At 43.1% G+C, this 72,089-nt stretch overlaps 2 protein-coding genes across 2 annotated transcripts; both read left to right on the forward strand.

The window, feature by feature from the left end:
* The first annotated feature begins 37,401 nt into the window (after positions 1–37,401).
* On the forward strand, positions 37,402–38,562 carry LOC135057173 (paraneoplastic antigen Ma1 homolog). Its single transcript, XM_063963071.1, has one exon. It carries the CDS (start codon positions 37,402–37,404, stop codon positions 38,560–38,562), a length of 1,161 nt encoding a protein of 386 aa, XP_063819141.1.
* A 6,783-nt stretch (positions 38,563–45,345) lies between these two features.
* Positions 45,346–46,506, forward strand: LOC135057174 (paraneoplastic antigen Ma1 homolog). The gene has a single exon (XM_063963072.1). The coding sequence runs from the start codon at positions 45,346–45,348 to the stop codon at positions 46,504–46,506; it is 1,161 nt and encodes a 386-aa protein (XP_063819142.1).
* The last annotated feature ends 25,583 nt before the right edge of the window (positions 46,507–72,089 follow it).

Below are 72,089 nucleotides of genomic sequence, written 5' to 3' on the forward strand. Positions count from 1 at the left end.
CGAAATTGTTTTATTGTATGCAACAAATTCCAATAGCTTTATCTGTTTCAGATATTAAGAAATTGGATGCAATATTTTCCAAATTTATCTGGCAGGGTAAACGCCCACGAATTTCCAAGGCGAAAATGATTGTACATAGACGGAAAGGAGGATTGGGATATCCTGATTTGCCAGCTTATTCACTTTCCATCTTTTTCAGATACAGGTTGAGTATCCCATATCCATATATTCCGAAATACGGAATATTCCGAAATACGGACTTTTTTGTGTGAGAGTGAGATAGTGAAATCTTTATTTTTTTATGTCTCAATGTACACAAACTTTGTTTAATACACAAAGTTATTAAAAATATTGTATTAAATGACCTTCAGGCTGTGTGTATAAGGTGTATATGAAACATAAATGAATTGTGTGAATGTAGACACACTTTGTTTAATGTACAAAGTTATAAAAAATATTGGCTAAAATGACCTTCAAGCTGTGTGTATAAGGTGTATATGTAACATAAATGCATTCTGTGCTTAGATTTAGGACCCATCACCATGATATCTCACTATGGTATGCAATTATTCCAAAATACGGAAAAATCCCATATCCAAAGTACCCCTGGTCCCAAGCATTTTGGATAAGGGAGACTCAACCTGTATATCAATGCCTGGATTTTAAACAAATCTGAATATGTAGATTTTGATTTAGAATCAGCTATATTTTTCCCATATGCCCCAGGCGCTCTATTACAATCCAAATTGTCATTAATTCCTCAATGGATTAAGACTCATGTTCTTTTTGAAGATACCTATAAAGCATGGCTAGCCATCAATAATAAATTTAAAACTAACCCTTACGTGACCCAATTTATATCATTGTGGGGAAACCCCTCATTTCCTCCAACTTTGACTAATTCAAGAATTACAATGTGGAAGAGGAAAGGGCTAGATTTGTCATACAAAGTTTTTGACCCAGGAGGCACGATTTCGACATTTTCTGATATCTGTCTCACTTATTCTATTCCACAAAATCCTATGTTCATGTATTTCCAAACACGTCATTTTTTGACTTATATTAAAGCATCAAAACCTTTCATACCCAAGATGGGTGTTCATGTATCGCAAGTAAAATCTGTTGATATGTTGTTCACTTTTCTTTTGACTAAAAATTACAAAATTAAATATTTATACCAATTAATAATGGGTGATACTGACCACGTGCAATGGGATAATTTGCTGCAGAAGTGGAAAGCGGATATTCCCTCCCTGTCTGATATTTCAGAATTGACAGAATTATCGAGTATTTCTTTGAAAGTTCTCTCTTCTGCATATTTGCAAGAGGTATATGTACGGATACTACATAGAGCATATATTACTCCACATCAAAGGAGGCATATGGTAAAGGAAGAACAAGGTACTTGTATTAAATGTGGAACTACAATTGCAAATTTTATTCATTGTACATGGGATTGCTATAAGTTGAGAAATTTTTGGTGTAAGATAATATGTTTTCTAAATTCATTGTTTGTCTTGCAGCTGAGACCGGACCCGAAGGCCTGTCTATGACTTAGCTTCTCCACCTGGTATCTGGGACATAATAAAAAACATATTTTACCTCTTCTTATTACTATTCTTACTATATGTAAGAAATGTATATTACTTCATTGGACTAAAAAATCAGCCCCTACAGTCTTAGAGGTTAAACGTAAATTGACAAATATTTTGTATTATGAAAAGAAATATGCCTGTTTAAGTGTGGATGTGAATATACAAACATTTTATTCCAAATGGGCTCATTTTATAAACACTTTGGATTCGGAAATTCAATCACATATTTATAGAATCTTTGGTGATTTCCCTCTTTAAGACTGGTGTAGCTTTAACATAGGAACCAATTTCCTTTTTGAAGGTCTAATGGGATAAAAGCACAATTACATATTGGTTTTTATTTTTATTTTTATTTATTCGTTCTTAGTATTCGGAAAAAAATTTGAATCGTGGAGTATTGTTTATTATCTATTCTCTTTTTCTTTTCTCTTTCTATCTTCTTCTATTTCTCTCTTATTTCTCTTACTCTACACCCTTTCCACCCCTCCCTCCCAAGTATTTTAATTTGTGTTTGGAGTCTATACTTAGTCAATAAGTTATGATTACTTTAAGGCTATGTTTCGAAATTTTTAGATAGTGATTAAGGATGAGGAAAATGCCATTATTTGTTGTTATGGATGTATAATCTCAATATAATGATAATTCCTTTTAATATTGGCATGCATTTAACGTTTGCATTGTAACGAGATCATTCTTATGACTTTGTATTACATCTTCCCTTTTTGGAAAAGATGCTTTTACTAATTTTCGTCTGTTTTAAACTCTTATGTTTTGTATGATGAAAAATCTCAATAAAAATTTCTTTAAAAAAAGGATCTGTCTACATGATACTGGTGGAGCTTCAAAATAGGGGGCCTAGAAATATTGAATTTCTTGTCCACCGGTCTCCCACCCCGTAATCCGAGTACCTCATCTATTGCTAAAGGGTATGGTACTAATCCTGACTTGCTCTGACCTTGAGGTACCTGTGAGCACACCCAGCATTCTGTCTAGTTTAAGACCTTACCCACTAGTGAGTGGTAATCACTTAACGGATGACGGTCCATGTCGATATTAAGGTTGGACTGATATCTCTGGATATTCTCACAATTCCTACAAATACAATATTCATCAGACAATAACCCCTCACAGTGCCTCCGAGCTCCCTGACTACCAGAGCGCTTACTGATGCCAGCCTTTACCAAAGTGGTGTGCTGATCCTGAGATCCTACAAATTCATACTTGCCATCAGAACACATTCCAGACAGATCCCTGCTCGACCTCTCTGGGACCCTCACCAAAACAAACTGTCCTTATCAAAACCAGAATTACTAACAGAACCCGAAACGCAGTCTCTTGTGATCGATCCATTTCGTTAGGGGAAAGGAGGAAAATAAGAAGGAGAAAAGAAAGGAAAAATGCAGGGGGAGGTGAAAAAAGAAAGTGGTACGACAACCGTTCTAGCTCTTGTTACTCTCTGTGCTCAGATGCCCTTCAACAGTCCTGCCTCTCAACTTTCCCGGAACAGACACTCCAGTGATACGAGATTCTCTACACTCTGATCTTTGTCACGAGTTCTCTCCGGGTCAGCGACCATTTGCAGTGGGACGAGTGGATCCAATTCTCTCTTTCGGCGACCTTCAATGCAGTTGTGCTGGTTAACAAGACTTGATACGGTCCTTCCCACCTGTCTATGAGGCAACCTGAGTGTAAGAAATTTCGAACCATCACATAATCCCCAGGTTCAATGTCATGACAATTACTGTTCGGTAGGTCAGGAATCACCAGCTTTAAATTTCTTTGTTGATTTCTCAGCTGCTGGCTCATCCCAACCAAATATTTCACAGTCACTTCATTATTAAATTTCAAATCATCCTGGGGGTCTATCATTACATGAGGTTGTCGACCAAAAATAATTTTAAAGGGTGATAGGTTAAGGGGAGACCTGGGAGTGGTTCTGATGCTGTACAACACTAGTGGCAAAGCTTCTGGCCACGACAATCCAGTTTCAACCATTAATTTGCTCAGCTTGTTCTTAATAGTGCTATTCACTCTCTCCACCTTTGCACTCGCCTGGGGACGGTACGGAGTATGCAGCTTGCTATTAATTCCCATCAGCTTGCACATGACCTGAAAGATGGGTACTCCTATCACTTTCAATTATTATAGGGATACCATATCTACACACAAATTCCTGCACAATTTTCTTTGCAGTGAACGTAGCAGTATTTGTGGCAGCAGGGAACGCTTCTACCCAGTTAGAAAATACGTCAATACGAACTCACACATATTTTAAATTCCTACAGGGTGGTAACGGTATGAAATCGACTTGTATTACCTGAAAAGGTCCATCTGTCAGAGGGATATGGGATGGCTCTGTTGGTATTGACTTTCCAATATTCTTCCTCAAGCAAGCAAAACATGTCATTGCTCTCTTACCTGCATGAGAAGAGAATCATGGCGCACACCAGTAGGCTCTCACCAGCTTACACATACCCTCTTTACCCAGATGAGTCAGACCGTGTGCTGCCTCAACTAAGCTTGGAAGACATGCTCTGGGGGCCACTGGCTTACCTTGTCCACCTGTCCACAGTCCTGAGGATTCCTGGCCATATCCCTTTGACCTCCAAGGCCCCGAAATCATGCACCACTCCAAAGGCATACCTAGAATCTGTGTATATATTAGCTGACTTACCCTTGACCAATTCACACACTCTGGTTAGGGCGACCAACTCAGCAACTTGTGCTGAGTGCGGTGGGCCCAGGGGTTCAGCTTCTATGATACCTCTGTCATCTACAATTGCATATCCAGTACACAGGTCCCCCGAGTCCATTTGTCTGTGCCAACTACCGTCAGTGTAGAAGATAAAGTCTACCCCTTCCAGTGGGCTGTCACTGATGTCAGGTCTCGCGGTGAAAGTCTGATTCAGGTATTCCATACAATCATGCGTTTCAGTGTCAGTGCCTGCTCTAAATCCTCCTTCACCATCATTCTCATCCGCCACCCTTTGTGCCTGTCCAGGCACACTTGGCAAGTAAGTTGCAGGATTTAGTGAGATGCATCTCTTAATGGTGAGGTTTACAGGGGCCATCAGTGATAATTCCCACTTTGTAAACTGAGCAGATGAGACATGTCTGGTTTGGGTGGAGTTCAGTAAGGCTGATACTGCATGAATGTATGGATGGTCAGGTTGTGTCCTAACACTATGTCCTCGCTTTTACTTACTAGCAAAGCTATCGCTGCAATGCTTCGCAAGCATGTGGGGAGAGACCGCGCTACAGTGTCCAACTGTGCACTGTAGTAAGCTACCGGCCTGCTGGCATCACCAGCACTTTCTGTACCGTATAATTCAAAGGGCTTCCCATAATCTGGCATACCTAATGCAGGTGCCTGTGATAGGCACTGTTTGAGTCTCTCAAAGACCAGCTCAGACTCATCTGTGTGCGAGACCCGTTCTGGTTTGTTTGAAGAGACCATTTCTTGCAAAGGTAAAGCCAGTATATAGAACCCTGGAATCCAGTTTCGGCAGTACCCACACATACCACGGAAAGTGCGGATCTGTTGCTGCGTTTGTGGCAAAGTCATGTTGCGAATCACCTGTATTCTATCAGCGGTGAGGTGTCTAAGTAATTTAGTGAAGCAATGTCCCAAATATTTTACCCTGGTCTGGCACAACTGCAACTTATCCTTTGAAACCTTGTGTCCCATTTGGGAAAGATGAAACAGAAGCTGTTTTGTGTCTTTCAAGGACGATTCAAGTGAGTCAGAACACAACAATAAGTTATCAACATACTGTATTAGCACTGATCCACTCTCAAGTTGAAAGGATTGTAAACAGTCATGCAAAGCCTGGGAGAAAATACTCGGGCTGTCAATGAAACCTTGGGGAAGATGAGTCCAGGTGTACTGTACTCCCCTGTATGTAAAAGCAAAAAGATATTGGCTGTCAGGGTTCAGAGGGACAGAAAAGAAGGCAGAACAAATGTCGATAACAGTGAAGAATTTTGCAGTAGAGGGAATTTGCATGAGTATGACAGCTGGATTGGGCACTACAGGGAATTGGCTCTCAACTATCTTGTTTATTCCCCTTAGATCCTGCACTAGCCTGTAACCCCTCCCCCCACTCTTTTTCACAGGGAAGACGGGACTATTGTCAGTGCTGGATGTCCTGACTAGGATGCCCTGTTGTAGGAACCGCTCTATGACAGGGTACACTCCTAATTCTACCTCTGGCTTCAGAGGATACTGAGGGATTTTTGGAGCTATCCTACCATCTTTTACTTGCACTGCTACTGGAGCTACATTAGCCATCAATCCAGGGTCTTGTCCATCTTTGGTCCAAAGGGAACCCGGTATTTGTGAGATAATTTCCTCTACCGTTGATGGACACTTGTCTATAACAATAGAATGTGACATTAGCCTTTGAGGGGTGTCTAGTATATCTTGTACTTCTTGAGCGTGGTTCCCAGGTATATCCAAGAAGACACCCTCTGGAGTACAGTATATGACACACCGCATTTTACACAATAAATCTCTCCCGAGTAGATTGGTCGGAGCCGATGCAGCCAACAGGAAAAAATGTTTGGTTTGCAAGGGCCCTATCGTAATCTCTGCAGGTCTACTAAAAGGGTATTGTTGCACATTTCCTGTTACTCCCATTGCCGAAATTGTTTTACCCGTGGTTTTTATACCTACTGTCGAATTTAACACTGACCTGGCCGCCCCTGTATCTACAAGAAAAAGTAATGGTACACCAGCTACATCAACCATGAGCACAGGTTCACTACCAAGGCTAGCAATTAACTTCACTGGCTGCAGACTACAGGTGTGGCCCAACCCCTATTGTGTGGTGAGACCCTCCCGCAGCACATTGGCAGCTACAATATGTGAGGGGGGTAGCTGTGCATTTTCGGAGGCCTGCCAGTCTCTCCTTGGTGGGTACCTCCTTATTTCCCCTGCATGTGGCTCATAACCTCTCCTATATCGTCCCTGATCCCAATTATGTGAATTGTAGTGAGGTCCATATTCTGGTCTAGGGGGTCGGTTTACGTTATGTGTACCTTTATTCCTACAATCCTGGGCAAAATGTCCTTCCTTTTTACAAGCGTAGCATACTCTAGGTCTTTTCCAATCAACAGGGGTCTGGGTTTTCGGCTGATGGGGTTTTGCCGTAAGGGCCTGTATACATACCGTCATCAGCTTTTCCCCCTGTGACTCCCTGTGCTTACTGATGTTCCTATCATGCTTGACAGCGGACTCTCTCAATGCAGCCACCGAGATACCTCTCCGGTTTCACCTTCCTTTTGTCTTATGGAACAGATTTTATTCCATTTGACAACAGTAGGGAAATATACTCCTAATTGCAGATTGATTTGCAGTACATTCTCCTGATTGTATTCATCAGTGAGAGGTACTTCTGTGTCTAACTTACAATCGGTTATGAATATCGCGGGGTCAATATTTCAGGGTAAACATACCCATAGCACTGTTCTCCAATCTTTGTTCGTGGGTTCGTTGGCGTTACCTAACTCTTTAATGAACCTCTGGCATGCGACTAGATCTTTTCTGGGATCGGAAAATTCTGACATAATTGACCTTAACTCTGCCCGGGACCAAGGACAATGCATGGCAATGTTCCTGATGGGAGTGACTTCCTCAGCGTCAGTCTTCCCATTGGGGACTGCAATCACCCTGATAGGATTTAACTCAATTACATCATTCTGGTTTGATTCTACAATGTGAGGTGCTATTGTCTCTGCATAATGTATGGTATCGTACTTACCTGTGGACACGACCTAACTTATCCCTCCGCTAGGGGGCCTGACTTCTGCTCTTGCTGGTTGGGCCATGCACACCTGAGTGTCTTGTATGGTGGCTGCTAGAGAGAGTGCTGATATCGTGCTGGGCTCATCTTCCTGCTCGCAGTCCTGGGGAAAATTTAAAATGGGATACAACTGGCAAGGGTTAGCATTAGTACATTTAATTACTCTCCTATCCTGTACCAATGTACCATTGTCTGTAGCCACTTTCTCCCCCACAATATATGGTGGTGGTGGTGCGGTCGCCATTGATTTCCCACTAGGTTTGGAACCTGCTGCGCGAGCTAATTCCCTTTGCATATCCCCCTCCTGTTGCCATAAATTTAAACAATCTGTATGTTTAATCCTTTGTTTCTTGGATTTTATCAGACATATCCTTAACCTTAAGTTCTGTAATACCTCTGGTTCAAAGCTGCCTACCCTAGGGAATGGTACCCTATCATTGTTAGTCATACATACCCACTCATTGCATAAAACTTCTGTGTGTGAACCATATTTTTCACACATGATAAACCTTGCTGAGCCTTTTGGCCACAATTCTGCATGAACCCTGTCTAAACGTCTCTTACTTGAGCAACTGGCTCCCATATTTGTGGGTCTTTTCCAATAACTTTAAAAAATTCCCACAAACACAAAAATACTCAATATAAGTAGACGGTGGAAGTATCCCTGAGCGCCTTCCACTCGCTCTCGCCCACGCTGGCCAGTACAACGATACACTGTTGGTAGCGGATCGCAATGTACCCAATTTAGGGCTCCTATCAGACCTTACAACACCGTAATGTCTTTCGGTGGAAGTTCTGTTTGGAATATTTTCCTGAGAGAGGCAGCAAAAAACTCCTTTTCGGTATATTTCAACTGGAATTGTTTGTAGGGTGAAAAACAGAGAAATTAGATAACTATCCTTCACCCTTTCCAATGAAACCCACCAGGGAGATTTCCCGACGTTATCAAAGAAAAACCCCTTTGTCTATACAATCACGTCTGCGTATGCTCTTCCACAGCGCATATGACACAATGGTATCACGTTGTGCTGTGCAGAACAAACGGACATGCGATGCAATAGCACAGCCTATAGATACTAGTTATCTATATGTCCTACAATTGCTGTAGACCACTTTAGCCTAGACCACTCCAGACCACTTTAGCCAACTTAAGTTGTATGGGATCACTTCAGACCACTTCAGTTCGCAGGGTAGCGAACCCTACACCACCAGGCCTCTACTAACCCAGTGTTACCACTTCAGACCACTCAAATACATTTGTTTTTCTGTACAGAAAATTTGGATTCATTCAAGTTGGTAGCTTTACCCCCAGAGGCAATTAAAAAAATTATTTATACTAAATTATGTTTTTATACTAAAATTATTTTTTTTAGAAACCGGGTAGTTTTGTGCTATTGTAGCGTGGCTACTGTCCCACCTTTAAACTAAACGAACTATTGTGTAATTTGTACTTGGCGACCATACTCTTACGTAATTTGCGTAAACACGCAATCGTGCGTGTTTCTTACGCCGCATGTGCAGTTCCGTACTGTGTCCGAGACACGTGTACAAAACCGTACGTCCGCAATAGCACAAATCATACAATTCTATAAATGTAAGCAATTAAACTATTATTGCCCACTAAACACAATCCACACTTGTTCCGTTTTAACCCTCTTACTACTGGGCCAGAACTGCGTTTTGTGATTTTACTCTTACTTCCTTAAATACTTATTTTATTTTTAACTATATAGCAACAAATATCTCTGGTTTCACACAAGTCTAAAAGAATCTAGCAATCTGAATGTTATGGCAACAATGTGAGAGAGTATGCAAACTATGGGTGACGTGTACGCTTTTGGCGCCCCAAAAAATTCACAGATTTTAAATAGCTTTTTTTCCTGTTTACCTTACGAGTTCTATCAGCATCTCTACAAACCATACAGAGCAGACGCCATCTAATCAGCAATCAAGTAGGGTTTTCAGTGCATCCATCGACCAGGAAAAGGATATTTAGGATACTTACTGTCCACCCTTTTGCTGATAGATTAAGTCAGCTGTGACCTGTTAGGTAGTAAGTATGTGGAAAACCGGAGGAGACCCCAATTGATAATGCTGATTTATCTTCAGGAATGAAAGCTGTAGCTTAAACACACCCTAAATACACTTTACCATGGAGCCACTGCGGCCACTATACTTAATACACACTCTACGTACTTTGTACGCTATTAGCATACAAAGTCCCGTACTGTGTACGGACTTTGCGTACAAACGCCGTGCTGACGGTACAAAGTACTCACAGCGCGTACACACCCAGAGATACACTGTAAACCCTTACTAGCAATGCAATGATAATACACTTTAAACCTTAGCAGGGCAATGAAGACACGACAGCAGATTGTAATTAAACCGCTGGGTTCCGACACCACAGCGTATTATTGCTGAACGGGGGGTTACAATATAAACAATACAATATAACAGAGTAAATGGCTACATTCAATGTTACATACGTGAGTGGATTCACCACGCTACCCAGTCTGGTCCTCCATCATCTGATAGATAACATTGTGAGTCTTGTGTCTGACCAGGCCTGCTGCAGGCTCTCTTTATACATTTCATCCAAAACTTAACACAATGGATACTGCAATCTCTTTGTCCATTGGACACAGGGATGGTCATTTACAGTACAGGAGAGGTCATAGGTCGGATTGAATAGGTGGGCGATGTCTGTTCCAACTGCTCTTGTGGGTGGTCTCCTCTGGATTCCTGCCGCATACATAATGTACAGTAAATACAGTTTATATCTATATTCTGCTCCTGCACATAACTATCCGCAGAAACATGCGATCTTTGTCAAACCAACACCGGAATGTTACCCTTAAAATACCCTTCAGCTGGATACCAAACACCACCTTGTAACCTTGTTCTGTCCCCTCCTATCCTGTAAAGGTGAATCCCTTTGTTCTGTTGCCATTTAAACCGCTGTTACTTTCTGATGTGGTGCAGGGAGACTATGTGTACATTGTGCACTATTTGGATTAAATATGTAATGTGGTTTGATAGCTCTCCATGCGTTCACAAACTCTACCGTAAATACCCATACCACGCGCTAATGCGCAGGACCACGGGAGCGACCATACGCAAATTGCGGATATGTGCACGCACGGCAGAACAAGTACACGCGCGGAGGCCATCTGTGTGTAGTTTGTACGTGATGTGTGTACTGCAATATTTTTTGACTTTGACACAAAGGACCTGTAATAAATGAGGAGGAGGAAACTAGGTCCCATAAATCAAAAAGTGGCAATAATTAGGCTTACCATACTGTCCCTTTAAACTAGAACACTCATGAATTACACAGGTTCTGTAGCTGATTAAAACCAGGTGAAATGCCAGCTTGTAGTCAGGGGCCGATTGGGATCGAAAACCAGCCCGGGAAATTTATGGAAGCAGCCCTAATTGGGGTGGGTTGTCTGTTTGAGGGGGTGGAGTCTGTCAAGTGGAAGGGATTACTGCTCTGAAGGCCTGAACAAATGCAGGGACGGAAAGTGCGCGACAAAGGCACGGCGCAAAAATTTAGGGGCGTGGCTTCCTGTGAAGGGGCGTGGCCACATAATAGTGCCAATACACATTACACCACAAAGTGGTGCAGCTTATACAAATTGCACCAGATAGAACCTCCTATACACATTGCACCAGGTATACACTTTGCACCAGGCAGAGCACATTATACACATTGCACCAGGTAAAGCACATTATACACTTTCTGCCAGGCAGAGCACATTATGCACATTGCACCAGGTAAAGTACATTATACACATTGCACCAGGCAAAGCATGTTATACACATTGCACCAGGTAAAGCACGTTATACACATTGCAACAGGTAGAGCATGTTATACACATTGCACCAGGTAAAGTACATTATACACATTACACCAGATAGAACCTCCTATACCCACTGCGCCAGGTATACACTTTGCGCCAGGCAGAGCACATTATACACAGTGCACCAGGTAAAGCACATTATACACTTTCCGCCAGGCTGAGCACATTATGCACATTGCACCAGGTAAAGAACATTATACATACTGCACCAGGTAGAGCACGTTATACACATTGCACCAGGTAAAACACATTATACATATAGCACCAGGTAGAGCATGTTATACACATTGCACCAGGTAAAGCACATTATACACATTGCACCAGGTAGAGCACGCTATACACATTGCACCAGGTAAAGCACATTACACATACTGCACCAGGCAGAGCACGTTATACATATTGCACCAGCTAGAGCACGTTATACACTTTGCGCAAGGCAGAGCACATTATACACATTGCACCAGGTAAAGCACATTTTACATACTGCACCAGGTAGATCATGTTATACACATTGCACCAGGTAAAGCACAGTATACACATTGCACCAGGTAAAGCACATTATACATATTGCACCAGGTAGAGCACGTTATACACATTGCACCAGGTAAAGCACATTATACATACTGCACCAGGCAGAGCACATTATACACATTGCACCAGGTAAAGCACATTATACATACTGCACCAGGTAGAGCACGTTATACATATTGCACCAGCTAGAGCACGTTATACACTTTGCGCCAGGCAGAGCACATTATACACATTGCACCAGGTAAAGCACATTATACATATTGCACCAGGTAGAGCACGTTATACATATTGCACCAGGCAGAACACATTATACATATTGCACCAGGTAAAGCACATTATACACATTGCACCAGGTAGAACACGTTATACACATTGCACCAGGCAGAACACATTATACATATTGCACCAGGTAAAGCACATTATACACATTGCACCAGGTAGAAAACGTTATACACATTGCGCCAGGCAGAGCACATTATACACATTGCACCAGGTAAAGCACATTTTACATACTGCACCAGGTAGAGCATGTTATACACATTGCACCAGGTAAAGCACAGTATACACATTGCACCAGATAAAGCACATTATACATATTGCACCAGGTAGAGCACGTTATACACATTGCACCAGGTAAAGCACATTATACATACTGCACCAGGCAGAGCACATTATACACATTGCACCAGGTAAAGCACATTATACATACTGCACCAGGTAGAGCACGTTATACATATTGCACCAGCTAGAGCACGTTATACACTTTGCGCCAGGCAGAGCACATTATACACATTGCACAAGGTAAAGCACATTACACATATTGCACCAGGTAGAGCACGTTATACACATTGCACCAGGTAAAGCACATTATACATACTGCACCAGGCAGAGCACATTATACACATTGCACCAGGTAAAGCACATTACACATACTGCACCAGGTAGAGCACGTTATACATATTGCACCAGCTAGAGCACGTTATACACTTTGCGCCAGGCAGAGCACATTATACACATTGCACCAGGTAAAGCACATTATACATATTGCACCAGGTAGAGCACGTTATACACATTGCACCGGGCAGAACACATTATACATATTGCACCAGGTAAAGCACATTATACACATTGCACCAGGTAGAACACGTTATACACATTGCACCAGGCAGAACACATTATACATATTGCACCAGGTAAAGCACATTATACACATTGCACCAGGTAGAACACGTTATACACAGTGCACCAGGCAGAGCACGTTATACACATTGCACCGGGCAGAACACATTATACATATTGCACCAGGTAAAGCACATTATACACATTGCACCAGGTAGAACACGTTATACACATTGCACCAGGCAGAACACATTATACATATTGCACCAGGTAAAGCACATTATACACATTGCACCAGGTAGAACACGTTATACACATTGCACCAGGCAGAGCACGCTATACACATTGCACCAGGCAGAGCACGCTATACACATTGCACCAGGCAGAGTTGTTTTTCTCAAATACCACCATTAGTGATAGCATCATAGCGTTTTACAGGTATATCGATGATTTACTTATTATATGGGGTGGCACGGAGGATGAATTTACATCTCTCATGGTAGCTCATAATTTAAGTGACAGTCCAGTGAAGTTCCAAAGAAAGAATATCACCAAGTTGTTTTCAGGCGCTGATGCAATTCATATGGGGTACTTCTACATGACCTGTTTATCATCAAATTTTGACCCTCCAACAAAAAAATTTGAAATACAAATAGTGTAATATTGATAACCTGAAACCAAAATTTTCATATGTGTGTAGGTAGAATCCGTACAATAAGGTATTGTCTAATAATAGACAATATGCGCATTGAATGGGAAAGGATGTAATCCTTATTGTTGTTCCAAATTTTCATCCATATATCACTCCATTTACAGGAATCTCATAAAAAGTATAAAAGCAAACATAGTATAATATTGCTTTAATTAAAAATTAAAAAAGGCCAGATTGAATGGCTGTACTCTCACCATAAGACAGAGCAAACAGATAGAATTAACAACCAGGCATATGCCTTGAAAAAGATACTGAGAAGTAATGGTCGTTTGGAGTCTGGAACGGATCCATAGGAGGAATTGCGAGGTGCTGGGGACGCCTGGTTGTTAATTCTATCTGCCTTGTTTGCTCTGTCTTATGGTGAGAGTACAGCCATTCAATCTGGCCTTTTTAATTTTTAATTAAAGCAATATTATACTATGTTTGCTTTTATCCTTTTTATGAGATTCCTGTAAATGGAGTGATATATGGATGAAAATTTGGAACAACAATAAGGATTACATCCTCTCCACTTCAATGCGCATATTGGCCCTCATTCCGAGTTGTTCGCTCGGTATTTTTGATCGCATCGCAATGAAAATCCGCTTAGTACGCATGCGCAATAATCGCACTGCGACTGCGCCAAGTTATTTTGCAAAGAAGATAGTATTTTTACTCACGGCTTTTTCTTCGCTCCGGCGATCGTAGTGTGATTGACAGGAAATGGGTGTTACTGGGCGGAAACACAGCGTTTTATGGGCGTGTGGTTGAAAACGCTACCGTTTCCGGAAAAAACGCAGGAGTGGCCGGAGAAACGGGGGAGTGTCTGGGCGAACGCTGGGTGTCTTTATGACGTCAAACCAGGAACGACAAGCACTGAACTGATCGCAGATGCCGAGTAAGTGTGGAGCTACTCTGAAACTGCTAAGAAGTTTGTAATCGCAATATTGCGAATACATCGGTTGCAATTTTAAGATGCTAAGATACACTCCCAGTAGGCGGCGGCTTAGCGTGTGCAACTCTGCTAAATTCGCCTTGCGACTGATCAACTCGGAATGAGGGCCATTGTCTATTATTAGACAATACCTTATTGTACGGATTCTACCTACACACATATGAAAATTTTGGTTTCATGTTATCAGTATTACACTATTTGTATTTCATATTTTTTTGTTGGAGGGTCAAAATTTAATGATAAACAGGTCATCTAGAAGTACCCCATATGAATTGCATCAGCGCCTGAAGACAACTTGGTGATATTCTCTTCTTTGTAATTTGTTTCTGGGTGTGTGGTGACACCTTTTTTCACTGAACAGTCATTAGGCAGCTATTAGTGCGCTATACGTCTTCACGCTTATTTGTCAATTAGTCCAGCCTATACGCTTAATGCAAATAGTGTGAACTTTCTGTATGTTGCTTTGACTAAACAGGAAGGGAGATTATGTCCTGTATAAACACTAAACCGACGGACAGGAACAATTTGTTATTAGCCACCAGTGCCCATCCAGAACCTCTCAAAAATGCCCTTCCATACTCTCAGTTTTTAAGGGCATTACGCATCTCTACTGATAGGGAGATGGGTGAAAAACAATTAGATTCTATGGGGGGTAATTCCAAGTTGATCGCAGCAGGATTTTTGATAGCAATTGGGCAAAACCATGTGCACTGCAGGGGAGGCAGATATAACATGTGCAGAGAGAGTTAGATTTGGGTGGGTTATATTGTTTCTGTGCAGGGTAAATACTGGCTGCTTTATTTTTACACTGCAAATTAGATTGCAGATTGAACACACCCCATCCAAATCGAAATCTCTCTGCACATGTTATATCTGCCTCCTCTGCAGTGCACATGGTTTTGCCCAATTGCTAACAAAAATCCTGCTGCGATCAACTTGGAATTACCCCCTATGTTTTTAAAATTCCAACAGAGAGGGTATAGAGTGGAAGATTTGGTAAAGGCAAAAGCTAGGGCTATGGCTGTTTCATCTGATGATTTGTTGGTGTCAAAGAAAAAAGATAATTGTTCCAACCGCCATATGTGGAGTAGTAGTCGATACACACATATGAGTCCATTTATTAACAAGAGAGCGAAAGCGCTGTGGCCGTTGATACAGATAGATAAGGATCTCCCAGCACTTCAACATAAATCATTAATGACCTGTTATAGGCAAGGGAAGAAATTTAGAGATTACCTTGTACGAAACGATATATCAGGTATTGGTAAACTTGTAAGTGGCAGTTTCTTGGGGAAACCGAAGAACGGCTGCTTCAAGTGTCCAAATTGTACCACATGTGGGTTCTTACAGATGGGACCCAGTTTTCATCATCTGTTTACGGGTCAGAAATTTGACATTCAACATCGGTTAACCTGTACGAGTCGTTTTGTTGTCTATGCCATCACTTGCCCTTGTGCAAAGATGTACATAGGCAAAACAGAGGTTATTTTTCGTGAACGTATGGCACAACATCATGCTACCATACGGGCAGCCTTGGACTCTGGGACGTGTGTCCAGCCGGTTGCACGCCATTTTGCGGTGGCGAAACATAATCTCTCCACCTTGAGATATCGTATTATCGATCATGTGCCACCTTTGAATAGGGGTGGTGACAAATCTGTTAAATTATTACAGCAAGAGTGTGAGTGGATCATGCGTCTGGACACTTTAGTTCCCAGAGGGTTAAATGAGACTCTGGGTTTACATGCATTTAATTGAGTTAGAGCTACCATAGTGTACTTGATGGCTATATAAGTTAGTATAATTGGTACACCAAATTGGTCACCATGAAGATTGTATCTTTATAGTTTTGCAGTATATCATGTAATGCAGGTTGGTATTTCATCCTGTATGGTGCCATTCTAATATGTGGTATATTTTTGATGTATCCTATTTTGAGTTTAGTGTTACATTGAATCAATGCCACGTTACATATGCTGATTGTTTTTAATTGTGTATGTATTTTTTATACGTGTTTGCTTATATTATTTCAGAGCACATACGTGGTGATTGGTCAGTTACTATGGCAACCATCCTGCAATCCGAGCCGGTCTGTATGGTGACCAGGAAACGGAAGTGGGCGGGGCTTGCTGGCGTAGTGAGGGGAGCACTTAAATTCTGGTATGTGTATGTTATTTTGTTAATGGCTTGATAAAAGCGCTACACGGCGCTGAAACGTTGCCTTACAACAGCCGACTTGTGTCTTTATTCATGAAGTAAAAGCCCTGGAGTGCCGCCAGTGGAGGAATATATATATATATATATACATATATTATATATACGTATATATATATATATATATGTATACCTATACATGTATATATATATATATATATATATATATATATACACAGGTTGAGTATCCCTTATCCAAATATTCCGAAATACGGAATATTCCGAAATACGGACTTTTTTGAGTGAGAGTGAGATAGTGAAACCTTTGTTTTTTGATGCCTCAATGTACACAAACTTTGTTTAATGCACAAAGTTATTAAACATATTGTATTAAATGACCTTCAGGCTGTGTGTATAAGGTGTATATGAAACATAAATGAATTGTGTGAATGTAGACACACTTTGTTTAATGCACAAAGTTATAAAAAATATTGGCTAAAATTACCTTCAGGCTGTGTGTATAAGGTGTATATGTAACATAAATGCATTCTGTGCTTAGATTTAGGTCCCATCACCATGATATCTCATTATGGTATGCAATTATTCCAAAATACGGAAAAATCCCATATCCAAAATACTTCTGGTCCCAAGCATTTTGGATAAGGGATACTCAACCTGTATATATATATATACAGGTTGAGTATCCCTTATCCAAAATTCAAAATCACACCTGTATATATATATATATATATATGTAACCCCGATTTAGGGTTTAAACAACACTTATACTGAGGTAGTTATAATATGGTGACTAAAATGGAGTATAAGCATATATATTATTCATATAAAAGTTAATGGATGTTGTAATACTGTATGCATGTTTTGAGGTAAATAATACAGTTCACATATATGTAATTGTATGTACATTGATGTAAATGTAGTGGTGAATACAATGAAGGCTTATTTTATGGTTTCACAGTGTATCTAAAGGGTTAATGTCCTTGTGCTCCTAACTGTCAATCACCTAGTGGGGTGATTGCCAGTGGGCGGGGCATCACCTCAGAGTGGGTCATGTGACTACTAGAGAGGGGTGGAGAGGTGCTGTGAGTGTAGCTGAGGGAGGGACTGCATATCCCTTGGTGAGAGGACATAGTTTTTTGCTGCTCCGGCCGTCGCCCGCATTAGAGCTGAGCGGTATACATTGCGGCGGCCGGAGGGGGCTTAGTGTGTGTAGCCAGAACAGGGCTTCCTTACTGTAAAGGTGGTGACAGCAGCATTGAGACTCAGAACTGTTCATAGAACCCAAGATCAGCGCTAGTCAACTCACCCAGCAGTATTGGAAGGGCACATCTATGACAGGGAGACAGAGAGGCTTCCTTCCTACCTATTACCGGCACAGACTCTGAGAGCCACAACAAAGAAGCCAGGACCAGCAGCAGAGGCTCCATTCTGTGTGGCTGTAAGTGTAAGGGAGGAGTCGGGGGAGCATCCTGCAGCAGCATCACTAGATGGTAGAAGAGTGAGTGCATAATCCAGCCATTTATATTACCCCTACACTAAGCACAGCAAGCCATAGGTGACTATTGTACATAGTCAATTTCATATTGGGACTAAGGACTCCAGGGCTAGGCCGCAATAATGGCTATTAAGCAGGAGGATAGTAATGGGTCACAGTAGTCAGAGTGACCTATAATTACAGTTCCATGTATGGCTTAATCATAGTGCTAAGGAGAAGGTAGAAAGCACTGGGTATATATATGTAGCAGGAGGAGTGGAGTGAAACTTGAACTGTTTAACGCTTCATAAATAGTTTTAAAACTCCCCCATATATCAGCATCACATCAGTCAAAGGAGAGCCAGAGACATTGTTCCGCAGCGCTAAATAGAAAGTAACACCCTAAAGCTGCCACCTAATGTGTGTATTTATGCCCCTGAATTAGCAGAATTAGAGTCAAGGACAGTAAAGGTAGCCATACTACAGTGACATTGGATGAATGTTAAAGCCTCTTAGCCACAAAGGATTAGAATATCATCCCGATTCAAGGACTAGCTTGTGGCACTTTAATACAACTGTGTTATATGTATATTCGTGAACCCGTAAGAAGGACTGACACGTAAGAGACTATTAGTTTTAAAGTTAAAGGATTTGAGCTCGCTGTGACTATGATAAGAGAAACCATCTCTTGCAGATATATTTAATATAGACTCATCCTAAGAGACAACAATAATTTGAGGCATACAGGAATCGAAAAGCTATATATGCTCTGAACTATAGAAAGCATCAGCTACTTCAAATGGACACAAGGACGCAGCATAACAAAGGTTTATCATACCAGCTTCTTAGGAGTTTAGTTTAATACTGGACAACTACAGTAACATTTTTACTGAGGAAAGGATACAGATTCCTTGGTAATCAACTGTTGATGTTACTATCTATGAGCTAAATAGATACTTTCTGTTATCTGCCAAGGAGGAACTATAAGTAACCTTATAGGAGAAAGTAATCGCTACCATAAGTAGACTGAGCCAAACATCTTTCTCTTTAACTGAAGGGAGAACTGATAGTTGATACTAAAACATAGTGTCAGACATTCTGTATTAACTGCTGTTATTTTTAGGAAGTTTATGGGCCCTTATAGTGCACTATCATATTAAGAGTACCCGGGTCACTCTAACACCTAAGGGTGTGTTGAAAAGAAAAAGGATTTGTTGTATTGCATGCAGGTACTGTGTATAGGCCTAATTGACAGGGGTTTAGCATGGATTAATGACTTAAAGGGGAATGTGTAATTGATGAAATGTTAATGTATACTTAATCCATTTGGTACTGGTCATTAAAGTGTTATACTTGCCATGTGTGTCTGGTCCGTCTGGAAGTTGATCTGAAGATCCTGGAAGAAAGAGACAGGTATATTAGATAATATATCTATGATATAAGGGAATCATCCCCTAAGGATAGAGATCAGGCTTACTCAAGCAAGCCTTAACGGTAGTTAAATACTACACATAGCTTGAGTGGAGGCACAGCTATTAGGTAACCATCCCTTAATAGAATACATAGACAGCTCTCGTTCAAGGTATTGAGGGTAGGGTTACATTTGGAGGCACCGCGTGAGATAGAAGTTACACTCAGGCCCTGTTACACCACAGGTGTCAGCTGCCATTAATTATTATTGATAAAGTCCTCACATCCCTAAAAATAAAATACAAATATGGGAAAGAAGCAAAGGAACAGGGAGAAGGTTGGACATAAAGCCATTGCTGTATCAGTTGGGAGAGTTGAAGCCAATAGAGAATGTAAAAGTATGGACAAACAAGAGTACCATAAGGGACCAGGCTTAAAGGAAGAGGTGACATGCAAGTTTGTGGGAACTTTTGTAAATAACCTAGGTGTGAAAAATGAAAAAATATTAGATGTCCCTGTAGAGTTGGAGAAGAGAAAGAAAAGATCAAAGGACAAGAAAGTCAGACTTGATCTCCACCTAAAGGATAGTGAGGGAGGTGTTAGTGACAACCTTGCTCATACTTTGGTCGCTAACATGGATTATGGAATGAAAGGAGATAAGAATGTTCTACCACTGAAAGAGAGAGTTCCAGGGGAAGTGAAGATAGATGTAGGTATACAGAGATTAGAAACTGTGCTAAAGCAAATAGCTGAGGATTATAAGAAACATGGACAATTAGTATTAGCTCTTCCAAAAGATCAACAGAAGGACCTGCTTTCCCTGTTTCCAACTTCCATTGAGGAACCAACAAGAAGAGATAGCCCAGTGGATCTACAGACCCCGATAGAGGTGATAAGACATATAGCACTGGACAGGTCTAAACATATTTATCAGTTGTTGGAGGTTCTAGATGAAACCCGATGGAAGCTAAAAGAAGAACAGATGTTTAACACCAAAATTGATGAGAGGAACAAAGAGCTTGAAAGAGAACTTTGGTTTATACAGAGAGAGATGGAAACTATGGCATCTGATGAAAGACAAACCAGAGTGGATCAGGAGCAACAAAAGTTGATAATGTACCAGCAGCAGGAAGACAATATTCATTCTCTGGAATCAAAAATAACTGAGTTGTCTGAATTATTGGAAGTGGGTAAAGAAACTGAAAAGGAGGATCATATCTGTCTGAATGAAATGAAAGAAAGACTGTCTCAGCTAGAATCTGAGAATAAAATACTCAAGGATGCCAACTTCCTAAACAACTGTCCTGAAGACCGTATCCATGAATTTTCTATGCGACCGGATACTAAGGACATAGCATTACAGACTGAGGTAGTGGATGGTATATTGCTGAGACAATCTTCTATGAATAAAGTTGATAGTAAAGGGACACAGTATATGTCTCTTAAAATGACTGGCACAGTAATATGGTTCCATGTGAAGAAAGGCTATGGCTTCATTAAAAGGCATGACACCGGAGAAGACATATTTGTACATTGGACATCCATAACGAAGAATAACCCCCTAAAACTGTTGTACAGTGTAGGAGATGGAGAGAAAGTAGAATTTGAAGTGTTGGAAGGGGAAAAGGGTGTACATGCAGCAAATGTGACTGGCATTGGTGGAGTACCAGTGAAAGGGAGTCGATTTGCTCCAAACCGACGAGGATCATACAGTTATTGTTATCAACCACGAGAAAAAGCGGTTGATGAAGGAAGTGCATATTCAGAACAAAGGCAAGGGAGAGATCCAGCTCCATGTCATCCTTCTACAACCTTACATTACCGACCTCTCTCGAGATTCAATGGTAGAGTAAATCAGTCCCAGGATCAAGAAACGGAAAATTCAGATGCTAAAGACTTGATAACTTTAGAAGCTTCGTCAGAGAAAGAAACTAGTCTCAGTGACAATCGTAGTGAGGTACATGATAACTTTACCCTAGCACAATATCTTAAATCTTCCATCCGAAGTCCAGTACTAAAAGAAGACAATAAATCAGGTGTAGAAGAGCTAGGGAAACCAGCACGATCAGAGAACACTATCCCTGGGAGGCATGAAGGCTATGTAGTTCCATCCCTCCCTATTTGGCCAACAGTTAAAATGGTTGAGATGAGGTGGCTTGCTAATGGATGTGAATGAATATATACTATTTTAGCATAGTGAGTAAGGTAGATGGTGCATTGGCACCTAAAGATGTTAAACAGTGACAATGCACCAGGGGGAGAAATGTAACCCCGATTTAGGGTTTAAACAACACTTATACTGAGGTAGTTATAATATGGTGACTAAAATGGAGTATAAGCATATATATTATTCATATAAAAGTTAATGGATGTTGTAATACTGTATGCATGTTTTGAGGTAAATAATACAGTTCACATATATGTAATTGTATGTACATTGATGTAAATGTAGTGGTGAATACAATGAAGGCTTATTTTATGGTTTCACAGTGTATCTAAAGGGTTAATGTCCTTGTGCTCCTAACTGTCAATCACCTAGTGGGGTGATTGCCAGTGGGCGGGGCATCACCTCAGAGTGGGTCATGTGACTACTAGAGAGGGGTGGAGAGGTGCTGTGAGTGTAGCTGAGGGAGGGACTGCATATCCCTTGGTGAGAGGACATAGTTTTTTGCTGCTCCGGCCGTCGCCCGCATTAGAGCTGAGCGGTATACATTGCGGCGGCCGGAGGGGGCTTAGTGTGTGTAGCCAGAACAGGGCTTCCTTACTGTAAAGGTGGTGACAGCAGCATTGAGACTCAGAACTGTTCATAGAACCCAAGATCAGCGCTAGTCAACTCACCCAGCAGTATTGGAAGGGCACATCTATGACAGGGAGACAGAGAGGCTTCCTTCCTACCTATTACCGGCACAGACTCTGAGAGCCACAACAAAGAAGCCAGGACCAGCAGCAGAGGCTCCATTCTGTGTGGCTGTAAGTGTAAGGGAGGAGTCGGGGGAGCATCCTGCAGCAGCATCACTAGATGGTAGAAGAGTGAGTGCATAATCCAGCCATTTATATTACCCCTACACTAAGCACAGCAAGCCATAGGTGACTATTGTACATAGTCAATTTCATATTGGGACTAAGGACTCCAGGGCTAGGCCGCAATAATGGCTATTAAGCAGGAGGATAGTAATGGGTCACAGTAGTCAGAGTGACCTATAATTACAGTTCCATGTATGGCTTAATCATAGTGCTAAGGAGAAGGTAGAAAGCACTGGGTATATATATGTAGCAGGAGGAGTGGAGTGAAACTTGAACTGTTTAACGCTTCATAAATAGTTTTAAAACTCCCCCATATATCAGCATCACATCAGTCAAAGGAGAGCCAGAGACATTGTTCCGCAGCGCTAAATAGAAAGTAACACCCTAAAGCTGCCACCTAATGTGTGTATTTATGCCCCTGAATTAGCAGAATTAGAGTCAAGGACAGTAAAGGTAGCCATACTACAGTGACATTGGATGAATGTTAAAGCCTCTTAGCCACAAAGGATTAGAATATCATCCCGATTCAAGGACTAGCTTGTGGCACTTTAATACAACTGTGTTATATGTATATTCGTGAACCCGTAAGAAGGACTGACACGTAAGAGACTATTAGTTTTAAAGTTAAAGGATTTGAGCTCGCTGTGACTATGATAAGAGAAACCATCTCTTGCAGATATATTTAATATAGACTCATCCTAAGAGACAACAATAATTTGAGGCATACAGGAATCGAAAAGCTATATATGCTCTGAACTATAGAAAGCATCAGCTACTTCAAATGGACACAAGGACGCAGCATAACAAAGGTTTATCATACCAGCTTCTTAGGAGTTTAGTTTAATACTGGACAACTACAGTAACATTTTTACTGAGGAAAGGATACAGATTCCTTGGTAATCAACTGTTGATGTTACTATCTATGAGCTAAATAGATACTTTCTGTTATCTGCCAAGGAGGAACTATAAGTAACCTTATAGGAGAAAGTAATCGCTACCATAAGTAGACTGAGCCAAACATCTTTCTCTTTAACTGAAGGGAGAACTGATAGTTGATACTAAAACATAGTGTCAGACATTCTGTATTAACTGCTGTTATTTTTAGGAAGTTTATGGGCCCTTATAGTGCACTATCATATTAAGAGTACCCGGGTCACTCTAACACCTAAGGGTGTGTTGAAAAGAAAAAGGATTTGTTGTATTGCATGCAGGTACTGTGTATAGGCCTAATTGACAGGGGTTTAGCATGGATTAATGACTTAAAGGGGAATGTGTAATTGATGAAATGTTAATGTATACTTAATCCATTTGGTACTGGTCATTAAAGTGTTATACTTGCCATGTGTGTCTGGTCCGTCTGGAAGTTGATCTGAAGATCCTGGAAGAAAGAGACAGGTATATTAGATAATATATCTATGATATAAGGGAATCATCCCCTAAGGATAGAGATCAGGCTTACTCAAGCAAGCCTTAACGGTAGTTAAATACTACACATAGCTTGAGTGGAGGCACAGCTATTAGGTAACCATCCCTTAATAGAATACATAGACAGCTCTCGTTCAAGGTATTGAGGGTAGGGTTACATATATATATATATATATATATATATATATATACACACATACACACACACACACACACACACACACACACACACACACACACATACTGTATATGGGATGTAGCATGCCACTATATAATTATTTGAGTACCACACCAGTACTTACTGACTGACTGTCACACAACTGGTGTGACACAGTCAGAATTGCTGGTTGCCCACTTGCCGCCATTTCAGCGTTTTTCCAAGCAGCAGCTGCAAGCCCTGTTTGTGCACGTCTGCAGACTGCAGCCACCAACCAGTCTGTAATGTGGGGAGGGGAGGCGGGCCGTGAACGGGTAGGGTAGGGCAGCACAGTGCAGTAGCAGCAGCGCAAGACGTGTGACGAACGGACGTCACATTACCAGGGAGGAGGCGGGGCTTCTGCGCATGCGCAGAAGTTCAGACGGCAGCCATTTTCAAAGTGCTTCACTGAGCTCCTACGCATGCGCAGAAGCCGTGAGCACTAACGCGATCGTGACTGGCGGTGGATGGCGGCGGCCTGCATGGGGCTGGCAGGCAGCCCAAGAAGGGACGCCGGACCAGCCTAACGGATTCCAATCCAGTCTCCCGGCATACCAATCCGCCGCTGCTTGTAGTCAGCCAGACACAGAACCTGTGTCATACACAGATATTCCGGTTTAAAGGGATAGTATGGGAAGCCTACAATAATAGAACGGGAAGATTTGCACCCCTTGGAATTGGCAGACACCCACCCATCTATCCATGGGTATTTTCAATTAGAGAAAATGCTCTGTTCCTGGACTTTCCTGGTAATGTATAATTGCCATCACCTGTGGTGAGCTAGTTAATTGATAAGAAAGGTGTTTCACCACAGGTGATGGCAATTATACATTACCAGGAAAGTCCAGGAACAGAGCATTTTCTCCCTCATGGAGAGGGTCAGGTAGGCAAGTATGACCTAGGTCCTTCCAAACATTCTCTATAATCTGTAGGCACTCCCGATACATACCAAATTTGCTGAGATACAGTAGTGGGCTGCGTCAGGATGCTAGAAAATATTTGTTCAAGCTTACTTTATTTACCATAAGTAAAACTCACAGGGGCAGCTCAAAGATACTTAGCTGTATGGCTATATTGCCGGCCAAAAGTACAGATGTGTCCTCATAATTTGTTGCTGCAGTCGCACCAAACAGATCTGCACACCAGATCCTGTGAGTCTCTGCTAGCGGCAGGCATCTTTTTTTGTGTCTTTTTACCCCAAAATGCTTCTTAAGGGCCCTACACATTGATCGATCCGCCGCCGGGCTGCTCGAGTGCGGAAACGGCCGAAGGACGTCCCGGCGGCGGTGGGGGGGGGGGGGGGGGGGGGTCGGGGTGCAGTGATGGGGGGGAGTGAACTTTCTTCACTCCTCCCGCCACTCGGCAACATAGAAGTGCAGGCAAATATGGACGACATTGTCCATATTGGCCTGCATGCACAGCCGACAGGGCACCAGCGTTCATATCTTTGACATATGAGTATATGAGCCTGCCCACCTGCTTCACGGTGACCTCATCGGACAGGTCCCTAACACTATAGGGGTTCACCTCTGGGACGCAGAGCACCCCCAGACCACCCCAGCTAAACCACCCCAGGGCATCACACAGAAAAAGGATAGGAGTGAAAGATCAGTGTTAAGCAAATGAAAGAGGCTGGTGAATATAAAAGAAAAGAGGAGGACATCAGTAAATTATCAGAATGTGAAGAGCAGTGTTATAAGTGTAAGAGATATGTGAAAAAAGCGACATAAATATAAAAAAACACAATGTGATATAAGTGTTAAAAGTAAATGTAAGGTGGTGATGCCCCAAGGTGGCCCAGCCAGAGCAATACAGGGAGCCCCACGCCCCAAAAGCTCACCCCCAAACTGACTTTGTATATAATTAAAAGGATCATACCTGTGTCTTTTGTGCAGTCAGAATGTGCTGGTTCCCTGTTTAAAATCATGAGAGGCAGTGGGTGGGGTGCTAATCCAGAAATGAGGGCTGTCCCAATCCCTCAAGTGTGTATACACACACATAATATAGACTATATGGAAACGGGGCCTGGACTGCACACCCTGGCTTATTATAATGGGATGTGCTACCTTGCTGGGACTAAGTACAGTAGTACTACAACATAGGAACAAAGGGTGCAGGTGCACCATACACCATTAAAATTATTATAACCGTAATATAATATTTGAGGTTCTTGGCATATATTGGCCAGTATATGAGCCTGCCCACCTGCTTCACGGTGACCTCATCGGACAGGTCTCTAACACTATAGGGGTTCACCTCAGGGACGCAGAGCACCCCCAGACCACCCCAGCTAAACCACCCCAGGGCATCACACAGAAAAAGGATAGGAGTGAAAGATCAGTGTTAAGCAAATGAAAGAGGCTGCTGAATATAAAAGAAAAGAGGAGGACAGCAGTAAAGTATCAGAATGTGAAGAGCAGTGTTATAAGTGTAAGAGATATGTGAAAAAAGCGACATAAATATAAAACAGACACAATGTGATATAAGTGTTAAAAGTAAATGTAAGGTGGTGATGCCCCAAGGTGGCCCAGCCAGAGCAATACAGGGAGCCCCACGCCCCAAAAGCTCACCCCCAAACTGACTTTGTATATAATTAAAAGGATCATACCTGTGTCTTTTGTGCAGTCAGAATGTGCTGGTTCCCTTTTTAAAATCATGAGAGGCAGTGGGTGGGGTGCTAATCCAGAAATGAGGGCTGTCCCAATCCCTCAGGTGTGTATACACACACATAATATAGACTATATGGAAACGGGGCCTGGACTGCACACCCTGGCTTATTATAATGGGATGTGCTACCTTGCTGGGACTAAGTACTGTAGTACTACAACATAGGAACAAAGGGTGCAGGTGCACCATACACCATTAAAATTATTATAACCGTAATATAATATTTGAGGTTCTTGGCATATATTGGCCAGTATATGAGCCTGCCCACCTGCTTCACGGTGACCTCATCGGACAGGTCCCTAACACTATAGGGGTTCACCTCCGGGACGCAGAGCACCCCCAGACCACCCCAGCTAAACCACCCCAGGGCATCACACAGAAAAAGGATAGGAGTGAAAGATCAGTGTTAAGCAAATGAAAGAGGCTGGTGAATATAAAAGAAAAGAGGAGGACAGCAGTAAAGTATCAGAATGTGAAGAGCAGTGTTATAAGTGTAAGAGATATGTGAAAAAAGCGACATAAATATAAAACAAACACAATGTGATATAAGTGTTAAAAGTAAATGTAAGGTGGTGATGCCCCAAGGTGGCCCAGCCAGAGCAATACAGGGAGCCCCACGCCCCAAAAGCTCACCCCCAAACTGACTTTGTATATAATTAAAAGGATCATACCGGTGTCTTTTGTGCAGTCAGAATGTGCTGGTTCCCTGTTTAAAATCATGAGAGGCAGTGGGTGGGGTGCTAATCCAGAAATGAGGGCTGTCCCAATCCCTCAGGTGTGTATACACACACATAATATAGACTATATGGAAACGGGGCCTGGACTGCACACCCTGGCTTATTATAATGGGATGTGCTACCTTGCTGGGACTAAGTACTGTAGTACTACAACATAGGAACAAAGGGTGCAGGTGCACCATACACCATTAAAATTATTATAACCGTAATATAATATTTGAGGTTCTTGGCATATATTGGCCAGTATATGAGCCTGCCCACCTGCTTCACGGTGACCTCATCAGACAGGTCCCTAACACTATAGGGGTTCACCTCCGGGACGCAGAGCACCCCCAGACCACCCCAGCTAAACCACCCCAGGGCATCACACAGAAAAAGGATAGGAGTGAAAGATCAGTGTTAAGCAAATGAAAGAGGCTGGTGAATATAAAAGAAAAGAGGAGGACAGCAGTAAAGTATCAGAATGTGAAGAGCAGTGTTATAAGTGTAAGAGATATGTGAAAAAAGCGACATAAATATAAAACAAACACAATGTGATATAAGTGTTAAAAGTAAATGTAAGGTGGTGATGCCCCAAGGTGGCCCAGCCAGAGCAATACAGGGAGCCCCACGCCCCAAAAGCTCACCCCCACGGACAACAGGTAATCTCCCCGGGTGCCTGACTTAAACAAACCACCTCACCATCAGAATCCTCCTTGTCAATTTCCTCCCCAGCGCCAGCAACACCCATATCCTCATCCTGGTGTACTTCAACACTGACATCTTCAATTTGACTATCAGGAACTGGACTGCGGGTGCTCCTTCCAGCACTTGCAGGGGGCGTGCAAATGGTGGAAGGTGCAAGCTCTTCCCCTCCAGTGTTGGGAAGGTCAGGCATCGCAACCGACACAATTGGACTCTCCTTGGGGATTTGTGATTTCGAAGAACGTACAGTTCTTTGCTGTGCTTTTGCCAGCTTAAGTCTTTTCTTTTTTCTAGCGAGAGGATGAGTGCTTCCATCCTCATGTGAAGCTGAACCACTAGCCATGAACATAGGCCAGGGCCTCAGCCGTTCCTTGCCACTCCGTGTCGTAAATGGCATATTGGCAAGTTTACGCTTCTCCTCAGACGCTTTTAATTTTGATTTTTGGGTCATTTTACTGAACTTTTGTGTTTTGGATTTTACATGCTCTGTACTATGACATTGGGCATCGGCTTTGGCAGACGACGTTGATGGCATTTCATCGTCTCGGCCATGACTAGTGGCAGCAGCTTCAGCACGAGGTGGAAGTGGATCCGCTTCATACAATTTATATTTCCTTAGGTTGAATACCCCCTTCTCTGGTGTTTTTTTGCTGATGATTTCTTCTGTTTTTTCTTTAGGTTTATTCTTGATTCCTCCTCGCTTCCCCCGCTTATTGAAACAGAACTTCTTTTTCTTCTTCTGTGTTTGTTTTTTCCGTCTGATTCTGTGATGATTTTTGGGATGGTCCCCGTACTTCTTATGGAGTGGTTTTTTTGTGCCAGTTCTAAAAAAGCGTCCAACTACTGTTCTGTTTCATCATATTCTTCTTCCATATGGGTTTTTTCTCTGGTTTCTTGTTGTGCATTTTCTAAATTCTTTTGTTAAGTCTTTCCTTTAGGGTTCTTGCTGATATGTCCATTATCTCCTGTTGGTCTTCTCTTCCTTGGTTAAAGCTTCTTGTAAGGGTTGTTGCTGACGGATAGGAGGTTTTAATATTCCTATGATTTGTTTGTGTAGTGTATTTTTCATTCCTATTCTCGTTACGGTGGTTCATTTCTGGTCCTCGATTCCTCTGATGGTTTTTTTCCTCATATCTTCCTTGTTGTGGGTATCTTGGTATATATGAATAATTTTGATGTCTTCTGTCCACTCTTTCTGTTTCATAGTCAATGTATCTATGTCTTTGACCATCTCTTTCATATTTGTGTTCCTCGTTTTTCTTGGTGTAATAATTTTTGTTGATATTCCAATTGTAATGATCCCCTTTATAATCTTCATGGTCTCTGGCCAATTTCTTCCTTTTCTGGTCTATGACCTCTTCCTCCACCTTTTTTAGTTTGTTTCTTGTAAGGTTTTCCAATTTTTTGTAATCTGTCAGATCTTCTAGGGAGGTGAACTTTGTTCTAATTTCTGCGATTTAATTTTCTATCGTTTTGATTGTTGATTCTCTGTCCTCAATAATTAGCTGCATCAATTTATAGGAACAGAGATCTAATGCATCATACCACTTAGTTTCAAAGTCCTTATTACAGGAGTTGAAGGATGGTTTTTTGTTGATCCTCAGACCTCTGGGGATCATTTTTCTCTCTATGTACTTAGTCAAAGTGGTGCTTTCCCACCATAACTTCATTTCTTTGATTTCTAATTTTTCTAATTTATTGTACAGATCGCAGAAGCTGTCTTCTAATCTTATAGTTTCTCTCCTAACTGGCATATTTATATTTCCATATGGAGAGGGAATAAGATCTTCTAGTAATTTTAAACGCTCCTGTCTGTTGTATGCCATATTAATGGTCAAGCTGCGGTCCCCAATGTGGATATATGATGTATTGTAGATTGGGGATGGGGACTGCGCTAGAAGACCTCTTCGTTTTTTTAAGCAGCAGCTGTGGGGAGTTTAGGGGTTTTCCACTCCCCCTATATATATGTTCTACAAAAAACAAGGGGTCCCCCGCGCTCGCTATAAACAAAGATTAGGCATATGTATTTTTGTAAATGGGTTTATTGTTGGTATCACACTATAAACTTTCTGGTTTATATATAATTCCACTATAATTAATATAAGATATGTGGTAAAGGAAAAAAGTTTCGTCAGGATGACCGATCCCTTCATCTCTCTGGATTTTATTGTGGGTTTGCCCTCAGTTGTAAGTCCAGCAGCGGTGTCACTTCCGCCCTCAGTACGGACGGTTTTGCCCTTACTTGTGTGTCCGGCAGCGGTGTCACTTCCGCCCTCAATAGACATTATGTAACTAGCTTATTGAGCCCAGAACAAGCACAAGCCATGACTGTCAACTGTCCGACTGTGCCATTATTCTACACCGTCCCAAAAGTGCATAAGTCATTGACTAATCCCCCCGGACGTCCGATTGTATCGGCCAGAAATTCCCTATACCACCCAGTGGCGATCTTTCTGGACGCATATTTAAATCCGTGCATTCAAGCGGTTCCATCATACTTGAAGGATACCACCACCTTGTTAATTCATCTACAACAAATGGTGTTACCAGCTGATCAATTGACGTTATGTAGTGCAGATGTCACCAGCCTCTACACCTGCATCCCACATGATGCGGGTGTGGAGGCTGTACGGCATCTCATTACTGACAACCCATTATATACAGGTCCAGCAATAGATGTCTTTTTGCAGTTATTAACTTTAGTATTGACCCGTAATTATTTTACATTTAATGGGCGTATGTATTTACAACTAGCCGGTTGTGCGATGGGGTCCCCAGTGGCCCCATCGTATGCAAATGCATATATGTATTCTGTGGAGATTGTCCTGTTTGGTTCTATTGAACAATCATCTATGTATTTCTACAAGAGGTACATAGATGATTTACTGATTTTTTGGAGGGGTAGTGCTGAATCTTTATCGGCATTACTAGATAAACATAATGCCACTGATGTGGCTGTTAAACTTACGTACCAGATGTCTGAGACTCAGATTCATTTCTTAGATGTGGCTATCCAGTTAGTATCAGGGCAAATACAAACTAATCTATATGTCAAACCTACTGACAGGAATTCGGCACTACATCACGCCAGTTTTCATCCATATTCTACACGCAAGGGTTTGCCATATTCACAAATGCTGAGGGCCAGACGCATCATTTCTGATCCACAGCAATTAGATGAGGCATTAGAACAGATGGTGGATAAATTTCAAATAAGAGGGTATCCACGAGAGGAACTCTTGGCCAATAAATTCAAAGTCATGCGACTTACTAGGGAGTCTTTATTGACTTCTGCATCAGCACCCTTGACCGCCACAACACATGAGGCCCCTAAAATCCCGTGGGTCAATAGATACACCACAGCTACCACCACTGTAGTCAGTCAGGCCAAGAGATTGTGGCCATTGGTTAATACTGACCAAACATTACCAGCCATATACGGTACCCGATTACTTCCCAGTTACACCAAGGGACAAAGCATTTCAGACAAAGTGGTTAAATTGGATGTATTTCCATTAACTAAACAAATATCATCCCATTTTTTGCGCCCTAAAGTGGGTTGCTTTCGCTGTCTGGGGTGCTCGACTTGTAACACACTAATGACAGGTTCAACATTCAGTCACCCTACCACAGGGAAACAATATAAGATTCACCACAGAGTCACTTGCACCACAACGCATGTAATTTACATGCTGAAATGTCCCTGTGGGCTTGCCTATGTAGGCAAGACACAGAGACAGTTCAGAGAAAGGATGGCACTGCACCGCAGTGCCATAAAACAAGCGTTAGAAAAGGGTGCGAGTGAACAGCCCATTGCCCGACATTGCTTGGTGGCAAGGCACACGATAGCCAGCATGAGAGCGATCATAATCGACCACGTCCCTCTCTCACATCGGGGTGGGGATCGTAACAAAATTCTCATGCAGCGTGAAAGTAGGTGGATATATGTCCTAGGTACCCTGTCACCGAGGGGACTAAACGAAACATTAGGTTTGCAATGTTTCCTATAATTAATGACTAGATATAGCATTTCAGTTGAACGACATATTTCCCTAACAGCAGTGAATTAATTTCTAAAAATCTTAGGTAGTATATCATCACAATATAATCTATAGGAAAAGCTAACAATAGATATGTTTAACTACCTAATTTAATATATATGGATCTAGTTATTATCTGTGATGTTGGGAACCGTTCAGTTCAACTGTTAGCACCGTGTTTTTTAATTGATGTATATATGTATTTGATTTGTTAAGTGTGATCAGTGTTATGTCCTTCAGTGATTTTAAGTTTTCAGCACAGCGTGCGTGACTAACCCCTGGGTTGTTTTGATTACAGCGGTTACCAAGCAACGCTGACCACACTTCCTTGGATTGGCTCCCTGCCCGACGCAGCCTACTGACGTCATCGTTCCGAGACGAGTGCTTTCGGTCTGTCGGACGGGGCGCGGGCGGCAGCGCGGGACAGGTGAGTCTAATCCAGGTACTGAGTACCTACTTGGGCGGGTATATAAGTGTGTTTTAAGTGTAATGTATTTGTGTACCATTTGTCCCTGAAGACGGGGCGCAGTCCCCGAAACGGCGTAGGACCGGATTAAAGACTTTTTTACTTTACAACAGTCTGCTGAGTGCCGCTGATTTCCCTTCCACTATAATTAATATAAGATATGTGGTAAAGGAAAAAAGTTTCTACGTGCACGTATAAAATACCTAATACCGGTATACAAACACTACAAACATATATACTGACAATACATATAGTGAGGATAAGTTAAGATCAGATACGCTTCAGCGTTTTACTCTGTCTGTAAAAAAGAAGTCCCAAGAGTGCACTCCTTATTTATCTTTATAGAGTTATATTATGCTCATAAAGGTTTAATTATAAGGAAACCCCTTTTTTTTGTTCGTACAAAGTCTTTAGATAGAAGGGGAAGTCCTTTTGATGAAGGGAAAACAGGGCTTGTGATAATGAGTTCTCCGTGGGATATTTTTGTTAAATGGAGAATATTCCTTCCTCTCCCACTGACCTTACTTGTGCTCTCCGTGCTGGAGGTATGCGCTTCACTGGTCCAGGAGGTTAGGGTGTCTGCCGGCAGACTGGTCAATTGGTAGCGGCGGCGGTAGGCTTGCAGGCTTTCCGATCCGTAGCTCCGCGATCAACGCGTTTCACCTGTGTAGTCAGGCTTCGTCAGGATGACCGATCCCTTCATCTCTCTGGATTTTATTGTGGGTTTGCCCTCAGTTGTAAGTCCAGCAGCGGTGTCACTTCCGCCCTCAGTACGGACGGTTTTGCCCTTACTTGTGTGTCCGGCAGCGGTGTCACTTCCGCCCTCAATAGACATTATGTAACTAGCTTATTGAGCCCTTCTTGTGTTGTCTGCCTCTGTTCGTAGAATCATTTACAGCCATTTAATTATGAGCATTTTGATTGCATCTTGCATGAAGCCGGAAAGAAGAAAAGAAGAAAGGATCAAATAACACATATACTAAAAAACATATAACATATATAAAATATATAATTCATTTGCTAAGAAAAGTTTCTTGATTTCATTGATGTATTATTTAAAAAGGGTTTTTTTGTTTAAAAAACTGTCCGAAAAAATAAAATAAAATGGAAGATCCTATTATCTGATAGGGGATGAGAAAAGGGGTGAATGCATTATTGGAATCATTCTATAGTAGTCGCTTTGGAAGAGGACTACGGAACTTTCATTATTGATTATGACAGAGGGATACTCAGCAAGGGAATTTTTCCTATAGAAATAGTAGAAAATACATAATAAATACATACGTTATTAATTGATACATATTAACGTGTGGTATATTGACCAAATGATACTTTTGCTTAAATATCTGTTAAAAATGGGGGGAGGGGGGGGGGTACGGAAGGGAAAGGCTAGGTGTAACGGGAAAAAACGGGAAAAAACGGGAAGGGGAATAATGACTGTCTACCTTTTTAATGTCTATCTTCTGTTTCACACCTGTTCCACAGTTGACCGGGAAATATCCAGCAGGGATGACATTTCATGAACTGTCTTATTGCAGAGGTTGCATCCTATCACAGTGCCAAATTTGAAGTCACTGAGCTTTTCCAAATGACCCACAAATGTTTGCAAATGGAGACTGCATGGCTATGTGCTTGATTTTATACACCTGTGGCAATGGGTATGACCAATACACCTGAATTCAATAATTAACATGTGTGGCCAAATACTTTTGGCCATATAGTGTAGATCAGGGCTGGCCAAACCGGTCCTCGAGATCTACCAACAGTTCACGTTTTCCAGGCCTCTTGGAGATCTGTAGAATTGTCAGTTAGGAATGAATGCAGCACATCTTAATTAGTAATGACTACACCTGTGCACCAGCTATGTAGTCTGGAAAATGTGACCTGTTAGTAGATCTCGAGGACCGGTTTGGCCAGCCCTGGTGTAGATATGATAGATAGATAGATAGATAGATAGATAGATAGATAGATAGATAGATAGATAGATAGATAGATAGATAGATAGACAGGGAATGTTAGTTTTCAATTGATGTAAAATTTGCTAAGTTGCACAACTGTGTCAGTCTTCCCCCATCTGGTCAATCCTTCACTATCATGTAACATGAATGTTATTTTTATTTGAGTGTTTAGTAGTAAATTAATATATTTATTGATAAATATAAAGGACAAAAGAAAGTGTTGTTTATTTACGAGTCAATAGGCCTGAAGTGTATATAAATCTATTGTGTATAATACATTGCACCATAATTATAAGTGAGGTAAAAATATAAATATATGAAATAGATTTATTTGTATATATATGTAAATATTATTGATAAATAATTGGTGCAGTTGGGCCATATATATTGTGGATGTGGTTAGCTGACATATATACTTTAATATAAATTAGTATATGTATTTCAATGTGAGCTCGAGACGATGTGACTAGAAATAGCCTGCAGGGCAGTAGAGGCGGCAAAAAGGGTCTCTAGCTGCGGTCGCGTGCTGCTGGAGCAATCACCTGCAGGGCGGGAAGAGTGGATTCACGAGCCAGGTGTAGGGCTGACCGTGAGCGCCTGCGGAAAGTGCAGTCTGGTTGGAGGAGACTAAGGATGGGGGCCAATGAAAGACGAGGGTCCAGCGCGAGTCACCTGGTGAGTGAGTATAAAGATAGCTCACCTGCGCTGTGAGGGAGACTGCTGTTCCCCCCGTGAGTGCGCACACCTTGATCTCCTGCCCCGCTGACAAATGCCTATTGTAGCGGCGGCCAGTGGAGCAGAGGTGATGTAGACAGTGCAGGGCTTGTGCCGGAGTGCTGAAGAGTGGCGGAGCGAGTACTACTGTCAGTACTCACCGCTGTGTCAGCCTTGTCAGGGACGCCGGCGGGATACCAGAGGTCAGAGGGCTCAAAGACACGAGCAGTGATCGGGCGTAGGAGAGCTGGCGTCGGCAGAGGAACGGGTCCATAGCAACCATAGACGCTGTCATGCGTTGTTAAGCCAAGCAGTGCAGACACCAGCGTAACCCAGAAGGGGATTCAAGCCAGCCCACATCTCATCATTATACAAGAGGAGTCGTCGGGGGAGTGGCCAGCACAGTGAAGTGACTACTAAATCGTGAGTGACCCCAACTCATCATGCACTTCACTCACACACTAGTCTAGCTCTACAAAGTGACTATGATATAGCCATAACCAGTATACCAAGACTATGATCAAACAGTGATAGACTGTGTTAACAACTAGAGTGACTTACCAATATATATGCTACATCATTTTAGGGAAATGCTGGAGGAGCTGAATATGTTAGGGTCTTAAGTCGCTAAACTCTCTAAGGACTAGCAGCGATAAAGCAGTGATAATACTTTATTTGCCACCGGAGGAGATAGACCATAACAGTCTGCACTAATACATATTACAATCCAAGTGTCAGCAATACAAGAGGGCTTGAGCAATAGAACAGGAAGAAAGTTATTGTTTAAAGGCTCTTTCCATATAATATATAAGAGTGAGAAGACTGGTGGTCAACTGGCTGGAACATTCTGAATAAAATGATAACTTAAGTATATGCCAGTTAGTGTCTTTAAATATGATACTATAGTAACCAAGGGATAGACTATATTTACTCTGCAGAGAGAGAGAGAGAGAGAGAGAGAGAGAGAGACAAAGAGAGAGAGGACACTACAGACCAGGAATACAGAGGAATTTAATTGTATTCAAGGAACACTGTTGCCAGGGATAAATATTTCCATTTATTTAGGAAGTTCAGAATAGACTTATCCAGCTACATTCTACACTTTTATGACTTATACCATATTGGAAGGATTAATCTACTGCTGATAATTATTACAACAAAGGAGAAGATACTTTCTATCTAACCTACAAAAGGATAAACATAGATGGCAACATATTACCACATTTTCAACAGCTATTGCTACAGTAGCCTTAAGTATTGAAAGGAGCACTTCTAGTCACTGACAATGAAAGTAGAGGAGAATTTTACTCTTAACTTGTATTGGTAAAAATGCAGATGCAATTAATGATTGTTACAAGTTTTTAAGGGCCCTTATATTGCATTGCTATGTCAAGAGTACCCGGGTCACTCTAACACCTAAGGGTGTTGCTATAAAAGGTATATTTTTTTGTATTGCATGCAACCATTTCATGTATAGTTATTAGGTCAAATATATCATTAGTATGGTATTAATTTATTTACATGCATAAAGTTATTAAAGCAAAATAGTAATAAGTATTTATGAAATATTAAACTTCACATTATACTTACCTCTTGTGTCGGTGAGCTGAAGTTTGATCTACGAATCCTGGAAAACAAAAACAGGTAAACCCATTAGTACTGTGAGGATCACTTAAGGGGTGCAATTACTAACAGTGAGTTAGAGAGGCTTACCCAGGCAAGCCTCATAACCAAAAGTAGTCTGGGTGGAGGCACTTTCATGTATAAGGTACAGTGTATACACATATAGTTGCAGGAGGGTTACATTTGGAGGCACCGCGTGAGATCATTTTCTAATATACTCAGGAGTAAGTGAAGCACAGTAACCAAAATGAATCAATATACAAGTAGTGAAGCATTTGATTGGTGTACAAGAAAGGGAGTGAATCCAGAAAGGAGTTTTGTATTATGTGGGGATCTCACAGACATCACCGAAGGAACAATTATGACAGAGATGTTATTTTTGTTTGGGGTAAAACAACCAAAGATTGCTGATAAGCAGTTTAGGGAAAGTGGAGAGTTGTGCGCTGTATTAATAGCTACTAGCCAAGACTTAGAGTCTGAGTTGTTGCCTAAGGTGGTGGCTGTGAGATCCAACCCAGAACGCAGGTGGAAAATTATATGGCCTGAAAAGGATAGCAGTGAAAGGGCTGCTGAACCCTTAATTGTGGGTGATATGTCCTCTCCGGATAGAGGAGATCTTTCTGCAGCTAGGGGAGAAAGTAGTCAATCACCGGGTATTGAAGAAAAGTTAGGGAATCAGTTGGAAGTTATAGCTGATAAAGTAGTACATCAATTAGAAAGGTGGCATTATGAGGGTAGCTATAGAGGATTGAGGATTTTTTCAGGAATTCTTCCTGTACCTACTGGCGAGGAACCATATGAGGCCTGGAGGGAGGCAGCTATACAGCAGTCGGAAGAGTGGCATTGCCCCGATCATATAAAGAAACAAAGAATTGTAGAAAGTTTACAGGGACCTGCTATGGGAATCATTCAGGCCACTAGAAAAAGTAATCCTGAGGCCACTGTGGCTGACTATTTCCAGGCCTTAGAATACACCTATGGGACCTTAGAAGACGTAGGTGATTTGGTTGCTAGATTCAACCATACTTATCAAGAGACAGGAGAGAAGTTGTCACAATATGTGTATAGATTGGATAAAGTAATTTATAAAATAGTAGATAAAGGAGGATTATCTCCTGCTGAGGTTAATAGTAGTAGGTTGACCCAAGTAATTCGAGGAGCATTAACGACTGACCCTGTGGCTCAGCGATTGCGGTGTACTTCGTTATTGTTAGGAAGTCCCACCCGTAATGATTTAATTAAGGAAATTACCCAGGAAGAAGCTTTAATTGCCAATAGGGAAAAAACCCATACCAAAGCCGTAAAAGTAGTAGTACCCTCCCCTGAGGCTCAAGTGTCAAGGGATGACAAGTTACTTACTTTGGTAGAGGACAAAATAAAAAAATGGACCAGCTTATTCTGGCTTTAAACCAAAGGGTGGCACCGTCCAATGTAGCTTCCCGTAATTTTACTAGAGGGCTTACCAATGGTAGGGGAACTTTTAGGAGAAGTGGAGATGTTACATCAAGGGGGTGTTTCCGATGTGGACAGCTAGAGCATAGGGAAGTGAACTGTCCCTTTGGCTGGGGTACCTCTTGAGCAGGAACTAATGGTCAGTTAGATAATGCTTCTTTTCAGGGAAACGACAGTGGGAGGTTGGCGGGCCCCTCGCCGTCTCCCAGAAATTAGATGTAGATTCAATGGGGAGTGCCCAGTGGAGTAGTTCTATACCTGATGGTATGATCGGACCTGCTCCTCGTGTGGTCGTTAAGTTGAATGGACATCCCTGTCCTGTATTATTAGACAGTGGGTCCCAGGTATCCATTATATTTGAGCACTGGTATAGACACTATCTCTCTGATGTTCCTATTATGCCCTTGGAAGGATTGGTAATCTGGGGGTTAAGTGACCAGAAATACCCATATTTGGGTTATGTACTAGTTAATATAGAATTCCCAAAGGAATTCATTGGTGTGTCAGAACCATTACCTTTCATTGCTCTGGTATGCCCAGAGTCACCAGGGGATAAGACTGCGATGCCGGTGATTATAGGAACTAATGCTCACTTATTCAAAGTTCTCAGTGATTGGTGTTTAAAAATGAGTAGGGAAACTATGGCTGCTACCATGTTGACTCACATTACTAATTCCCCGGAGATAGAGTCTGGGCGCAGGGAATCCTCTTTGGCTCGGGGTCTATCGCTGGACGATTTGATTCCATATTTCCAGGGGAGTGACCTTGGGTTGGCAGAGCGAGATACTCTATGTAAGGAATTGGTGAAAAGGCAGCATGTCTTTTCTCTTGGGGAATGGGACTTGGGTAAAGCGGCAGGTGTGGAACACTGTATTAAACTTACTGATGAGACTCCCTTCAGGGAGAGATCACGCCGACTGGCTCCTGCGGATTTGGAGGATGTTAGACAGCATCTTCGAACTTTGCTGGAAACTGAAGTTATTCAGCATTCTGAGAGTCCATATGCCTCCCCTATAGTAGTGGCTCGGAAAAAAAATGGCAATATCAGAATGTGTATTGATTATCGGAAGCTTAACCAACGCACAGTACCAGATCAATACACTGTTCCTAGGATAGAGGAGGCATTGGACTGTCTGCAGGGAAGTCGGTGGTTCACAGTGCTGGATCTCCGGAGTGGGTATTATCAAATCCCTATGAGTCCCCATGATAGAGAGAAGACTGCATTTATCTGCCCTTTAGGTTTCTTTGAGTTTTTAAAGATGCCTCAGGGTATTAAGGGTGCCCCGGCTACCTTCCAGAGGATCATGGAACAAACGGTGGGTGATATGAATTACCGTGAGGTATTGGTTTACCTTGATGATATCATCGTATTTGGGTCCTCTCTGCAGGAACATAATCATCGTCTGCTTAAAGTACTGGACAGATTACTTAAAAAAGGGCTAAAACTTTCTATAGATAAGTGTAAGCTCTGTCAGCCCTCTGTTATTTTTTTGGGACATGTTGTGAGCCGACATGGTATTTCCACTGATCCCACTAAGGTGGAAGCTGTGAATAGTTGGCCCAGACCCACAAAGCTGAAGGAATTAAGATCTTTCTTGGGGTTTTGTGGGTATTACCGCCGCTTTGTACCCTATTATTCTGTGATATGTCGCCCGCTTAATGAATTAACCAAGGGGTATCCACCTGTTGGTAAAACCGTACTGGTCAAACCGTCTAAAAAGGAGGGTTATTTTAAACCATCTGAAGAATTTGGGGATAGATGGACAAGCCAATGTGAAGAGGCCTTCCTCAAGTTAAAATGGAGTCTTACCAATACCCCTGTATTGGCATATGCTGATCCCACAATGCCTTATGTACTACGTGTGGATGCGTCCTTTGATGGTCTAGGGGCAGTATTGTACCAACCTCATGAAGAAAAATGACAACCTATATCTTATATTAGCTGGGGATTGTCCAATAGTGAGAGGAGATATCCAGTACACAAACTAGAATTCCTTGCTCTTAAATGGGCTGTGGCTGATAGATTTCATGAGTATCTATATGGAGCAAGCTTTGAGGTATTCACTGACAATAACCCCCTGACATATGTGCTTACCACCGCCAAATTAGATGCCACAGGGCACAGATGGTTATCTGCACTTTCTATCTATGATTTCAAAATTAAATATCGTCCAGGCATCAATAACATAGATGCAGATTCTTTGTCTAGGTTGACAAGAATCGAGAGTGAACCTGATAGGTCAGAGTGGATTGAAGTTCCTGCAACAGCCATTAAGGGATTGTGCTTTAACATACGATGCCAAAGGGCAGAGATCAGGGAAAGCATTAGTGCCCTTGGAGCCTCTGAAAAGGCATTACCCCTGGCTAACTGTTGGTTAAGTCAATTAGAATTAGGAGGCCTTTCATGCATAGGTAAAGAAAAAGTCCGCATGGATCAACGGACTGATTCAGATATCTCTGTTGTCATACGCTGTATTGAGTCAGGTGGTGCTGACTGTGATATAGGTTCTATGACACCTGCTTCCAAGTTGATGATGAGACATGTCAAGCAACTGGTTGTGAAGAATGGTATACTGTACCGTAAATTGGTTAAATCAAATGGAAAAATAAAATTTCAATTGATTGCTCCACAATGTTATAGGGCCACTATTTTAAATTCGTTACATGATCAGCATGGTCATCTCGGGGTGGATAAGACAGCAGGATTGATCAATTACCGTTTTTACTGGCCATTCATGGAACAGGATATTGAAAATTACTGTAAAACCTGTGGTAGTTGTGTATTGAGGAAGACTCTTCCCACTAAGTCTTCTCCCCTTGTGACTCTTAAAAGCCAGGGTCCTATGGATCTAGTCTGTATTGATTATTTATCATTAGAAACATCACCGGGGAAAGAATGTAACATTCTTGTAATAACGGATCACTTTACCCGTTATGCTCAGGCTTATGTTACCCCTGACCAGAAGGCGGTTACAGTAGCCAAGACCCTATGGGAGCGGTTCTTTGTCCACTATGGTCTACCAGCTAGATTGCACTCTGACCAGGGGCGTGATTTGGAAGGAAAAATTATTCAGGAACTTTGTCTGTGCTGTGGGATAAAAAAATCTAGAACTACCCCTTATCATCCACAGGGTAACCCACAGCCGGAGCGTTTTAATCGTACCTTGCTCAATATGATGGGTACACTGGATCCAAAGGGCAGAACACAATGGAATAGGAAAATATGTCATTTGGTTCATTCCTACAATTGCACTAAGAATGAATCCACTGGGTACTCCCCATATGAATTGATGTTTGGGCGGGAAGCCCGATTGCCCATAGATGTTTCACTAGGTCTTCCCTCCCATGATGCAAATGGGCAAACTCATTCCCAGTATATAATTAAATTACGAAGAGAGCTTAGAGATGCCCATAAATTAGCGCAGGAAGCGTCAAAAAAAGCAGGGGCTAAGAACAAGATTAGATATGACCTGCAAGTAAAAGAGAATGTATTAAGAATAGGGGATCGGGTACTAATACAGCAATTAGGACTTCCCAGACGACAAAAACTAGCTTATCGATGGAGGCCTAATCCATATGTGGTAGTAGACCAACTACCCAATATACCAGTTTATAAATTAAAGTCAGAATCGGGGGAGGGACCAGTTCTTACGTACCACCGACAGCATCTTTTGCCTATAGCACAAGATCTTCGTCTCCCAGATGTTACTGAAGATGAGCTACTCATAAGATCTAATTGGAGAAATGGTAGTAACTTACGATCTTCTCAAGGCCAATCTCAATTATCAGAAATCCCAGTAGGTTGTGATGAGGATGCCGAGGAAAGGGAACAAGGCCCAGGATATTTCTACTATAATGGGGATACTGATAGCTCTGTTCCTTGCCCCTCTGATGGTGCCACCCCTCATGTGATTAATAATAGTTCCCCAGAAAACGACTGTAATATAGTCATTAATATCAATAATTGGGATGGAGGGTTAGAATCTAGGAAAGGATTTGCATCAGAAGGGAGTATATGTGATACTGATGCTAACATAAGTAGGGACCTTTGTAGTGATAATATGATTCCTGATGACGGTGAGACTATAGTGCATAGTCATAGGCCATCAAGGGAACGGAAACCTCCATTGATATTAACATATCCCGAATTAGGTAAACCCTCATACTTACCTCAAATGATTCACCCGAGTATAGTACATACCTGGCCTTACTTTGGGTATGGATAGATGGAGGATGTTTGGTGATCTTATAAATTGTGAAGGGGAGCTATAAAGATCACCAGGGGGAGAGTGTAACATGAATGTTATTTTTATTTGAGTGTTTAGTAGTAAATTAATATATTTATTGATAAATATAAAGGACAAAAGAAAGTGTTGTTTATTTACGAGTCATTAGGCCTGAAGTGTATATAAATCTATTGTGTATAATACATTGCACCATAATTATAAGTGAGGTAAAAATATAAATATATGAAATAGATTTATTTGTATATATATGTAAATATTATTGATAAATAATTGGTGCAGTTGGGCCATATATATTGTGGATGTGGTTAGCTGACATATATACTTTAATATAAATTAGTATATGTATTTCAATGTGAGCTCGAGACGATGTGACTAGAAATAGCCTGCAGGGCAGTAGAGGCGGCAAAAAGGGTCTCTAGCTGCGGTCGCGTGCTGCTGGAGCAATCACCTGCAGGGCGGGAAGAGTGGATTCACGAGCCAGGTGTAGGGCTGACCGCGAGCGTCTGCGGAAAGTGCAGTCTGGTTGGAGGAGACTAAGGATGGGGGCCAATGAAAGACGAGGGTCCAGCGCGAGTCACCTGGTGAGTGAGTATAAAGATAGCTCACCTGCGCTGTGAGGGAGACTGCTGTTCCCCCCGTGAGTGCGCACACCTTGATCTCCTGCCCCGCTGACAAATGCCTATTGTAGCGGCGGCCAGTGGAGCAGAGGTGATGTAGCCAGTGCAGGGCTTGTGCCGGAGTGCTGAAGAGTGGCGGAGCGAGTACTACTGTCAGTACTCACCGCTGTGTCAGCCTTGTCAGGGACGCCGGCGGGATACCAGAGGTCAGAGGGCTCAAAGACACGAGCAGTGATCGGGCGTAGGAGAGCTGGCGTCGGCAGAGGAACGGGTCCATAGCAACCATAGACGCTGTCATGCGTTGTTAAGCCAAGCAGTGCAGACACCAGCGTAACCCAGAAGGGGATTCAAGCCAGCCCACATCTCATCATTATACAAGAGGAGGAGTCGGGGGAGTGGCCAGCACAGTGAAGTGACTACTAAATCGTGAGTGACCCCAACTCATCATGCACTTCACTCACACACTAGTCTAGCTCTACAAAGTGACTATGATATAGCCATAACCAGTATACCAAGACTATGATCAAACAGTGATAGACTGTGTTAACAACTAGAGTGACTTACCAATATATATGCTACATCATTTTAGGGAAATGCTGGAGGAGCTGAATATGTTAGGGTCTTAAGTCGCTAAACTCTCTAAGGACTAGCAGCGATAAAGCAGTGATAATACTTTATTTGCCACCGGAGGAGATAGACCATAACAGTCTGCACTAATACATATTACAATCCAAGTGTCAGCAATACAAGAGGGCTTGAGCAATAGAACAGGAAGAAAGTTATTGTTTAAAGGCTCTTTCCATATAATATATAAGAGTGAGAAGACTGGTGGTCAACTGGCTGGAACATTCTGAATTAAATGATAACTTAAGTATATGCCAGTTAGTGTCTTTAAATATGATACTATAGTAACCAAGGGATAGACTATATTTACTCTGCATCGAGAGAGAGAGAGAGAGAGAGAGAGAGAGAGACAAAGAGAGAGAGGACACTACAGACCAGGAATACAGAGGAATTTAATTGTATTCAAGGAACACTGTTGCCAGGGATAAATATTTCCATTTATTTAGGAAGTTCAGAATAGACTTATCCAGCTACATTCTACACTTTTATGACTTATACCATATTGGAAGGATTAATCTACTGCTGATAATTATTACAACAAAGGAGAAGATACTTTCTATCTAACCTACAAAAGGATAAACATAGATGGCAACATATTACCACATTTTCAACAGCTATTGCTACAGTAGCCTTAAGTATTGAAAGGAGCACTTCTAGTCACTGACAATGAAAGTAGAGGAGAATTTTACTCTTAACTTGTATTGGTAAAAATGCAGATGCAATTAATGATTGTTACAAGTTTTTAAGGGCCCTTATATTGCATTGCTATGTCAAGAGTACCCGGGTCACTCTAACACCTAAGGGTGTTGCTATAAAAGGTATATTTTTTTGTATTGCATGCAACCATTTCATGTATAGTTATTGGGTCAAATATATCATTAGTATGGTATTAATTTATTTACATGCATAAAGTTATTAAAGCAAAATAGTAATAAGTATTTATGAAATATTAAACTTCACATTATACTTACCTCTTGTGTCGGTGAGCTGAAGTTTGATCTACGAATCCTGGAAAACAAAAACAGGTAAACCCATTAGTACTGTGAGGATCACTTAAGGGGTGCAATTACTAACAGTGAGTTAGAGAGGCTTACCCAGGCAAGCCTCATAACCAAAAGTAGTCTGGGTGGAGGCACTTTCATGTATAAGGTACAGTGTATACACATATAGTTGCAGGAGGGTTACATTTGGAGGCACCGCGTGAGATCATTTTCTAATATACTCAGGAGTAAGTGAAGCACAGTAACCAAAATGAATCAATATACAAGTAGTGAAGCATTTGATTGGTGTACAAGAAAGGGAGTGAATCCAGAAAGGAGTTTTGTATTATGTGGGGATCTCACAGACATCACCGAAGGAACAATTATGACAGAGATGTTATTTTTGTTTGGGGTAAAACAACCAAAGATTGCTGATAAGCAGTTTAGGGAAAGTGGAGAGTTGTGCGCTGTATTAATAGCTACTAGCCAAGACTTAGAGTCTGAGTTGTTGCCTAAGGTGGTGGCTGTGAGATCCAACCCAGAACGCAGGTGGAAAATTATATGGCCTGAAAAGGATAGCAGTGAAAGGGCTGCTGAACCCTTAATTGTGGGTGATATGTCCTCTCCGGATAGAGGAGATCTTTCTGCAGCTAGGGGAGAAAGTAGTCAATCACCGGGTATTGAAGAAAAGTTAGGGAATCAGTTGGAAGTTATAGCTGATAAAGTAGTACATCAATTAGAAAGGTGGCATTATGAGGGTAGCTATAGAGGATTGAGGATTTTTTCAGGAATTCTTCCTGTACCTACTGGCGAGGAACCATATGAGGCCTGGAGGGAGGCAGCTATACAGCAGTCGGAAGAGTGGCATTGCCCCGATCATATAAAGAAACAAAGAATTGTAGAAAGTTTACAGGGACCTGCTATGGGAATCATTCAGGCCACTAGAAAAAGTAATCCTGAGGCCACTGTGGCTGACTATTTCCAGGCCTTAGAATACACCTATGGGACCTTAGAAGACGTAGGTGATTTGGTTGCTAGATTCAACCATACTTATCAAGAGACAGGAGAGAAGTTGTCACAATATGTGTATAGATTGGATAAAGTAATTTATAAAATAGTAGATAAAGGAGGATTATCTCCTGCTGAGGTTAATAGTAGTAGGTTGACCCAAGTAATTCGAGGAGCATTAACGACTGACCCTGTGGCTCAGCGATTGCGGTGTACTTCGTTATTGTTAGGAAGTCCCACCCGTAATGATTTAATTAAGGAAATTACCCAGGAAGAAGCTTTAATTGCCAATAGGGAAAAAACCCATACCAAAGCCGTAAAAGTAGTAGTACCCTCCCCTGAGGCTCAAGTGTCAAGGGATGACAAGTTACTTACTTTGGTAGAGGACAAAATAAAAAAATGGACCAGCTTATTCTGGCTTTAAACCAAAGGGTGGCACCGTCCAATGTAGCTTCCCGTAATTTTACTAGAGGGCTTACCAATGGTAGGGGAACTTTTAGGAGAAGTGGAGATGTTACATCAAGGGGGTGTTTCCGATGTGGACAGCTAGAGCATAGGGAAGTGAACTGTCCCTTTGGCTGGGGTACCTCTGGAGCAGGAACTAATGGTCAGTTAGATAATGCTTCTTTTCAGGGAAACGACAGTGGGAGGTTGGCGGGCCCCTCGCCGTCTCCCAGAAATTAGATGTAGATTCAATGGGGAGTGCCCAGTGGAGTAGTTCTATACCTGATGGTATGATCGGACCTGCTCCTCGTGTGGTCGTTAAGTTGAATGGACATCCCTGTCCTGTATTATTAGACAGTGGGTCCCAGGTATCCATTATATTTGAGCACTGGTATAGACACTATCTCTCTGATGTTCCTATTATGCCCTTGGAAGGATTGGTAATCTGGGGGTTAAGTGACCAGAAATACCCATATTTGGGTTATGTACTAGTTAATATAGAATTCCCAAAGGAATTCATTGGTGTGTCAGAACCATTACCTTTCATTGCTCTGGTATGCCCAGAGTCACCAGGGGATAAGACTGCGATGCCGGTGATTATAGGAACTAATGCTCACTTATTCAAAGTTCTCAGTGATTGGTGTTTAAAAATGAGTAGGGAAACTATGGCTGCTACCATGTTGACTCACATTACTAATTCCCCGGAGATAGAGTCTGGGCGCAGGGAATCCTCTTTGGCTCGGGGTCTATCGCTGGACGATTTGATTCCATATTTCCAGGGGAGTGACCTTGGGTTGGCAGAGCGAGATACTCTATGTAAGGAATTGGTGAAAAGGCAGCATGTCTTTTCTCTTGGGGAATGGGACTTGGGTAAAGCGGCAGGTGTGGAACACTGTATTAAACTTACTGATGAGACTCCCTTCAGGGAGAGATCACGCCGACTGGCTCCTGCGGATTTGGAGGATGTTAGACAGCATCTTCGAACTTTGCTGGAAACTGAAGTTATTCAGCATTCTGAGAGTCCATATGCCTCCCCTATAGTAGTGGCTCGGAAAAAAAATGGCAATATCAGAATGTGTATTGATTATCGGAAGCTTAACCAACGCACAGTACCAGATCAATACACTGTTCCTAGGATAGAGGAGGCATTGGACTGTCTGCAGGGAAGTCGGTGGTTCACAGTGCTGGATCTCAGGAGTGGGTATTATCAAATCCCTATGAGTCCCCATGATAGAGAGAAGACTGCATTTATCTGCCCTTTAGGTTTCTTTGAGTTTTTAAAGATGCCTCAGGGTATTAAGGGTGCCCCGGCTACCTTCCAGAGGATCATGGAACAAACGGTGGGTGATATGAATTACCGTGAGGTATTGGTTTACCTTGATGATATCATCGTATTTGGGTCCTCTCTGCAGGAACATAATCATCGTCTGCTTAAAGTACTGGACAGATTACTTAAAAAAGGGCTAAAACTTTCTATAGATAAGTGTAAGCTCTGTCAGCCCTCTGTTATTTTTTTGGGACATGTTGTGAGCCGACATGGTATTTCCACTGATCCCACTAAGGTGGAAGCTGTGAATAGTTGGCCCAGACCCACAAAGCTGAAGGAATTAAGATCTTTCTTGGGGTTTTGTGGGTATTACCGCCGCTTTGTACCCTATTATTCTGTGATATGTCGCCCGCTTAATGAATTAACCAAGGGGTATCCACCTGTTGGTAAAACCGTACTGGTCAAACCGTCAAAAAAGGAGGGTTATTTTAAACCATCTGAAGAATTTGGGGATAGATGGACAAGCCAATGTGAAGAGGCCTTCCTCAAGTTAAAATGGAGTCTTACCAATACCCCTGTATTGGCATATGCTGATCCCACAATGCCTTATGTACTACGTGTGGATGCGTCCTTTGATTGTCTAGGGGCAGTATTGTACCAACCTCATGAAGAAAAATGACAACCTATATCTTATATTAGCTGGGGATTGTCCAATAGTGAGAGGAGATATCCAGTACACAAACTAGAATTCCTTGCTCTTAAATGGGCTGTGGCTGATAGATTTCATGAGTATCTATATGGAGCAAGCTTTGAGGTATTCACTGACAATAACCCCCTGACATATGTGCTTACCACCGCCAAATTAGATGCCACAGGGCACAGATGGTTATCTGCACTTTCTATCTATGATTTCAAAATTAAATATCGTCCAGGCATCAATAACATAGATGCAGATTCTTTGTCTAGGTTGACAAGAATCGAGAGTGAACCTGATAGGTCAGAGTGGATTGAAGTTCCTGCAACAGCCATTAAGGGATTGTGCTTTAACATACGATGCCAAAGGGCAGAGATCAGGGAAAGCATTAGTGCCCTTGGAGCCTCTGAAAAGGCATTACCCCTGGCTTACTGTTGGTTAAGTCAATTAGAATTAGGAGGCCTTTCATGCATAGGTAAAGAAAAAGTCCGCATGGATCAACGGACTGATTCAGATATCTCTGTTGTCATACGCTGTATTGAGTCAGGTGGTGCTGACTGTGATATAGGTTCTATGACACCTGCTTCCAAGTTGATGATGAGACATGTCAAGCAACTGGTTGTGAAGAATGGTATACTGTACCGTAAATTGGTTAAATCAAATGGAAAAATAAAATTTCAATTGATTGCTCCACAATGTTATAGGGCCACTATTTTAAATTCGTTACATGATCAGCATGGTCATCTCGGGGTGGATAAGACAGCAGGATTGATCAATTACCGTTTTTACTGGCCATTCATGGAACAGGATATTGAAAATTACTGTAAAACCTGTGGTAGTTGTGTATTGAGGAAGACTCTTCCCACTAAGTCTTCTCCCCTTGTGACTCTTAAAAGCCAGGGTCCTATGGATCTAGTCTGTATTGATTATTTATCATTAGAAACATCACCGGGGAAAGAATGTAACATTCTTGTAATAACGGATCACTTTACCCGTTATGCTCAGGCTTATGTTACCCCTGACCAGAAGGCGGTTACAGTAGCCAAGACCCTATGGGAGCGGTTCTTTGTCCACTATGGTCTACCAGCTAGATTGCACTCTGACCAGGGGCGTGATTTGGAAGGAAAAATTATTCAGGAACTTTGTCTGTGCTGTGGGATAAAAAAATCTAGAACTACCCCTTATCATCCACAGGGTAACCCACAGCCGGAGCGTTTTAATCGTACCTTGCTCAATATGATGGGTACACTGGATCCAAAGGGCAGAACACAATGGAATAGGAAAATATGTCATTTGGTTCATTCCTACAATTGCACTAAGAATGAATCCACTGGGTACTCTCCATATGAATTGATGTTTGGGCGGGAAGCCCGATTGCCCATAGATGTTTCACTAGGTCTTCCCTCCCATGATGCAAATGGGCAAACTCATTCCCAGTATATAATTAAATTACGAAGAGAGCTTAGAGATGCCCATAAATTAGCGCAGGAAGCGTCAAAAAAAGCAGGGGCTAAGAACAAGATTAGATATGACCTGCAAGTAAAAGAGAATGTATTAAGAATAGGGGATCGGGTACTAATACAGCAATTAGGACTTCCCAGACGACAAAAACTAGCTTATCGATGGAGGCCTAATCCATATGTGGTAGTAGACCAACTACCCAATATACCAGTTTATAAATTAAAGTCAGAATCGGGGGAGGGACCAGTTCTTACGTACCACCGACAGCATCTTTTGCCTATAGCACAAGATCTTCGTCTCCCAGATGTTACTGAAGATGAGCTACTCATAAGATCTAATTGGAGAAATGGTAGTAACTTACGATCTTCTCAAGGCCAATCTCAATTATCAGAAATCCCAGTAGGTTGTGATGAGGATGCCGAGGAAAGGGAACAAGGCCCAGGATATTTCTACTATAATGGGGATACTGATAGCTCTGTTCCTTGCCCCTCTGATGGTGCCACCCCTCATGTGATTAATAATAGTTCCCCAGAAAACGACTGTAATATAGTCATTAATATCAATAATTGGGATGGAGGGTTAGAATCTAGGAAAGGATTTGCATCAGAAGGGAGTATATGTGATACTGATGCTAACATAAGTAGGGACCTTTGTAGTGATAATATGATTCCTGATGACGGTGAGACTATAGTGCATAGTCATAGGCCATCAAGGGAACGGAAACCTCCATTGATATTAACATATCCCGAATTAGGTAAACCCTCATACTTACCTCAAATGATTCACCCGAGTATAGTACTTACCTGGCCTTACTTTGGGTATGGATAGATGGAGGATGTTTGGTGATCTTATAAATTGTGAAGGGGAGCTATAAAGATCACCAGGGGGAGAGTGTAACATGAATGTTATTTTTATTTGAGTGTTTAGTAGTAAATTAATATATTTATTGATAAATATAAAGGACAAAAGAAAGTGTTGTTTATTTACGAGTCATTAGGCCTGAAGTGTATATAAATCTATTGTGTATAATACATTGCACCATAATTATAAGTGAGGTAAAAATATAAATATATGAAATAGATTTATTTGTATATATATGTAAATATTATTGATAAATAATTGGTGCAGTTGGGCCATATATATTGTGGATGTGGTTAGCTGACATATATACTTTAATATAAATTAGTATATGTATTTCAATGTGAGCTCGAGACGATGTGACTAGAAATAGCCTGCAGGGCAGTAGAGGCGGCAAAAAGGGTCTCTAGCTGCGGTCGCGTGCTGCTGGAGCAATCACCTGCAGGGCGGGAAGAGTGGATTCACGAGCCAGGTGTAGGGCTGACCGCGAGCGTCTGCGGAAAGTGCAGTCTGGTTGGAGGAGACTAAGGATGGGGGCCAATGAAAGACGAGGGTCCAGCGCGAGTCACCTGGTGAGTGAGTATAAAGATAGCTCACCTGCGCTGTGAGGGAGACTGCTGTTCCCCCCGTGAGTGCGCACACCTTGATCTCCTGCCCCGCAGACAAATGCCTATTGTAGCGGCGGCCAGTGGAGCAGAGGTGATGTAGCCAGTGCAGGGCTTGTGCCGGAGTGCTGAAGAGTGGCGGAGCGAGTACTACTGTCAGTACTCACCGCTGTGTCAGCCTTGTCAGGGACGCCGGCGGGATACCAGAGGTCAGAGGGCTCAAAGACACGAGCAGTGATCGGGCGTAGGAGAGCTGGCGTCGGCAGAGGAACGGGTCCATAGCAACCATAGACGCTGTCATGCGTTGTTAAGCCAAGCAGTGCAGACACCAGCGTAACCCAGAAGGGGATTCAAGCCAGCCCACATCTCATCATTATACAAGAGGAGGAGTCAGGGGAGTGGCCAGCACAGTGAAGTGACTACTAAATCGTGAGTGACCCCAACTCATCATGCACTTCACTCACACACTAGTCTAGCTCTACAAAGTGACTATGATATAGCCATAACCAGTATACCAAGACTATGATCAAACAGTGATAGACTGTATTAACAACTAGAGTGACTTACCAATATATATGCTACATCATTTTAGGGAAATGCTGGAGGAGCTGAATATGTTAGGGTCTTAATTCGCTAAACTCTCTAAGGACTAGCAGCATAAATACTTTATTTGCCACCGGAGGAGATAGACCATAACAGTCTGCACTAATACATATTACAATCCAAGTGTCAGCAATACAAGAGGGCTTGAGCAATAGAACAGGAAGAAAGTTATTGTTTAAAGGCTCTTTCCATATAATATATAAGAGTGAGAAGACTGGTGGTCAACTGGCTGGAACATTCTGAATTAAATGATAACTTAAGTATAGGCCAGTTAGTGTCTTTAAATATGATACTATAGTAACCAAGGGATAGACTATATTTACTCTGCAGAGAGAGAGAGAGAGAGAGAGAGAGAGAGAGAGAGAGAGAGAGAGACACAAAGAGAGAGAGGACACTACAGACCAGGAATACAGAGGAATGTAATTGTATTCAAGGAACACTGTTGCCAGGGATAAATATTTCCATTTATTTAGGAAGTTCAGAATAGACTTATCCAGCTACATTCTACACTTTTATGACTTATACCATATTGGAAGGATTAATCTACTGCTGATAATTATTACAACAAAGGAGAAGATACTTTCTATCTAACCTACAAAAGGATAAACATAGATGGCAACATATTACCACATTTTCAACAGCTATTGCTACAGTAGCCTTAAGTATTGAAAGGAGCACTTCTAGTCACTGACAATGAAAGTAGAGGAGAATTTTACTCTTAACTTGTATTGGTAAAAATGCAGATGCAATTAATGATTGTTACAAGTTTTTAAGGGCCCTTATATTGCATTGCTATGTCAAGAGTACCCGGGTCACTCTAACACCTAAGGGTGTTGCTATAAAAGGTATATTTTTTTGTATTGCATGCAACCATTTCATGTATAGTTATTGGGTCAAATATATCATTAGTATGGTATTAATTTATTTACATGCGTAAAGTTATTAAAGCAAAATAGTAATAAGTATTTATGAAATATTAAACTTCACATTATACTTACCTCTTGTGTCGGTGAGCTGAAGTTTGATCTACGAATCCTGGAAAACAAAAACAGGTAAACCCATTAGTACTGTGAGGATCACTTAAGGGGTGCAATTACTAACAGTGAGTTAGAGAGGCTTACCCAGGCAAGCCTCATAACCAAAAGTAGTCTGGGTGGAGGCACTTTCATGTATAAGGTACAGTGTATACACATATAGTTGCAGGAGGGTTACAATCACGCAGACTTGAAAACATGGGAATTACTATCACATTAAAGTTAAGTATACTAGATGCTTCCTGGTTTGAGACTCATCAGCAAACAGGTTTTTAAAGGCAAAACCTCTACCAAGCACATCGGCACACTTAGGAAAGTGTCTGTCACATGTTTTCAGCTTTACAATTGTGCATTAATTGAAACAAAAAGGAGGAGAAGATAGATATTTATAATGAAAGCGGTTCTGGGGCAGTGGCGTGCGGTGAGGTCAGTGGCTGGGGAGGCACAACTAGCTAACGATCCCCCCCACGCAATAGCATGAAAAAAAGAAAGTGTAGCCCCCCCTTCAGTGGTGAAACCAGCACCAGGCAGAACCAGCCGGGGGGGGGGGGGGGGGGGGTAATGCCATAGCAGGGGAGACACTCGGTATGGAGTCCCCCTGCCATAGCATTAATCTGACCCCCCTAAACTTTTCAGACCCCAAAAAGTGGGGACCCCAAAAAATTAAAATGGGGTCCCCCTCCCAAGCAATAACCAGCACTGGGCTGATAGCCCAGTGCTATGCCCTGCACCCCTGGTGGCGGTGGGTGCGGTGTTCGTTGTTAGTATTGTTCTTTACAGGTGGCCTCCAGGTCCCAGCAAGCCTGCCCCAGCATGCTGGCACTTGGAGAACCACAAGTGCCAGCATGCCCGGACACAAATGGCCCGCTGGCACCTGTAGTCCACCTGCAAAGAATAGTAATATTGTTCTTTACAGGGGCCTACAGTTCCCAGCAAGCCTGCCCTTGTATGCTGGCACTTGGAGAACCACAAGTGCCAGCATGCCCGGACACAAATGGCCCACTGGCACCTGTAGTCCACCTGAAAAGAATAGTAATATTGTTCTTTACAGGTGGCCTACAGGTCCCAGCAAGACTGCTTGTGGAAAACCACAAGTGCCAGCATGCCCGGACATAGATGGCCTGCTGGCACCTGTTGTCCACCTGTAAAGAAAATATTAAAATAAAAACAACCGCACAGTCTTTAAAAAAAAGTTTATTACACAGGGTCTTCACCTGGGGGCGGCGGCCTTTAAGCTTTTTTGCATGGCCGCCGCCTCCCCAGGGCTTCCGGCGTCTTCACCTGGCGGGCGCCACCTCCCCAGGGCTTCCAGCATATACCTCCGGCGTCTTCACCTGGGAGGCGGCTGCCATTAAGCTCTTTTGCATGGCCGCCGCCCATCCAGGACTTCCAGCGTCTTCACCTGGTGGGCGGCGGCTGCTAAGCTCTTTTGCATAGCCGCCGCCCATCCAGGAATTCCGGCTTCTTCAGCCTTCAGAAGCTCTTCTCCGCTCTTCCTCCGCCTTTGGACTGACAGCCGCTCCCTCTCGCTGACTTATATAAGTCAGTCAGAGGGGGCGGAGCGATGACACGGCGAGCCGTGATTGGTTCGTGGTGGTCATCTTCAATTTCAAAGATGACGCTGAGGCGCCATTTTTTAAATGGGTTACCGCTCCGCTGCCGAACTCTGCATCGCCGCCGCAAGCACCTCCGCCGCTCGCACCTCCGCCGCCACCCACCCACCGCACCTCTGCCGCCTACCGCCGCTTACACCTCCGCCGCCCGCACCTCCGCCGCGCCCACACAGTGATTGACAGCGGATCCAGTGACAGATCCGCTAGCCAATCACTGTGGCCTCACTGACAGGGACGTGCTTTCAATGGTTGAAAGCACGTCCCTGTGTGAAAGCAGCACCTCTAATGGTGCCGCTTTCCTATGTTATTTCAATGGGCTTTTAATGCCCATTGCTAGGCCCAGCCCTCTCTCACCCCCCGCTCCCCATACCTTTCCCTATCTAACCGGGAGGCACCACGATCGGTGCCTCCCAACCCCATTTAGACAGGGATAATGATTACATTAATATAAAGGAGATACTTATGACACAGAATGTGTCATATGTATCTTCTTTATATTATTTTAATCATTAATGACAGGGGAGGCACTGTCTACCCTGCCTCCCCTGACTGCACGTCCCTGGTCTGGGGTCTGATTTAGAGGTGGATGCAGATTGGACACAGCTGTTGTACAAAAATATGCAAATTCAGCAGTAGACATTTTACATGTTTGTCTGATCCCAGGGACGTGCGGTGAGCTAAATGGCTCAGGAGGCACTAGCTAGTACCAGAGCCAGGTTTACATACAATATATAAGCCAAAGGGTACATATGGGCATTATACACAGGTCTAGCAGCATACCTCCAAACATTACCCTCTCCAGGAGTAACACAATGCTCTGCTCCTGGACTTCCCTCTTAATGTATGATTTCTGGTACCTGTGTTGAACAGGTGAATGGATAAGAAAGGTGTTTCAGCACAGGTGATGGCAATCATAAATGAAGAGGGAAGTGCAGGAGCAGAGCATTCTGTCCCTCCTGGAGAGGGTCATGTTGGGAGGTAAGCAGCAGTATATACATCTGGGCATTATACAGAGGTGCAGCAGTATAAACTCCTGGAAATTTGCTGAGTTTTGATCGGAGATAGGCAGGGGGTTGGCACTGCCTCACCTGTCATAGGCTTTTTACTCCAGAGTTTTGGCTTTAAATATTATTAGCATAATGCTAAGAAGATATTTCAAACACATTATTTGTATTTTTCATATACTTTTCATAGGCTGACCATTTTATCCCTTTTACCTGGGATGCTCCAGGGTTACACAGGTTCTGTGGCTGACTGACTTCAAGCCTACATTTCTCTAACATCCATAAGATATATTGTGGAATTAGAACGATGGGGTATAGATGGGATCCAAAGGAGCCGGTGCACTTTAAATTTCTTCAACTGGGTGTGCTGGCTCCTCCCCTCTATGCCCTTTACAACAGCCAGTTTACAAAAATGTGCCCTCAGGAGAGGATGCACTCTCTGGAGCTCCAGAGGATTTTTTCTTCAGTTTATTTTAAACATTCGGTATACTGTTTGGGCAACAGCATACCTGCACCATGGGAGTTAGGGGGGGAAGGGGGGGCGGTTACCAGTCTCTTCAGGTATCAGAGGTGCTTCCAGGGCCGGTGCAAGGTTCCCCAGCACCCTAGGCAAATCATCAGCAAACCCCCACCCCCCAAAAAAAATTTTTTTTTATATCTATCTATCTATCTATCTATCTCTCTCTCTCTCTCTCTCTCTCTCTCTCTCTCTCTATATATATATATATATATATATATATATATATCTTGTTCTAGTGGTAAATCGGTTGCGCCTTCAGTGTTCATGAATAATACGTTGCAAATCCTTAGGTGATAGTTAAAATATGCGTACCAGACATACGTAGAACAGTCGCCTTATTTAGGGTGTCTTTGCATCGGGATGTTCCTGACTCTCCGTTCCCATCCGTCCAGGTGTTGGTGTGGAGTTTGTACGTATATGCAAGACAATGTATCAATACACTGCTCTTAAAAAGTGACTAGGTGCTGCTTTGTGCAAAATTTGCAATAAAGTGAATATGTGCAGAAGAAGTGCTGTAAGTGCTTGTTAAAATATATATATATAATATGAATAAAAATACGAATATATTACTGGCAGTGTTCTGACTCCCTTTTTTCCTTAGGTAATGTGCTTAGATACCATTTATTAAGGGTGCAACACCATGTAGCTCAGTAATTCAGAGGAGATCTAAAAAGAGGTATATTTATATGAGGCACTTACATCTAAAGTTGCACTATATTAAATGATGCTGCCGTCATTCCGTCATCAGACTTAAGTACCTGGGTTTTTTTGTGATTGTGCCATTACTAATATTCTGTTGCAGCACAAGCTGGCTTCTCCAGAATCACCTGACTACTGCAAGGAAAACAGCTGTGTGTGGTTACCAAATCACAGGAAGAGAATACCACCAGTGTATTAACCCTCCTCCTGCCAGGATAACCTGGTTAGTTCAAGGGTTCCCAAAAATTTTTTTTTTTATATCTATCTATCTATCTATCTATCTATCTATCTATCTATCTATCTATCTATCTATCTATCTATCTATCTATCTATCTATCTATATATATCAGAGGCGTAACTAGGGATTTTGGAGCCCAGGGCAATATAATTAATGCCCCCCCCCCAAAAAAAAAAGCGAAGGGTAAAATCATGCACGCGCGCTCCGGAAAAGGGGCCGTGGCCACTAAACAAGGGGCATGTCCCCCAGTGTAGTAAAACACATTGAATGAGCCGAAATTCACTTTGTAACACACTGAATGAGCCGACATTCACCTTGTAGCACACTGAATGAGCCGACATTCACATTGTAGCACACTGAATGAGCCGAAATTCACCTTGTAGCACACTGAATGAACGGACATTCACATTGTAGCACACTGACTGAGCCGAAATTCACCTTGTAGCACACTGAATGAACCGACATTCACATTGTAGCACACTGACTGAGCCAAAATTCACCTTGTAGCACACTGACTGAGCCAAAATTCACCTTGTAGCACACTGAATGAGCCGACATTCACATTGTAGCACACTGACTGAGCCAAAATTCACCTTGTAGCACACTGAATGAGCCGACATTCACATTGTAGCACACTGAATGAGCCGAAATTCACATTGTAGCACACTGAATGAGTCGAAATTCGCATTGTAGCACACTGAATGAGCCGAAACTCACATTGTAGCACACTGAATGAGCCGAAATTCACATTATAGCACACTGAATGAGCTGACATTCACATTATAGCACACTGAATGAGCCGAAATTCACATTGTAGCACACTGAATGAGCCGAAATTCACATTATAGCACACTGAATGAGCCGACATTCACATTGTAGCACACTGACTGAGCTGAAATACACCTTGTAGCACACTGAATGAGCCGAAATTCACATTGTAGCACACTAACTGAGCCAAAATTCACCTTGTAGCACACTGACTGAGCCAAAATTCACCTTGTAGCACACTGAATGAGCCGACATTCACATTGTAGCACACTGACTGAGCCAAAATTCACCTTGTAGCACAATGAATGAGCCGAAATTCACATTGTAGCACACTGAATGAGCCGAAATTCACATTGTAGCACACTGAATGAGCCGAAATTCACATTGTAGCACACTGAATGAGCCGAAATTCACATTGTAGCACACTGAATGAGCCGACATTCACATTATAGCACACTGAATGAGCCGAAATTCACATTGTAGCACACTGACTGAGCTGAAATACACCTTGTAGCACAATGTCACAAGCTGGGCGATCCAGTATTTGCAGTGCTCAAATGCTTCTGGACCCCGCAGCCCAGCAAAACATTATGCGGCCATGGGGGGATATAAGATAAGCGGGAGGAGACGCAGAAGGCAGGAGGAGGCAATGCGGGAGATTGACGGGGATAGGCAGAGAGAAAGGGAGATTGACGGGGATAGGCAGAGTTGCGCAGTGGCTGATCCAGGAGTCCAGGTCAGACTCTTCAGACTTTTACTGTCCTGGACTCCTGGATCAGCCGCTGCGCAACTCTGCCTATCCCCGTGAAGTGAAGAGGAGCCGAGCCCACTTGCCTGTGTACAGCTCCGGGAGTGTGACGCTGTCACTGCGGTCACGCTCCCGGCTCCCAGCAGCAGCACACACATGACGGAGGCAGCATAGTGCGCCAGCGCGGTGCGGCGCTATAGTAATGGGCGGCAATAGCGGGGGCGGGCGGTGACGGATGTGCCATTAGGGGAAGAAGTCCTTTCCTCGCTGGGTGAATGTGCCACCCCCGGACATCGGGGTGGGTATGAGAAGGGAGGGGGAGTGAGCGACGCAGCAGTGAAGGAGCAAGAGGAAAGACACCTGGTGAGCCGGGACGCGGTGGCCTTACATTTTTTTTTTTTTACTCAGCACCGCCCTTAAAGTGCCGGCGCCCATAGCCAGCTGCCTAAAGCTGCCTAGTGGTAGCGCCGGCCCTGGCTGCTTCCCCACTGCAGGATTATCGTCCTGAGAGGTTGTTGGTACCGCAGGGCATTGTGCCTTGGCAAAATCAATCGCAACACGCCGCACACAAAGCCTGAAGGTGAGAAGAGTGGTGAGTACAAACCGGGGGCCCTGCTAGGGGGGTCCCCCGTTTCTTGGTGTGGCACTATTGCAGAGGCGGCATACGGAAACCCTCCCTAAGGACCCCCTGTGTACACTGGCAGTGGTGGTGAAATGTGAAAATTAGCATTTATGTGATGTTTTACACATATTGGGAGACTTTGCCAGTATAAATAACTACATAGCTCTGGTGCCATTACAGGGGGCGGAGCTTCCTCAGAGTGGGACCAGCGTTATTTTAGCGCCTTCAACTGCTTCCACCTGCAGGAGCAGGCACACACAGCTCCTCCAGTCACACAAAAGGGACAGAGCCGCTATTATACACAGATTAGTGTCCTAAAAAGGACATAAACTCCGGTTTCACCGTGATATATATACTGCCTGCAGTCTCACTGAGTCTAACAGGCTTGGGTGTGCTGTCCCTCTCTCACTCTATGTCTCCTTCTCACATACAGTAAAGGCAGGCTTGCTATTGAAATAACTTGTCTGTGTGTGTGAGTGTTGTCTACTGTTAAGTAGTGATGTGCATCGGAAATTTTTCGTGTTTTGTGTTTTGGTTTTGGATTCAGTTCCGCGGCCGTGTTTTGGATTCGGACGCGTTTTGGCAAAACCTCCCTGAAATTTTTTGGGCGGATTCGGGTGTGTTTTGGATTCTGGTGTTTTTTTCCAAAAACCCCTCAAAAACAGCTTAAATCATAGAATTTGGGGGTAATTTTGATCCTATTGTATTATTAATCTCAATAACCATAATTTCCACTAATTTCCAGTCTATTCTGAACACCTCACACCTCACAATATTATTTTTAGTACTAAAATTTGCACCGAGGTCGCTGGATGACTAAGCTAAGCGACCCAAGAGGGTGGCACAAACATCTGGTCCATCTAGAAGTGGCACTGCAATGTCAGAAAGGATGGCACTTAAAAAAATTGTCCCCAAAATGCACAAGATGCAAAGAAAAGATAAAAAGAGGTGCACTGTGGTTGCTGGACGGCTAAGCCAAGCGACACAAACACCTCAATATCACAGGAATTATTAGTTCTAATTAGTGATGTGCACCGGAAATTTTTCAGGTTTTGTGTTTTGGTTTTGGATTCGGTTCCGCGGCTGTGTTTTGGATTCGGACGCGTTTTGGCAAAACCTCCCTGAAAATTTTTTGTCGGATTCGGGTGTGTTTTGGATTCGGGTGTTTTTTTCCCAAGAACCCATCAAAAACAGCTTAAATCATAGAATTTGGGGGTCATTTTGATCCCATAGTATTATTAACCTCAATAACCATAATTTCCACTCATTTCCAGTCTATTCTGAACACCTCATACCTCACAATATTATTTTTAGTCCTAAAATTTGCACCAAGGTCGCTGGATGGATAAGCTAAGCGAACCAAGTGGCCAACAAAAACACCTGGCCCATCTAGGAGTGGCACTGCAGTGTCAGACAGGATGGCAGATTTAAAAAATAGTCCCCAAACAGCACATGATGCAAAGAAAAAAAGAGGTGCAATGAGGTAGCTGTGTGACTAAGCTAAGCGACCCAAGTGGCCGACACAAACACCTGGCCCATCTAGGAGTGGCACAGCAGTGTCAGACAGGATGCAAGATTTAAAACATAGTCCCCAAAAAGCACATGATGCAAAGAAAAAGAGGTGCAATGAGGTAGCTGTGTGACTAAGCTACAATCAAGTATACAATCCATATGTGTGCTGCATTGTAGTTGTGCACAGTATATAGTAGTAGGACAGTGCAGAATTTTGCTGACCACCAGTATATATATAGCAGTACGGTACAGTAGTCCATTGCTCTTCCTCTGTATCATCAAGTATACAATCCATATGTGTGCTGCATTGTAGTTGTAAGCAGTATATAGTAGGAGGACAGTGCCGAATTTTGCTGACCACCAGTATATATATAGCAGTACAGTACAGTAGTCCATTGCTCTACCTCCGTGTAGTCAAGTATACAATCCATATGTGTGCTGCATTGTAGTGTGCAGTATATAGTAGGAGGACAGTGCAGAATTTTGCTGACCACCAGTATATATATAGCAGTACGGTACAGTAGTCCATTGCTCTACCTCTGTGTCATCAAGTATACAATCCATATGTGTGCTGCATTGTAGTTGTGCGCAGTATATAGTAGGAGGACAGTGCATAATTTAGCTGACCACCATTTTATATATAGCAGTATGGTACATTAGTCCATTGCTCTACCTCTGTGTCATCAAGTATACAATCCATACCTGTGCTGCATTGTAGTTGTGCGCAGTATATAGTAGGAGGACAGTGCAGAATTTTCCTGACCACCAGTATATATATATATATATATATATCTCAGCAGCATGTGCTGTTTGGGCACTCATTTTTTAAGTGCCATCCTGTCTGACACTGCAGTTCCACTCCTAGATGGGCCAGGTGTTTGTGCCGGCCACTTGGTTGCTTAGCTTAGCCATCCAGCGACCTTGGTGCACCTCTTTTTTTCTGTGCATCATGTGCTGTTTGGGGACTATTTTTATAAGTGCCATCCTGTCTGACACTGCAGTGCCACTCCTAGATGGGCTAGGTGTTTGTGTCGGCCACTTGGGTCGCTTAGCTTAGCTATCTAGCGACCTTGTGGCACCTCTTTTTTTCCTTTGCATCATGTGCTGTTTGGGGACTATTTTTTTAAGTGCCATCCTATCTGACACTGCAATGCCACTTCTAGATGGGCCAGGTGTTTGTGTCGGCCACTTGGGTCGCTTAGCTTAGTCATCCAGCGACCTCGGTGCAAATTTTAGGACTAAAAAATTATGGTGAGGTGTTCAGAATAGACTGGAAATTAGTTGAAATTATGGTTATTGAGGTTATTAATACTATGGGATCAAAATAACCCCCAAATTTTATGATTTGAAAAAAAAAAACACCCGAATCCAAAACACACACACACGGTACCGCGACCGTGTTTTTGATTTGGGCGCGGAACCCAATCCAAAACCAAAACACAAAACACAAAAAATTTCCGCTGCACATCACTAGTTATATGTATTCCTAACTCTGGTAAAAAAGTTAATCCTTACCAATTGTATTAAGAAAAATCCAACTAGACTTTATAATTTTCTCTTGGTTCTTAGCCGCACAATGTATTAGGAGCGCTTTGCTACCTTGCCAAACCTAGAGAGAAATGTTCTCTATTTTTATAGAAAATGGGGGCATTTTAAAGAGATTTTAGAAGATTCACAACAACAGCATGTCCTTAGTTTATTTGAATTGACTAATTGGTTTTTGTATAGGAAATTGTGCTTCACTCAACAACCTTAATAGGATAACTGTTTTTAGCTAATGTTCTAATTTCTGAATGTACTAACTAGTGATGAGCGGGTTCGGTTTCTCAGAAACCGAACCCCCCCGAACTTCACGCTTTTTACACGGGTCCGAGGCATACTCGGATCTTCCCGCCTTGCTCGGCTAACCCGAGCGCGCCCGAACGTCATCATCCCGCTGTCGGATTCTCGCGAGGCTCGGATTCTATCGCAAGACTCGGATTCTATATAAGGAGCCGCGCGTCGCCGCCATTTTCACACGTGCATTGAGATTGATAGGGAGAGGACGTGGCTGGCGTCCTCTCCGTTTAGAATAGAAATAGTGAGAGTGAGACACTTGATTTACTGGAGCTTAGGAGTACTCAGAGAGTGCAGAGTTTACTAGTGACTGACCAGTGACCACCAGTGCAGTTTTATTATTATTTAATATAATCCGTTCTATGCCTGAAAAAAAACGATACACAGTGACACAGTATACCATATCTGTGCTCAGCCTCAGTGTGCTGCATCATCTATGTATATCTGACTGTGCTGAGTGCTCACTGCTCACACAGCTTAATTGTGGAGGAGACTGGGGAGCAGTTATAGCAGGAGTACATATATTTAACAGTGCACACTTTTGCTGCCAGAGTGCCACTGCCAGTGTGACTGACCAGTGACCAGTGACCACCAGTATATTGTGATTGTCTGCCTGAAAAAGTTAAACACTCGTCGTGTGGTGTTTTTATTCTATAAACGCATTCTGCTGACAGTGTCCAGCAGGTCCGTCATTATATAATATATACCTGTCCTGCAGTAGTGATATATATATATTTTTTATATCATTATCATCCAGTCTATACTAGCAGCAGACGCAGTACGGTAGTCCACGGCTGTAGCTACCTCTGTGTCGGCAGTCGCTCGTCCATAATTGTATACCTACCTGTGGTGGGTTTTTTTTCTCTATCTTCTTCATACTAGTAGTTAACTTTAGGAGTCTGCAGTGCTGACAGTGTCCAGCAGGTCCGTCATTATATAATATATACCTGTCCGGCTGCAGTAGTGATATATATATATTTTTTATATCATTATCATCCAGTCTATATTAGCAGCAGACGCAGTACGGTAGTCCACGGCTGTAGCTACCTCTGTGTCGGCAGTCGCTCGTCCATCCATAATTGTATACCACCTACCTGTTGTGTTTTTTTTTCTATCTTCTTGATACTAGTAGCTTACTTTAGGAGTCTGCAGTGCTGACAGTGTCCAGCAGGTCCGTCATTATATAATATATACCTGTCCGGCTGCAGTAGTGATATATATATTTTTTTTATATCATTATCATCCAGTCTATATTAGCAGCAGATTCAGTACGGTAGTCCACGGCTGTAGCTACCTCTGTGTCGGCAGTCGCTCGTCCATCCATAATTGTATACCACCTACCTGTGGTGTTTTTTTTTCTATCTTCTTGATACTAGTAGCTTACTTTAGGAGTCTGCAGTGCTGACAGTGTCCAGCAGGTCCGTCATTATATAATATATACCTGTCCGGCTGCAGTAGTGATATATATATATATATATATTTTTTATATCATTATCATACAGTCTATATTAGCAGCAGACGCAGTACGGTAGTCCACGGCTGTAGCTACCTCTGTGTCGGCAGTCGCTCGTCCATCCATAATTGTATACCACCTACCTGTGGTGTTTTTTTTTCTATCTTCTTGATACTAGTAGCTTACTTTAGGAGTCTGCAGTGCTGACAGTGTCCAGCAGGTCCGTCATTATATAATATATACCTGTCCGGCTGCAGTAGTGATATATATATATTTTTTATATCATTATCATCCAGTCTATATTAGCAGCAGACGCAGTACGGTAGTCCACGGCTGTAGCTACCTCTGTGTCGGCAGTCGCTCGTCCATCCATAATTGTATACCACCTACCTGTGGTGTTTTTTTTTTTTTCTATCTTCTTGATACTAGTAGCTTACTTTAGGAGTCTGCAGTGCTGACAGTGTCCAGCAGGTTCGTCATTATATAATATATACCTGTCCGGCTGCAGTAGTGATATATATATATTTTTTATATCATTATCATCCAGTCTATATTAGCAGCAGACGCAGTACGGTAGTCCACGGCTGTAGCTACCTCTGTGTCGGCAGTCGCTCGTCCATCCATAAGTATACTAGTATCCATCCATCTCCATTGTTTACCTGAGGTGCCTTTTAGTTGTGCCTATTAAAATATGGAGAACAAAAATGTTGAGGTTCCAAAAATAGGGAAAGATCAAGATTGACTTCCACCTCGTGCTGAAGCTGCTGCCACTAGTCATGGCCGAAACGATGAAATGCCATCAAAGTCGTCTGCCAAGGCCGATGCCCAATGTCATAGTACAGAGCATGTAAAATCCAAAACACCAAATATCAGTAAAAAAAGGACTCAAAAATCTAAAATAAAATTGTCGGAGGAGAAGCGTAAACTTGCCAATATGCCATTTACCACACGGAGTGGCAAGGAATGGCTGAGGCCCTGGCCTATGTTCATGGCTAGTGGTTCAGCTTCACATGAGGATGGAAGCACTCAGCCTCTCGCTAGAAAAATGAAAAGACTCAAGCTGGCAAAAGCACAGCAAAGAACTGTGCGTTTTTCGAAATCACAAATCCACAAGGAGAGTCCAATTGTGTCGTTTGCGATGCCTGACCTTCCCAACACTGGACGTGAAGAGCATGCGCCTTCCACCATTTGCACGCCCCCTGCAAGTGCTGGAAGGAGCACCCGCAGTCCAGTTCCTGATAGTCAGATTGAAGATGTCAGTGTTGAAGTACACCAGGATGAGGAGGATATGGGTGTTGCTGGCGCTGGGGAGGAAATTGACCAGGAGGATTCTGATGGTGAGGTGGTTTGTTTAAGTCAGGCACCCGGGGAGACACCTGTTGTCCGTGGGAGGAATAGCGCCATTGACATGCCTGGTGAAAATACCAAAAAAATCAGCTCTTCGGTGTGGAAGTATTTCAACAGAAATGCGGACAACATTTGTCAAGCCGTGTGTTGCCTTTGTCAAGCTGTAATAAGTAGGGGTAAGGACGTTAACCACCTTGGAACATCCTCCCTTATACGTCACCTGCAGCGCATTCATCATAAGTCAGTGACAAGTTCAAAAACTTTGGGCGACAGCGGAAGCAGTCCACTGACCAGTAAATCCCTTCCTCTTGTAACCAAGCTCACGCAAACCACCCCACCAACTCCCTCAGTGTCAATTTCCTCCTTCCCCAGGAATGCCAATAGTCCTGCAGGCCATGTCACTGGCAATTCTGACGAGTCCTCTCCTGCCTGGTATTCCTCCGATGCATCCTTGCGTGTAACGCCTACTGCTGCTGGCGCTGCTGTTGTTGCTGCTGGGAGTCGATGGTCATCCCAGAGGGGAAGTCGTAAGACCACTTTTACTACTTCCACCAAGCAATTGACTGTCCAACAGTCCTTTGCGAGGAAGATGAAATATCACAGCAGTCATCCTGCTGCAAAGCGGATAACTGAGGCCTTGGCATCCTGGACGGTGAGAAACGTGGTTCCGGTATCCATCATTACTGCAGAGCCAACTAGAGACTTGTTGGAGGTACTTTGTCCCCGGTACCAAATACCATCTAGGTTCCATTTCTCTAGGCAGGCGATACCGAAAATGTACACAGACCTCAGAAAAAGACTCACCAGTGTCCTAAAAAATGCAGTTGTACCCAATGTCCACTTAACCACGGACATGTGGACAAGTGGAGCAGGGCAGGCTCAGGACTATATGACTGTGACAGCCCACTGGGTAGATGTATGGACTCCCGCCGCAAGACGCCAACTCTTTCCTAGGCAGGCTACGCTTTGTATCACCGCTTTCCAGAATACGCAGCTAAAAACCTCTTACGGCAACTGAGGAAGATCATCGCAGAATTGCTTACCCCAATTGGACTCTCCTGTGGATTTGTGGCATCGGACAACGCCAGCAATATTGTGTGTGCATTAAATCTGGGCAAATTCCAGCACGTCCCATGTTTTGCACATACCTTGAATTTGGTGGTGCAGAATTATTTAAAAAACGAGAGGGGCGTGCAAGAGATGCTGTCGGTGGCCGGAAGAATTGCGGGACACTTTCGGCGTACAGGCACCACGTACAGAAGACTGGAGCACCACCAAAAACGCCTGAACCTGCCCTGCCATCATCTGAAGCAAGAAGTGGTAACGAGGTGGAATTCAACCCTCTATATGCTTCAGAGGTTGGAGGAGCAGAAAAAGGCCATTCAAGCCTATACAACTGAGCACGATATAGGAGGTGGAATGCACCTGTCTCAAGCGCAGTGGAGAATGATTTCAACGTTGTGCAAGGTTCTGCAACCTTTTGAACTTGCCACACGTGAAGTCTGTTCAGACACTGCCAGCCTGAGTCAGGTCATTCCCCTCATCAGGCTTTTGCAGAAGAAGCTGGAGACATTGAAGGAGGAGCTAACACAGAGCGAGTCCGCTAGGCATGTGGGACTTGTGGATGGAGCCCTTAATTCGCTTAACAAGGATTCACGGGTGGTCAATCTGTTGAAATCAGAGCACTACATTTTGTCCACCGTGCTCGATCCTAGATTTAAAACCTACCTTGGATCTCTCTTTCCGACAGACACAAGTTTGCTGGGGTTCAAAGAACTGCTGGTGACAAAATTGTCAAGTCAAGCGGAACGCGACCTGTCAACATCTCCTCCTTCACATTCTCCCGCAACTGGTGGTGCGAGGAAAAGGCTCAGAATTCCGAGCCCACCCGCTGGCGGTGATGCAGGGCAGTCTGGAGCGACTGCTGATGCTGACATCTGGTCCGGACTGAAGGACCTGACAACGATTACGGACATGTCGTCTACTGTCACTGCATATGATTCTCTCCCCATTGAAAGAATGGTGGAGGATTATATGAGTGACCGCATCCAAGTAGGCACGTCAGACAGTCCGTACTTATACTGGCAGGAAAAAGAGGCAATTTGGAGGCCCTTGCACAAACTGACTTTATTCTACCTAAGTTGCCCTCCCACAAGTGTGTACTCCGAAAGAGTGTTTAGTGCCGCCGCTCACCTTGTCAGCAATCGGCGTACGAGGTTACATCCAGAAAATGTGGAGAAGATGATGTTCATTAAAATGAATTATAATCAATTCCTCCGTGGAGACATTGACCAGCAGCAATTGCCTCCACAAAGTACACAGGGAGCTGAGATGGTGGATTCCAGTGGGGACGAATTGATAATCTGTGAGGAGGGGGATGTACACGGTGATATATCGGAGGATGATGATGAGGTGGACATCTTGCCTCTGTAGAGCCAGTTTGTGCAAGGAGAGATTAATTGCTTCTTTTTTGGTGGGGGTCCAAACCAACCCGTCATTTCAGTCACAGTCGTGTGGCAGACCCTGTCACTGAAATGATGGGTTGGTTAAAGTGTGCATGTCCTGTTTATACAACATAAGGGTGGGTGGGAGGGCCCAAGGACAATTCCATCTTGCACCTCTTTTTTCTTTCATTTTTCTTTGCGTCATGTGCTGTTTGGGGAGTAGTTTTTGGAAGGGCCATTCTGCGTGACACTGCAGTGCCACTCCTAGATGGGCCAGGTGTTTGTGTCGGCCACTTGGGTCGCTTTTCTTAGTCACACAGCTACCTCATTGCGTCTCTTTTTTTCTTTGCGTCATGTGCTGTTTGGGGGGTGTTTTTTGGAAGGGCCATCCTGCGTGACACTGCAGTGCCACTCCTAGATGGGCCAGGTATTTGTGTCGGCCACTTGGGTCGCTTATCTTAGTCACACAGCTACCTCATTGCACCTCTTTTTTTCTTTGCGTCATGTGCTGTTTGGGGGGTGTTTTTTGGAAGGGCCATCCTGCGTGACACTGCAGTGACACTCCTAGATGGGCCAGGTGTTTGTGTCGGCCACTTGGGTCGCTTATCTTAGTCACACAGCTACCTCATTGCGCCTCTTTTTTTTCTTCTTTGCGTCATGTGCTGTTTGGGGAGTAGTTTTTTGAAGGGCCATCCTGCGTGACACTGCAGTGACACTCCTAGATGGGCCAGGTGTTTGTGTCGGCCACTTGGGTCGCTGAGCTTAGTCATCCAGTGACCTCGGTGCAAATTTTAGGACTAAAAAATAAGAATTTACTTACCGATAATTCTATTTCTCGTAGTCCGTAGTGGATGCTGGGAACTCCGTAAGGACCATGCTGGGAACTCCGTAAGGACCATGGGGAATAGCGGCTCCGCAGGAGACTGGGCACATCTAAAGAAAGCTTTAGGATCACCTGGTGTGCACTGGCTCCTCCCCCTATGACCCTCCTCCAAGCCTCAGTTAGGATACTGTGCCCGGACGAGCGTACACAATAAGGAAGGATTTTGAATCCCGGGTAAGACTCATACCAGCCACACCAATCACACTGTACAACTTGTGATCTGAACCCAGTTAACAGCATGATAATAGAGGAGCCTCTAGAAAAGATGGCTCACTACAACAATAACCCGAATTTTTTTTTTTTTTTTTGGTAACAATAATTATGTACCAGTATTGCAGACAATCCGCACTTGGGATGGGCGCCCATCATCCACTACGGACTACGAGAAATAGAATTATCGGTAAGTAAATTCTTATTTTCTCTGACGTCCTAGTGGATGCTGGGAACTCCGTAAGGACCATGGGGATTATACCAAAGCTCCCAAACGGGCGGGAGAGTGCGGATGACTCTGCAGCACCGAATGAGAGAACTCCAGGTCCTCCTCAGCCAGGGTATCAAATTTGTAGAATTGTACAAACGTATTTGCTCCTGACCAAGTAACTGCTCGGCAAAGTTGTAAAGCCGAGACCCCTCGGGCAGCTGCCCAAGATGAGCCCACCTTCCTTGTGGAGTGGGCATTTACAGATTTTTGGCTGTGGCAGGCCTGCCACAGAATGTGCAAGCTGAATTGTACTACAAATCCAACGAGCAATCGTCTGCTTAGAAGCAGGAGCACCCAGTTTGTTGGGTGCATACAGGATAAACAGCGAGTCAGATTTTCTGACTCCAGCCGTCCTGGAAACATATATTTTCAGGGTCCTGACCACGTCAAGCAACTTGGAATCCTCCAAGTCCTTAGTAGCCGCAGGTACCACAATAGGTTGGTTCATGTGAAATGCAGAAACCACCTTAGGTAGAAATTGAGGACAAGTCCTCAATTCTGCCCTGTCAGAATGAAATATTAAGTAAGGGCTTTTATATGATAAAGCCGCCAATTCTGACACACGCCTGGCTGAAGCCAGGGCTAACTCGTCACTTCCATGTGAGATATTTTAAGTCCACAGTGGTGAGTGGTTCAAACCAATGTGACTTTAGGAAACTCAACACAACATTGAGATCCCAAGGTGCCACTGGAGGCACAAAAGGAGGCTGTATATGCAGTACCCCTTTTATAAATGTCTGAACTTCAGGCACTGAAGCCAGTTCTTTTTGGACGAAAATCGACAGGGCCGAAATTTGAACCTTAATGGACCCTAATTTTAGGCCCATAGACAGTCCTGTTTGCAGGAAATGGAGGAAACGACCCAGTTGAAATTCCTCTGTAGGGGCCTTCTTGGCCTCACCCCACGCAACATATTTTCGCCAAATGCGGTGATAATGTTTTGCGGTTACGTCCTTCCTGGCCTTGACCAGGGTAGGGATGACTTCATCTGGAATGCCTTTTTCCTTCAGGATCCGGCGTTCAACCGCCATGCCGTCAAACGCAGCCGCGGTAAGTCTTGGAACAGACAAGGCCCCTGCTGGAGCAGGTCCTTTCTTAGAGGTAGAGGCCACGGTTCGTCCGTGAGCATCTCTTGAAGTTCCGAATACCAAGTCCTTCTTGGCCAATCCGGAACCACGAGTATAGTTCTTACTCCTCTCCTTCTTATGATTCTCAGTACTTTTGGTATGAGAGGCAGAGGAGGGAACACATACACTGACTGGTACACCCACGGTGTTACCAGAGCGTCCACCGCTATTGCCTGAGGGTCCCTTGACCTGGCGCAATATCTGTCTAGTTTTTTGTTTAGACGGGACGCCATTATGTCCACCTTTGGTTTTTCCCAACGGTTTACAATCAGGTGGAAGACTTCTGGGTGAAGTCCCCACTCTCCCGGGTGAAGGTCGTGTCTGCTGAGGAAGTCTGCTTCCCAGTTGTCCACTCCCGGAATGAACACTGCTGACAGTGCTATCACATGATTTTCCGCCCAGCGAAAATCCTTGCAGCTTCTGCCATTGCCCTCCTGCTTCTCGTGCCGCCCTGTCTGTTTACGTGGGCGACTGACGTGATGTTGTCCGATTGGATCAATACCGCCTGACCCTGAAGCAGGGGTTTCGCTTGACTTAGGGCATTGTAAATGGCCCTTAGTTCCAGAATGTTTATATGAAGAGATGTCTCCAGGCTTGACCATAAGCCCTGGAAATTCCTTCCCTGTGTGACTGCTCCCCAGCCTCGCAGGCTGGCATCCGTGGCCACCAGGACCCAGTCCCGAATGCCGAATCTGCGGCCCTCTAGAAGATGAGCACCCTGCAACCACCACAGGAGGGATACCCTTGTCCCTGGTGACAGGGTTATCCGCTGAAGCATCTGAAGATGCGACCCGGACCATTTGTCCAGTAGGTTCCACTGTGCGTGGAATCTGCCGAATGGGATTGCTTCGTAAGAAGCCACCATTTTTACCCAGAACCCTTGTGCATTGATGCACTGAGACTAGGTTCGGTTTTAGGAGGTTCCTGACTAGCTCGGATAACTCCCTGGCTTTCTCCTCCGGGAGAAACACCTTCTTTCTGGACTGTGTCCAGGATCATCCCTAGGAACAGAAGACAAGTCGTCGGAACCAGCTGCGATTTTGGAATATTGAGAATCCAATCGTGCTGCCGCAACACTACCTGATATAGTGCTACACCGATCTCCAACTGTTCCCTGGATCTTACCCTTATCAGGGAATCATCCAAGTAAAGGATAACTAAAATTCCCTTCCTTCGAAGGAATATCATCATTTCGGTCATTACTTCAGTAAAAACCCGGGGTGCCGTGGACCATCCCTACGGCAGCGTCCGAACTGATACAGTTCTGTACCATAACCTGAAATACCCTTGGTGAGAAGGGTAAATTTTGACATGAAGGTAAGCATCCTTGATGTCCCGAGACATCATGTAGTCCCCTTCTTCCAGGTTTGCAATCACTGCTCTGAGTGACTCAATTTTGAATTTGAACCTCTGTATGCAAGTGTTCAAAGATTTTAGATTTTAAAATCGGTCTCACCGAGCCGTCTGGCTTCGGTACCACAATAGTGTGGAATAATACCCCGTTCCCTGTTGCAGGAGGGGTACCTTGATTATCACCTGCTGGGAATACAGCTTGTGAATGGCTTCCAAAACTGCCTCCCTGTCAGCGGGAGACGTCGGTAAAACAGACTTTTGGAAACGGCGAGGGGAATACGTCTCGAATTCCAATTTGTACCCCTGAAATATTTTCTGAAGGATCCAGGGGTCTACTTGCGAGTGAGCCCACTGCGCACTGAAATTCATTGAGAACGGGACCCCACCGTGCCT

Source organism: Pseudophryne corroboree, chromosome 3, assembly GCF_028390025.1.
Source record: "Pseudophryne corroboree isolate aPseCor3 chromosome 3, aPseCor3.hap2, whole genome shotgun sequence".
NCBI classification, from domain to species: domain Eukaryota; kingdom Metazoa; phylum Chordata; class Amphibia; order Anura; family Myobatrachidae; genus Pseudophryne; species Pseudophryne corroboree.

Excerpts from the sequence above, each read along its gene's own strand:
- LOC135057173 (XM_063963071.1), top strand. The coding sequence starts at position 37,402 with ATGAATCAATATACAAGTAGTGAAGCATTTGATTGGTGTACAAGAAAG.
- LOC135057174 (XM_063963072.1), top strand. The coding sequence starts at position 45,346 with ATGAATCAATATACAAGTAGTGAAGCATTTGATTGGTGTACAAGAAAG.